Here is a 54,555-nt window from a genome sequence, read left to right on the forward strand (position 1 = left end):
CATAAACTAACATACATAGGATAATAAAGGCAGTCAATTAGATTGACATAGTTATTAAAATGTTTTAAAAAGTAATTTATGCTAGAAGCAATATAATTTCTTTAAAAAGGCATTAAAATAACTTATAGTGATGAATATTTAAAAAAAATTTTATTAGTGAAACACCACGAGGTACAGTTGTAGACTTACAAATATCTGTGCTTGGGTTTCAGTTATACAATGATCAAGTGCTCATCCCTCCACCAGTGCCCGTTCTCCACTCCCACCAATCCCAGTATTCCTCCCACCCCCCAATCCCCCATCCCACCCTGCCTCTGTGGTAGGGCATTCCCTTTTGTTCTCTCTCTCCTTTTGGGTGCTGTGGTTTGCAAAAGAGACATTGAGTGGCAATCTTGTTCAGACTATAGTCTACTCTCATCACGCATCTCCCAACCTGGGAGGATCCTCCCAACACCCTTTATTTGGTGCTCCCTTCTCTATCTGAGCTGCCATTTCCCCTAGCATGTGCAGCTGGCCTCCGAGCCATGGAGTGAAACTCCTGGTAATTATCTCGGCTATTCTTGGGTGTTAGTCTTCTATTTTGTTTCTTTATGTTCCCCAGATGAATGCAATCTTTCTATATCTATCCCTTTCTTTCTGACCCATTTCTCTTAGCATCATACTTTCCATGTAGTACCACTTGTATATAAATTCATGACTTCATCTTTTCTAACAGCTACATAGTACTCCATTGTGTAGATGTACCAAAGTTTCTTTAACCAGCCATCTGTTCTTGTGCACTCATGATTTTTCCAGATTCTGGCTATTGTAAACAGTGCTGCAATGAACAAACAAGTGCAGATGTCACTTCAACTATACTTTTTTTGCCTCTTTGGGATATATTCACAGGAATGGTATTGCTTGGTCAAATGGGAGCTCAATTTCTAGTTTTTTGAGAATTGTCCATACTGTTTTCCAAAAGGGCTGAACCATTCAGCATTCCTACCAGTAGTGAAGGAGGGTCCCTTTCTTGCCACATCTACGCCAACACTGGTTGCTTTTGTTCTTTTGGATGTGGGTCAGTCTCTGTGGTGTGAGATGATATCTCATTGTTGTTTTGATCTGCATCTCCCTGATGATTAATGATGTAGAGCATTTTCTCATGTGCCTTTTTGCCTTTTGGATTCCTTCTTTGAGAAAATTTCTGTTCATTTCGTCGCCTCATTTTTTGATGGGGTTGGATGTTGTTTTCTTCTTGTTGGAGTTCAACCAGTACTTTGTATATCCTTGAAATTAACCCTTTACCAGATGTGTAGTTGGCGAATATCCTTTCCCATTCTGTAGACTGTCTCTGTATTTTGGTCACTGTTTCTTTTGAGGTGCAGAAGCTTCTTAGTTTAAGATAGTCCCATTTGTCTATTGCTTGGCCAGTGGTGTGACATCTTTGAAAATACTGTTTGCTTCAATGTCATGGAGGGTTTTGCCAACTTTGTCTTCAATGTACCTTATGGATTCCGGTCTGATGTTGAGGTCTTTAATCCATTTTGATCTTACTTTTGTACATGGTGTTAGGCAGAGATCTGAGCCCATTTTTTTGCATGTAGCTGTCTAGTTTTGCCAGCACAATTTGTTAAAGAGGCTTTTCTTGCTCCATTTCACATTTCTTGCTCCCTTATTAAAGATTAAATGATCATATGTTTGGGGGGAGATGTCAGTATATTCAACGCTGTTCCATTGGTCTGCAGCTCTTCCTTTGTTCCATGCTGTTTTAATTATTACTGCTTTGTAGTAGAGTTTGAAGTTAAGGAGGTTGATTCCTCCCATTTTCTTTTTCCCAAGAATTGCTTTAGCTATTCGTGGGGACTTATTGTTCCATACGAATTTCAGGAGTATGTGCTCCATTTCTTTGAAGAATGTTAGTGATGAATATTTTTAATAGAAAAATTTGTAGTTTTCTGGACAAGAGTGATAGCACAGCAGGGAGGGCATTTGCCTTGCACGCAGCTGACCTGGGTTTGATTCCTGGCATACCATATGGTTCTCCAAGCATCACAAAAAGTGATTACTGAGCACAGAGCCAGGAATAACCCCGAGCATTGCTGGGTGTGACCTCAAAACTAAAAAAAAAGACAAAATCAAAACCTCACCTTGTAGTTTAATATGAATATGTCTCTGTTTTTTTAAGTGGTAAAGCTAGAGGTAATATTACTGTCGTAGCACTGTAGCACTGTCCTCCCATAACATTAAAAATATTGGTCTGAATTTAGTATTGAAAAAATTGCTAACTTTCAGTTACAGGTCACTGAAAATAAGGTTGTCATTTTCCCCCTTCCCATAAAATTCACAAATTCTCTGAATTCTAGCCATAAATTCTTCACGAATCTGTGAGTCCAGATAAAGCAATTCTTTTTATTATTTTTTCCTTTGTTTTCTGAGATATTCCCAGGAGTCACTCTTGGAGGGCTCTGGTGACCATATGGGGGGCTAGGGATCAAACCTGGGTCAGCCGCGTGCAAGGCAAACACCCACTGTACTATTGCTCTGGCCCAGTAAAATTATTTTTAAGTTCAGTTTAACACACACACATTCTTCACATCATAGACAGAAACTTAAGTGTAAAACCCAACATTCCTGTGCTGGTAACATGGCTCTGGGAGTCGAAGCATGTCCCTAACCGTGAGCTGAGTCCTGGTCACTCCCTACATGCCATTTCCCGCCCCCCTCCCGCCCCCAAATAAATAAAATTAAAGTTCCTATTGACTCTTTAGAATCCATCTATTAACCTAGAGCAGTTGTAAACCAAACCTGAATTCGACTTAAAATGTGAGTAATGAAACGTGTATTTATTATTATTTGGGGGACCTTCTAAGCAGTGCTCAGGATATCACTGTTGATTCTCAGTCAACTTAGCTGGTTACTCAATCAAGGGCCTAAGGATGTCGTGCATTACAGACACTGTAGTGCCAGGGGTACCTGGGTTATACTGGAAATTCTGGAGCCCTCTAGGACCACATTCTGGGGCCTCCAGGGCTGATTTAGCTTTGCTGGGACCATGTGCTGATGGAAATGAAACCAGTCAGGTGCATGCCTCGTATGTATTCTCATGACTGGGCTATCTCCTACCCAGTGAAAACTTTGAAAATAAATACTGTTGTTTGGTTTGGAAGTCACATTCAGTGATACTCAGGGTTTACTCTTGGCTCTGTGCTCAGGTATTAAGCCTGGCAGAGTTTGGGGAACCCTATGTTAGCTATGTGCAAGTCAAGTGCCTTATCCACTGTACATTTTTCTGTCTCCTTGGCTGTTTTTATTGTTTTATTGTTTTGTTTTGTTTTGTTTTGTTTTGGGGCCACACCCAGCAATGGTTTACTGCTATTTCTGTGCTTAGAGCACCATATGGGGTGTCAGAGATCCAACCCCGGTTAGCTGCATGAACGCAAGTGTACTACCTGCTGTACTATCACTCTGGCCCCATTTGTTAAGGATGACGTAATTATTTGTCATGTAAAGGTCCAGATCACATAGTTAATAATTAGATAAAAATAATTGGAGGAGGAGGTGAAGGAATAGTATAGCAGATAAAGTGTTTGTTGACCTAGGTTTGATCCCTGGCAACTCATATGGCCCCCACCAGGCACCACCAGGAATGATCCCTAAGCACAGAGCCAGGAGTAAGTCCTAAGCATTGCCAGATATGGACCAAAAACAAAAACAAAAGAATTGGTGCATTAATTGTCAAACATTAAAATAATTCTTTCAAAATGCTTGAAAATGGGTTGGCCTTATATATGTATACATGTTGACATCATTTAACAATTTTTATTTCTTTAAAAAAGAAAAATATTGAATTTATTTATTCACAAAGATAAACTCTGAGATCTCAGGATATTTATAATCAAATAGTGTTTCCAAAGTCATCAAGTCCATCACCAGCATTATTTAGTTTATATCCTCATGATAGATTGTAGTCAGTGATTGAAGAGTAAGAAAAGAATGGCAGGAGACCATGATACAAAAAAAGATTTATTAAGCCATCAAATTACAAAATAACATCAGGTGACTTTAAAAAACAGAAGGTAAAAATTTACAGTGACAGATTGTCTTGGACTTATCATTTAGTTATATCTAGGGCACATTATTAGTTCACTTCATCTACTGTCCCTCAAGAGCTACAAAGTTAAAGAAAGTACAAAAATCAAACATTGTTCTGTAGTTCAGTAAGGATATATGGTCCACTTATTTCTAATGATTGCAGCAGATAAAATGAAGCCGAGGAGTTGTTTTGTTTTTCGTGACTTGCTACAAATGAAGAGATCTTCTAGATTTCCGGGTAAGACGGATAGCTAGCAATCCCACAATGATTTCCACTATTTCTTGCCATTCGAATATATCCTCGGTCACCAAAGTTGAGGCCCCAGCTTTAGAAAAAGAAATAACACACACACACAAAATTATTACAATCAAATCTTATAATCATTTTTTTCTTTGGATCACTTTTCTCCTAAATGGATTACCTATGAAACAACATACAATAAAATTAGAACCAAAAATTACAAAAATTTCCCCAGGCCTTTTAGATAGTTTTCAAAGACTAGGTTAGGAGACTTTAGTGCCACATTGATGAATAGAGGTAATTTAATACAAGGTCTAATCATCAATCTGTTAACCTTCTTGACCTGGAGGCCCACATCTTTTTTCTTTTCGAATTGAGGTGGTATCAGAGTACACAATAGTATCGAAGTCATTGATTTGGAGTGGAAGTACTGCTACTTAGTCCCTCCACCAGTGAGCTAAGGCTCGGCTGCCACTATACCACAGACCCTTTTCCTTCCTCAGTTCCCCCATTCTATTTTGTTGTTGTGTGTTTGGTTTTTGGGTCTCACCTGGCAGTACTCAGGCTTATTCCTGGCCCTGTGCTCAGGTGGTCATATGGGTACATATGTGGTGCCAGGGATAGAACCAGGTCAACACCCTCCCCACGAAACTATCATTTCAGCAGGCCTCTCTTCTATTGACTGTGACTCAGGGCTTTCTTCATTCTAAACCCTCTCTGTTTCTTTATACCACATGAGTGAGATAGAGCCTCATCTATTTTGAACAATTTGTCTTAGTTCACCAGATAGTGCTTAAAGGTGTCCTGTTGTTTTCTTAATTTTTTGAGTGTGTCTGTGTTGAAGATTCTAAAGTAAGTCCATTTAATTTTATGTGTCTAAGGTTTTAAGGTAAACCCCTTTAACTTCAACCCCAGGCTAAAATTATCCTATGTGCAGGACAATGGGACCTCCACAACTCATTAATCTGTGTTTTATATTTAATTTCTCCCTTTCTTTTTTTTTCTAAAAAACAACAAAACAAAACAAATTCACCTCAAGACATTATAATAAAAATGGCAAAAATCTAATACAGTGAAAGAATTCTTAAAACAGCAAGAGACAGTCCAGAAAGATAGTACAGAGATTACAGAGATTAAGGTGCTTGCTTTGCATGTGGCTAACCCCAGTTCAATGTCCAATACCACATATAATCCCCTGAGTACTGCAAGGAGTGATCCCTGAGCACAGATCCAGTAATGAGATGTGAGCACTTCTGGGTGGGACCCCAGAACCTAACCCCCAAGAAAATAAAGTGGCAAGAAAAAAGGAAAAAATTCATATATAAGGAACGCCATAAGAATTTCAGCAGATTTCTCAGAAACCGAATGGGTCAGAAAGGAACGGGAATGATACATTCCAAGTATTTGATGGCAAAGAGCCCCAACCAAGAGTATTCTACACAACTAGATTATCCTAGAGATTCGAAGAAGTGTTATGAACTTAAAAAGCTTCAAATAAAAATGACAAAGGAATTGATCTTCACTAAACCAGTCCTACACAAAATACTAAAAATGCAAATGGGAAAAAACCCTTGTTTGCCTTTGGAAGCCAAATATTGAAAAATTTTAGAATCCCAGGAGTGCAGCCACTTTTGTGGCCATTTGATATCTCATACTATTTATGACAAGCAATACAAAATAAATTGTTTATCATCTGTCTAAGGTGGTAGGAAGATTCAAAGTAGAGCTGGTGAGAAGGTGCAATGGTGGTGGGATTGGTGTTGAAATATTAAATGTAAATTATTGTGAACAACTTTATGAAAATAAAATTTAAAAATTTAAGAAACAGAGACACACAAATGAATCTCGGACCCGAGCAACTTGCAGCAGAGATGGCCCGGGACTTTGTAATAGGCCTTCTCCGCTGGGCTGTTCTAGATGGGGGCAGGTGTTGTCCTTCCGTGTGCCTCTAGGTGCCCCAACGGCTGTCATTTTCTAGAAGCCAGCAAGAAGCTTCAGGTACGAGTCACAGTGATGGCAAATCCCAAGTCTTGTGGGACAGGGGAGGAGTGGGTCCTCCTCCCCCACTCCCCTGCCCTGATGGGACGCAGAGATGACACCACATCCACCCACTGTCTACTTAAGCTCCCACACAGCCACCATCCAGAGACACACAAACGAATCTCGGACCACAGCAACTTCCTACAGTGATTTCTTCAGAACCTAAGTATTAAAATAGCACAGCGGGTAGGGCGTTTGCCTTGTATGCAACCAACCCAGGTTTGATTCCTCTATCCCTCTCAGAGAGCCTAGCAAGCTACCGAGAGTATCCTGCCTACATGGCGGAGCCTGGTAAGCTCCCCGTGACCTATCCAATATGCCAAAAACAGTAACAGTAAGTCTCAAAGTGGAGATGTTACTGGTGCCCACTCGAGCAAATTGATGAACAACGGGAGGACAGTGCTACAGTGCTAGAATTCCTAGAGCACACAGCCGCATGGGGAAAGAAAACTGCCTCAAAACTAAAAAGATACTAAATGGGAGAAAATAAGTACATCCAACAAGAGGTCGTAATATCTAAAATACTTAACAGACTCATAAACTCAAGGAGGAAAAAAGTAATTCCATGAAAAAATGTGCAGAAGAGATGAACAAACATTTTTTTTGCAAAAACATACAATCAACAGGCCCATTAAAAAAATGCTTATCATCTGGTACAGGAATTAAGACACTTGCCTGGCATGTGACTAACACTGCTTTGATCTGTGGCACTGCATATGATCCCCTGAGCATTGCAGGAATGACTGATCCCTGAGTATAGAGCCAGGAATAAGCCCTGAGTACCACTGAGTATGCCCCCAAACAAACAAAAAATGCTCATCATTGCTTAAATTCAAGGAAATGCAAATTAAAATTAAATAAGATGATCTTACACCTGTGAAAATGATTTATTTAAAAAACAAACAAGGGCCCGGAGGGATAGTATAGTGGGTAGAGCATTTGCCTTGCACAGGCCGATTTGGGTTCAATTCCTGGTATCCCAGTTGGTCCCCTGAGCACCACCAGGAGTAATTCCTGAGTGCAGAGCCAGGAGTAACCCCTGAGCATCGCTAGGTGAGACCCAAAAAGCAAACAAATCAAAACAAAACAAAACAAAGAGCCAGGAAAGGTGTGAAGAAAATGGAACCCTCATATGTTTCTTTTTTAATTTTTTGTTTTTGATTTTTGGGACTACTGGTGGTACTCAGGGCTTACTTCTGACTCTGCTCAGAGATTACTCCTAGTAGTTCTCAGGAGATCATAGGGGATGACAAGGATCGAAGCAGGGTTGGCTGTGTGCAACCAATTGTTGCTGTCACTTCACTGTACTGTACTGTCACTTCAGCCCCTCATACACGATTGACAGTACAGTACAGTGAAGTGACAGCAACAGCATGGTAGCTTCTCAAATAGAAAAACCTCACTGCATCATTTATACCAAAATGAAATTTTGATACTATTATAAAGATGACATGAAATGTAAGACTTTCAAATAATGAACTTTCTTCTTTCTTTCTTTCTTTCTTTCTTTCTTTCTTTCTTTCTTTCTTTCTTTCAGTGTGTGTAGGGGCACACCTAGTGGTGCTCAAACTTACTCCTTGCTCTAGGCTCAGAGATTTATCCTGGTGGTGCTTGGGGGACCATATGGATGCCATATGGGATGCCAGGGATCAACCCCATGTAGACTGAGTGCAAAGCAAACACCCTCCCTGCTGTATTATTGATCCAGCCCCCTTTACCGCAATTATTCCTGTGACCTCTGTGACAACATTGTCCTGATTCACTTTGCTATGTCAGCTAAAGCCTTATTTCTTTAATTTTTTTTCTACCTTAATTTTCTCTATCAAATCTCATCTATTCCATAAGTTTCATCTATTGCTATTATGTGGATGAAAATTAGTTCACAATTTCTAAAAATAGCCTTTCTGCTAAATCACCTCTCTGTTAAGTAACCGCTCTGCTAACTAACCTGTTAAACTACTGACTTCCACATCCAACTTCCAATTTGACAACTGCTTGAAAAACCCGAATCTCACGGGGTATGATGCCACCAACAGGTCAACCTGTACCTGCGGGGAGAGTGCATCAGCAGCCTGATGGTGCCTTCAGGCTTCCTGACACCCCAAAATTGCCACTGTGTCTTTGGCCAGACCCCACAACTTGGGACCAAGTTTACCAAGAAATTTAACGGCCATGCCCACAAACCACCTCTGACTCAGCGATACAAGCCCCTATACTGGCCTTATTTCAGAGACCCCTAGATAAATCTCGAAAGAGACTAAAAGCCACAGTTAATCTCAGACCCGTGCATGGCTGAACAGACTGGGGTAAATCAGAGGGGGGCAGGTTGGCCTGTGCCTGCCCAAGCAGAGCCCCCAGCAGCCGCTTGCTTTCACAATCCAAAAATGCTGCCAGACCCCTGACCTGACTCTACCGTCTCAGGACAGACCTCATCAGGATATAATCTGCTAAAAATTTGGATTTGTGACTAAAATCTCCAAGCTTTCACGGAGTTGGGGTAGGCTACCTCCCCCCACTTCCCAATACATATGGTAGCACTGGCAGTAACCCCACGAACCAACTCCAGTGTCACCCTGTAATTCTATTACTGGCCTTGCTTCAGAAGCCCATAAATAATCTCGAAAGAGATCAAAAGTCAGAGATACAGCAGTGAGTACCAGAATACACCACAGAACTGGAGATCCCTCCAGGTCTCATACCGAGCCAATTTCACTGGGTCACCTCAGATGGAGTAGGTGCACTCTCCAGATGGAATCCTGGAGACCAAGAGCTTCCACAAGCAAGGCCCAGGTATGCAGGTTCCAGACTAAATCTCCAGGCTGCATAGTGGCAGAGGCGCCAGACTGTCCCTCCCTGGCTCCACACCCGCTGGTCAGCCTGGCTATCACCCCCACAATATGCCTCCAAGCGCTATTTTAGCGCACCATCAGCCCTGGTGAGAGATGCCCGGTTGAATCCCAAAATAGATTAGTGCCCCACAGAAATGTCTCTGGAACCCAACCATTTACAATCTAGGATTCCAGAAGCGTGCAGCCGTGGGACCCATGATATTCAAAATGAGTAATGGACAATAAATGATCTAGCATCTGCCCTTGGCAGGCAGGCTTGAGTGGTGACAGGAAAATTCGAGAAAACATAATGCCCAAAAGCAGAGAGAGAGTATTGGGGAAATTGCCTGCCATGGAGGCAGGGTGAGGACTGGGATGGTGGTGGTGGTGGGGAATACTGGGGACACTGGTGGTGGAATGTGTGCACTGGTGGAGGGAGGGGTGTTCAATCATTGTACAGCTGAATTTCGAACATGAAAGTTTTGTAACTGTATCTCACGGTGATTCAATAAAAAAAAAGTAATATGGAGTTCATGGCCAATTCAATCAGCTTAATCAGTGGCTGAATAAATAGCAGTACTCCTACATTTAAAAAAAAGGAAAAAGAAAAAAGAAAAATCCTAATCCTATCCCCAACCTACCCGACTACATCCCAACTTTTCTCCATCATTCTCTCTTGCTCCTCCCCTCTCTTCCCTTCCCTCCCTCTCTCTTTCTCTCTTCCTCATATGCTCACTCTCTCCTCAGCAACTCTTACATCATATTTCCTTTCTTTCCAGCTCTACTTCTATCACATTCCTGAAAAGAATTTTAAAATAAATTCAAGGGGGGGTGGTATTATTTCCTTTTTGGATAACAACATCACAATCATCAGATTATCTTTATAACCTTTCCTCTTCAATCCACAGAGCATGTCAACTTGGCCTTTGGGTCATAATACTTTTTAAAAATATTTTTTTCCATTTTTTTTGTTTCTGTTTTTTTTTTTGGGTCACACCTAGCAGTGCTCCATGTATACTCCTGGCTCTGGGGCTACTCCTGGCATCTCTGTCCTATTCTTAATGGTCTTGCTCTGAATTTAGTTCCATTCTCAACTCCCCCATGAAAGTATCCTCTTAAAATTTAGATCATGTAGGGGCTGGAGAGCTAGTAAATGGAAGAGCATTTGCTTTCCACGTTCCCGAGTTCTAGAGTAGGACCCATCACTGTCACTGCCTTCCCGTTGTTCATCAATTTGCTCGAGTGGGCCCAGTAACGTCTCCATTGTGACAACTGTTACTGTGTTTGGCATATCGAATATGCCACGGGTGGCTTGCCAGGCTTTGCCATGCAGGCAAGATACTCTTGGTAGCTTGCCGGGCTCTCCGAGAGGGGCGGAGGAATTGAACTCGGGTTGACCATGTTGGCTGCTTGCAAGGCAAACACCCTACCCGCTGTGCTATCGCTCCACCCCAGAGTCGGACTCATAAGATATTGAATTCCTCAAACATTCTAACATACATATGTGAGAATATAACCAGGTAATTCAGTCTGAAGAGCAGGAAAGAAAGCAAAGTGAGAGCCAGAGATTTGAAAATTTCAATTTAGGAGTTATAGTAACAATGAAATCATGATGCCAGAACAAAATGTAGGATAAGAAGAGTAAATTAGGGGCAGGGGAGTAGGTAAGACAGCTGAGGGGTCAGAGGTCTTGAATGATCAGGCCCCAAGTTCGATCCCTGGCACCCACATGGGCCCTAGAGGCACCCGGGTATTGCCCATAATATCCATCACTGGGTCCTACCACTGAACTGTCAGGTCTAGTTGGTAGAATAGCACCTGAAGTGACCCTTGGACCTCCTAAACATGCTTACAGAACTCCCCAGCCGCCCCTGCAAAAAATGGAGAGTAATAAGGGCTGGAGTGATATAGCAGAGAGGGTGCTTGCCTGTACACAGCTGACTGGTTTGATCCCTGACACACCCACCTGGTCCCCCAAGCCCTGCCAGGAGTGATCCCTCAGTGAGCAGAGAGTCAGGAATAAGCTCTGAGCACCATCAGGTCAGGCTCAAAAGCAAACAAAAACACAAAAAGATGAAGAATAACAGATAGAGGCGGGAGTCCTGAAGGAAAAATCACAACATATAGAAATAAGAGGTGCCGAGAAGGAATTAGCAGTGTAGTGCTCTGCAGATAAATCATGAAAAGTAAGTGCTGAAGGCAGATGGGAAGTAACAAAACGGGGCACTGGGTAATTTGGAATAATCCTTCTGAGAGTATATCAATGCTTATCATCGTCAAGTTCATCGTCATCATCGCAAGGAAGTATTTGCTTCGAATTCTTTAAATCTTAATCAAATGTACAGTAAAGGATAAAAATATTACCTGTTTTTTACAAGCCAGTAATCTTTCCCATTCAGGTTGCCGTAGCCGACCACAAGTACAGCATGATTCACTTTCCCGGTGCAGGACCTGTCATAGTAGACACCTGCAAGCCAGCACAGGGCAGAGAAAAGCAGTGAATGGCACGGGGTCATGAAGGAGTTGGAAATGTCGTTACTTTGATCAGACTGTTTATTAGACTGTACTGCAGATTAAAATGGTTGCATCTTCCAGCCTCATATATGAAGTATTCAAGGCTCATAGATTTGCGAGAAGTGTTATCTTTGTCCTTTCTTGCCATATTTGGCATTGAACCCTAGTTTTCTGACAAATCTTTGACAAACCATTGTCTTTTTCTTTTTGACTTATAGAGTGCCAGTTACTGTATTTCTTTGATATATTCATTCCTCAATTGTTTGCTATTGCATTTTCATCCTTTACTAAATTAAATAATCATTAAGGTGAGAATTAAAAGAATATGATGAGGCTGGAGCAGTAGTCCAGTGAGTAGGGCAATTGTTTCTCTGAATTTGTTTCCTCGGCACCCCAAAGGGTCCCCTGAGCCCCGACCAGGAATGATTCCTGGGCACCCCTGGGTGTGGCCCATAAAACAAAAATGAAAGAAAGAAAAAAAAGTAAAGAAAAATACATCAGATGCTGGAGAGATAATACAGGGGTTGGGCACTTGCCTGAGTGCCACTGGATATAGTCCCAGCCCCCTGCCCCCTGCCCCAAAAGACAAGAGCCTTCCACTGTGTTTAACACAATGTTTGGCCTTCAGTGATGCCCTTCCGTGCCCTGTCAGACTCTTGAGACAGTGGCTTCTGGGCGAGGTACACAGGATGGGATGAGAGCCAAACAGCATTTTCTAATCCCAGCGGACTACTTTTAGACCTCAGGCAAATAACTCTTTTAAGATTTTGCTTTTTTAACTTGCAAAGTAGGTCGACTGTGAGGATTACAGCAGATAGTGGACAGGAAGAATTCATTATAGGAACTGGCATTAACGTTAGTAAGCTTTGACAACTATTGTTGATGAATTGAGGTGTGTTCAATAGTTGATTGAAAAAAAAAAAAGGAGAATTCTGTTGGATTTAAACTCCACATGGGAAGGGTGATAGCCTTTGTAACAGAGTCAGGGGGCAGACAGCACGGGGACCTTCTCTGGGCATTACCGCTTTTGTAGAGGAAGAAGGAAGGGTGCCTCGCATCGATGGCAACAGACACAGGCCCTTTGTAGGCCACTGCTTCCTTCAGGATGTCCTCCCTGCCAAAGGGAAGCTCAACATATTTTGAACACGTGGCAGCTCGATTTTTTGAGTCATACTTGCACTTTCCATCCTGTTAAAAAATTATATATATATAAATACATATATACGCAGACATATATATTAGATAAAATTATATTTCCACTTCCTTTATAAATCCTTTACAAGTCTGGCAAACTCCCCGTGGCGTCCCCAATATGCCAAATACCAGTAACAATGATGGGTCTCATTCTCCTAAAGAGCCTTGAATATGGCACTTTCTTAAAAATCTCAGGGCTAGGATGAAGGAGACGTTACTGGGGCCTGCTCGAGGCAATCGACGAATAACAGGATGGTCGTGATTCGTGATTATAAATCATAGACTACTCCAAGATTTCAAATGTGTTTCCTTTCCTTATTTGGCCTTTTCAAAGGTCTAAAGTTCCTCCTTCCTTTTTTTGGTGTTTTTTATTTATTTATTTTTTCTTTTGAGTCACACCCAGTGTTGTTCAAGGGTTACTCCTGGCTCTGCATCAGGAATTATTCCTGGCAGTGCTTGTTTTCCCTCCTTTTAAAGAAACAAGAAAGCAAACATCCAAACACTCCAAGTTCTATGTTTCAGCAATGACAGAGAAAATATAAAACTAGCTTACTTCCTTAGGTTGTGAACATCTTCATATCTGCCATAGTTGCAGTGATGATGGTTCTTAGAACAGGAGGTGGAGTGTAGGGGGATGTGACAGAAAGACTGTGATTCCAGTCTGGATCTCGAAAACTCTTTTTGTTGATAGAATGCTTGTTAAATGATCTGTGGTCAGATGATTTATAAAGGCAATGTAATATGGAAGCCCATGTATTTTTTTTTTTTTTTTGCTTTTTGGGTCACACCCAGCGATGCTCAGGGGTTATTCCTGGCTCTGCACTCAGGAATTACTCCTGGAGGTGCTTGGGGGATCATATGGGATGCCGGGGATTGAACCCAGGTCGTCCGCGTGCAAGGCAAATGCCCTACCCGCTGTGCTATCACTCCGGCCCCCGAAGCCCACGTATTTTAAGTGGAAAGGGGAAGTAACGAATTTATACAAATTTGTTGTATATGCAACTATGTTTTATAATCTGCTTAATAGAAAAAAGAACTTAAAAGAAATAAACCCAAACAATAATGATAATATTAGGAGGTTTTTGAGTGACAATATCATTCCTAAATCTTCTGCAAAATGAATATATTATTTGTATCTTTTTTTTTTCCTTTTTGGGTTTTGGACTATACCCAGTGATGCTCAGGATTTACTCCTGACTCTGATCTCAGGGATCATTCTTGACAGTGCTCAGGAGATACGTGGTGACAGAGATTGAACTTAGGTGGGCCGCATGCAAGGCAAATGCCCTACCTGTGTACTACAGTTCTGGTCTCTGTTTATATCTTTAAAGAAAATATGTAGGGCTCTTTCAAGGAGTAAGAGGTCATGATCTAGCCTTTTGTAGTAAAATAATGATGTGTTTGATGAGCTTAGAATAAGATTGAGAATCTTATAGGACTAAAGGACTAAAGTTTATTTATTTATTTATTTGCTTTTTTGGGTCACACCTGGCGATGCACAGGGATTACTCCTGGCTCTGCACTCAGAAATCACCCCTGGCAGTGCTCAGGGGACCATATGGGATGCTGGGAATCGAACCTGGGTCGGCTGCGTGCAAGGCAAACGCCCTACCCACTGTGCTATTGCTCCAGCCCTAAAGGACTAAAGTTTAAATTAAATCTTAATAAATAAATAAAACTCAAGGACTAAATTTGAAAAAGGCAGACTGGGGCTGGAGAGATAGCACAGCGGGTAGGGCGTTTGCCTTGAACGCAGCCGACCGGGGTTCGATTCCCAGCATCCCATATGGTCCCCTGAGCACTGCCAGGGGTAATTCCTGAGTGCATGAGCCAGGAATAACCCCTGTGCATCACCGGGTGTGACTCAAAAAGAAAAAAAAAAAAGAAAAAGGCAGACTGAAAAATTTTAAGGAAAATTTGCTGGAAAATCCTTTTGTGGGTGGGGGAGGTGGGCTATACCCAGCTGTGCTCAGAGGTTGCTCCTGGTTCTGTGGTTCTGTGCTCAGTATCACTCTTGACAGTGCTGGAGATCCAATCCAATCCAATTGGGCAATCCAGTCCAACCCAATTACATCCAGTGCTTGCAAAGCAAGTACCTTAACCCCCAAACTGTCTCTCCAGTTTCCCCTAAAGTAATGAAAATTTTACATTAAGATTTTTATTACTTTCACTTTGTTTTAGGGGACACACCCAGTTGTTCTTCAAGCTTATTCCTGGTTCTGTGCTCAGACACCCTCCTGGCAGGGTTTGAGGGAACCATCCATATACCATAATAATGACTGAACATGGGTTGGCCACATGCAAGTTAAGTCATGTACTATCTCCAGATCACCGAAATGTACTTTTTTTTTTCTTTTTGGGTCACAGCCGGCGATACACAGGGGTTACTCCTGGCTCTGCACTCAGGAATTACTCGTGGCGGTGCTCAGGGGACCATATGGGATGTTGGGAATTGAACCTGGGCCGACCACGTGCAAGGCAAATGCTCTACCTGCTGTGCTATTGCTCCAGCCCCCAAAATATACTTTTAAGCATAAATTCTCCTTGCTTGTTTAAAATTATTGTGCTACTAATAAATGAAGAAGGCTCATACATATGAAAGAAAACTCTAAGAATTTAAGAATTCCTAGCAGGGCTCTCTCGTACACTCAGTCTTGCTGCTCAAGCAGTTGACTTGGTGTTGAGTTACGTGTAGTAGGTCAAGGGGAAGCACAAGTTCATGGGTAGCAGAAAGAGAGAGAGAGAGAGAGAGAGAGAGAGAGAGAGAGAGAGAGAGAGAGAGAAAGAAAGAAAGAAAGATAGAAAGAAAGAAAGAAAGAAAGAAAGAAAGACATGATTGCATGTGACCCACCATGGCCTTGTAAGGGTAGGATGTCTCAGAGTCAATGCCGTTGTTGTCGATGATGTACTGGAAGGCCTGGGTCATGAAGCCACCGTTGCAGCCTCTATTGTCGTACTTTGCCTTGCTGGAGCAGTCCACCAGGTTCTGTGCACTGAGCGACACCAGCACCCCAGTTTTCAGCTTCAGCTGTGCCTCCAGAGCCCCGACAGCGCTGAATGCCCAGCATGCACCACACGAGCCCTGCAGCAGACACACAGTCACAAAGTCACGAACAGCGGCTCCCAACAGGCCCGCCTGGCACTCAGTTCCGAGAAGCACTGTCCCCACTGTCTTTGGGCAATAGGAGGGAAGGTTAACTATCTGGGGGTTCTCTGGGCCAGGCCCAACACTGAGAGAGATTCGCAAACAGCTACATTCAGGTCACATGTGCCACTTCAGATGTATGGAGAAGGGCAGACACGGTCCAGAGGGTAAGGCTCTAGATGCAGTTGTAGCCCGGACACTGGTTCGAAGCCCGTGTTAGCATATGGATCCCTGGCATTGCTATATGTGGCCCTAGAGCACCTACAGCCATGGTTCTCCAAAACATAAATAAATACATAAAATGTATTAAAAAGTGTTACTGACCAAACATGGTTGCCACTCAATGCCTCTCTTGCAAAACACAGTGTTGGGTAACATTGCTTTGTCCTTCTACAAGGAGCTTAGGTTAATCTGGTTACACCCATCACAGTGCTCCTGAAGCACTTCCACTTCCATTGTGTTTATCTGTAAACAGTCTTCCCTATGTTCTCCTTCCCACCCAGTTAATCAGCTTTCCCCTTAATCAGACTTTGTTAATTTGTAAGGTCAGTTTCCCAGAAATCTATGATTTTATATGTATGAGTGAAATATTGCCTTTCTCCTCTCCTTATGCCTTATGAATAGTTTACCTTAAAGTAATATCCTTTTTGTATAGATACAGGAAGACCGTTAACATTATGCTTTGTAACTTAGGATTTGATTGGCCTTGAATATTATTCACTCCCGGGCATCTGCTTTCTCGACTTAAGCCTCAGTTGCCCTTAGTTCCTAACACCCCAAAAGCAGGGTCCCGACGAGGGACTGAATGGACCCAGGGCAAGCAGTGAGCTACCCTGGCAGCGAAATGGGCCAGGCCAAAGTGCCACGATTCTTAACTATAAGTTAAGAGTTTGATCATAGACAAATGCTGTCATGATCCAAAGGTAACGACAAGACTAGGATCCTGCTAGGGGTGGGAAAGACTATCTGGCCTGAGCACCATAGTCTGAGATCGAGATGGCCCTAGGAGAGCAATTCTATGAGTTTAAGATATTTCTTACTGTATCCATACAAAATGATTTATATTATATTCTTATATGCTTGTCGGACAAGGAGAGGAGAGACACACCCTTGGGATTCCGCTCTGGGTGGGTCCGTCCTCTAGGAAGGATCTGTCCTAGGAGCTGTTCTTCCCTGAGGCTAAGATTTCTACCCCTATTGATTTCTACCCCTATTGATTGTGACCACACCTATGTGTAATTGTTTCCCCAATTCCTCATGGAGAGAGGATTTAACTAGACTGTAGGAGTGGGCTGGATGTTCAGAGAGGATCAGAAGGAAGAGGAGGATGAAGGGGGATGGAGAAGGAGAATGAAGTAGCATGGAGAGACAGAGAGAGACGGGAGCAGAGACAGATGAAGAGAGAATCAGAATAAACTACGACTAATACCTACCAGCCTGGTCCTCGTTCCTTCCTCCACCTGACCATCACCATCGACCTCTCCGGGGTGGGAGAAGGGTGAGACTATCGAACGCGGGCGGCGGGAGAGATAGAGCTACCGCCGCTGTGAGTGCCGCGTGCCCCCTTTGTGTGAGTTTACACACACAGGATCCAAAAGAAGAGAGAGAGAGAGAACAAGGGGGAATGCCCTGCCACAGAGGCAGGGTGGGACGGGGGGATGGGGGGTGGGGGGGGATGCTGGGACCCGTGGTGGTGGAGGATGGGCACTGGTGGAGGGATGGGTACTTGATCATTGTATAACTGAAACCCAAGCACAAAAATTTGTAATTCTATAACTGTACCTCATGGTGTTTCACTAATAAAAAATCTTTTTAAAAAAAGTGTTACTGGAAGGTGAGAGATGGTACACTGGATAGGGCACTTGCCTTGCACATGGTGTACTGGATCCACCATGTGATTCAATTCCTGACATCCTATATGGTCCCTTGAGCCCCTCCAGGAGTGATCCATGAGCATAGAACTAGCAGCAAGTCCTGAGCACTGCCAGGTGTGGCCAAAAAAACAAACAAAAGAAATTTTACTGGAATCAGAGAGAGTACAGGGATTTAAGGCACTAGCCCTGCTCTGAGCCAACTCCGGTTTGATCCCTGGCACTACATGTGGTTTTCTGAGCACCACCAGGTGTGGTCCCTCAGCATAGAGCTGGGAGTAAGCCGTGACTATTGCTGGGTGTGGCCATGAAAGCAAAAGAAAAGGACAAAAAAAGAGAAGAAGGGAAGAGAAAAGGAAAAAATAGATACAGGACTTAAGGAACACAAACCAAATCCCAACTGTCTTCACCAACTTCACCTATATTGAATGGAAAGAGATGCTTACAAGAAATTGATTTTGAGGCTGCTGGGATGGTTTCCTTGATCTACCCTTCCTACTGCCAGATAGCGCCCCAAAAATAAGGTTAGTAATTAAAAAAAAAACTTAGCTTCAGAAACTTTTGAACAAAAGATATTTTACAAAGAAGTTGAGAGAATAAAACCACAAAGCTGATTTAGTTTTAAAAAGATATAAAAATAAAAAAAGGGTGGCAAGAGACCAGAGAGCTAGTACAGTGGGTAGGGCATTTGCCTTGCATGTGGCCAACCCAGGTTCAATCCTCGGCATCTCATTTGGTCTCTCCAGTACTGTCAGGAGTAATTCCTGAGTGCCGAGCCAGGAATAACCCCTGAGCATCGCTGGGAGTGACCCAAAAAGGAAAAAAAAATGGAAAGGGTTCAAGGTCCCATTATAATCGTGTGTGTGTGTGTATGTGTGTGTGTGTGTGTGTGTGGTATCCCCATTTCCACACCCTCCACATCCCTCCTTGCTCAAAGGAAACACATTGAATTTGTTTTTGGTTAAAGCAAAACCACATTAAACTGTTTGCAGAGAGAATGGATCTCATTCGTTTATTAATAATTAACTTATAAGGATGTCATTTATTTGATCTTCCCAGCTCTGATAAGAAACCCAAAACTTGTTGACAGGAAAATATTTAGATTGGAAAGAGTATGAGTTTAATAACATCAATAATTTCTTCATTTTTCCATTCTTCACTGAGCACAGGTTGGACGGCTGCTCTGAACATTGATTCTCTTTTCTGCTCTTGATCTAGACACAGGCTATACTTAGTTATCTCTAATTTAGGAAGGGGGGGGTGTCTTCCCATATTTTTCTACAAATAAGCTAACGGCATTAAAAAAAGAAAACTGTCACTGTCACTGTCCTCCCGTTGTTCATCGATTTGCTCAAGCAGGCCCAGTAACATTGTGAGATTTGTTACTGTGTTTGGCATCTCGAATACGTCACAGGTAGCTTGCCAGGCTCTGCCGTGCGGGCGAGATACTCTTGGTAGCTTGCCGGGCTCTCTGAGAGGAGCAGAGGAATCGAACTCCGGTCCGCCGTGTTGGCCGTGTGCAAGGCAAACGCCCTACTATAAAGCCCACGTTTCTTAATCCTAACAACATAAGCCTGTCCAATGAATTAACCTGACTAATAGCAAATAAGTCACTCTCTACTCTAGTTCTTTCTTTCTTTCCCTGAAGAGTGGAGTGAATGAGATGGGGGAATGTTCCTGGCTGTGTTTCCCCCTCCACCCCTACTACACTGTGTCACACACAGTTGGCTGGGCGAAGGACCCAGCTAGCACTGATTTTAGATTACAGGGCCTGAAAGGCCTGAGTGATAGTACAGTAAGTAGGGTGCTTGATTTGCACAGGCCAACCCGGGCTTGATCCCTGGCACCCCATGTGATCCCCCGAACCACACCAGGAGTGATTCCTAAGTGCAGAGCCAGGAGTAAATCCTGAGCACCGCCAAATGTGGCCCAAATACCTAAATAAATATATATATTTTAAATTACAGACCTGGGAGCTGGAGAGATAGTACAGCGGGTAGGGTGTTTGCCTTGCACACGGCCAACCCGGGTTCGATCCCTGGCATCCCATATGGTCCCCCAAGCACCATCAGGAGTAGTTCTTGAGTGCAGAGCCAGGAACAACCCCTGAGCATCGCTAGGTGTGACCCAAACACCAATAAAAAAATAAATAAAATTACAGACCAGTTCTCCTAGTGCATAACTCTTGTGTGATCTGTCTCTAACCATTGGTTAACAGGTGCTTTGAGCAATACAGATATAGTATATAACACGTGGTCCTTGGTCTCAAGGAACTTACAATTTAGTTGGGGAGACAAGAATCACACATACAATTAGAAAGTAAGAGACCGTAAACTCTGTAGCTTGGCTTTTCCCGGGGTGGAGAGGCCCGGGGTGCTAAGACTTACCTGGTATTTCACTTCAGTCACACAACCCTTTTCTCTCCAGTCCACGTACTCAGGCGGTTCCTGATTAGAGACTGACTTGTAAGTCACATTGCTCTGCCACTGGCTGGGAACTCTCAAGGACCCCATCAAGGACATCACTTCTTCACTGGTCTACGAGGCAAACGCAGATTTCTTTTGTTAGTATCCCGTTTTCAATGTCCTAATCATAGTCACTGTGAATATATTAAGCAGAGAAGTTGGTGGTATTTGTGATCAACACAAGGGGTGTTAGCTAACTATTAGAGAATTATCTGGGTGTCCTTAGCCTCATATCTTGTACTGGCATTCCAGTTAGACACTCTTACTGAGAAGGAAATGAAGGGCCAGAGAGATAGTACAGTGGGTAGTGCATTCGCCTCCCACGCAACCAACCCGGGTTCAATCCCCAGTACCCCACACGGTCCCCTGAGCCCCACCAGTATTGGTCCCTGAGCAGAGAACCAAGATTAAGCCCTTAGTACCACTGGGTGTGGCCCACATCCCCCCAAAAAAGGGGGTTATAAAGAAATTACAAAAATGGTATAACCTAGGTATTATAAGGAAACATATTTGGTTTAGAGCAATGCAGAATTTTATAAAGGACTATCTAAGAAGTGAGATTTTTTTTGTGTGAGAAAGAATTATAGAGTAGGGACTGGAGCAATAGCACAGCGGGTAGGGCGTTTGCCTTGCACACAGCCGACCCGGGTTCAATTCCCAGCACTCCATATGGTCCCCTGAGCACTGCCAGGGGTAATTCCTGAGTGCAGAGCCAGGAGTAACTCCTGTGCATCGCTAGGTATGACCCAAAAAAAAAAAAAAAGAATTACAAAGTAATTTAAGTAGGAATTTAATTTGTGGTGTCTTAGGGTGTTCCACGATTCTTAATTTTAGCACAGTGGTTCAGTGGAGCTTGAGAGTTAAGCATTCAATGGGTTGCAGCACATGCTTTGCATAAGGGGAACCCAGGTTGGTTCCCAACACCACATGTCATCCCCTCCACTCCACTCCTGTTTCGGCCCCAGAAAAGATCCCGAAACACTGAGCTAGGAGTGGCCCCTAAGTGTGTGGGTTATAGGTGTGACCCAAAAACAAATAGAGAGAGAGAGAGAGAGAGAGAGAGAGAGAGAGAGAGAGAGAGAGAGAGATATGAAGGAAGAGGAGAGAAAATCAAAGGAAATTTCTTTATTAAAAAAAAATAAATTTGGGGGCTGGAAAGGGGTAGGGCATTTGCCTTGCATGCGACTGACCTGGGTTCGATTCCCAGCATCCCATATGGTCCCCTGAGCACCGCCAGGAGTAATTCCTGAGTGCATGAGTCACACCCTGTGCATCTCTGGGTGTGACCCGAAAAGAAAAAAAAAAGAAATTTCTTTATGATACTAATAATCCTCTTTCCTCTATTAAGATAGCAGGGAGACCATAATTAAACTGTCACTTTAAACTTCCAGAAATATGACAACTTACTCCCAAAATGTTGTGAGCAGGCACTTAGCATTGTCAAAAATTAGTTTTTGACTCATTTAACTAAGAGCAGTCAAAAAAAAAAAAAGCTTTAGTAGTCTTTTTTTTTTTTTTTTTGCCTTTTGGGTCACACCCGGCGATGCTCAGGGGTTACTCCTGGCTCATGCACTCAGGAATTGCTCCTGGAGGTGCTCAGGGGACCATATGGGGTGCTGGGAATCGAACCTGTGTTGGCCATGTTGGCTGCGTGCAAGGCAAACGCTCTACCCGCTGTGCTATTGCTCCGGCCCAGTAGTCTGGTTTCGAAATATTATCTGAGAAGGAATTTGTGAAGGAAAGCATCAGAGCAGGATTCATCAGGAATCTGTCCCAAGTCTTATCTCCAATGATGACGTTTGCTACTGTCCGTCCACAGACAGTGTTCCTGCGTTACTGTTTGTCTTCAGATTCTCTGGGGAGGCAGCAGTCCTCCACCCTGAGAGGAAGGAGGGGCTCATGGCTGACGTACCATATCTGCCAGGTGGTTCATGGCCAGGTCGTGGGAATGCAAGCCCAGTGAATGCTCCAGATTGTGAAGCGTCACATATTTCAGATTTTTTTCCCAGATGAGACGCCGCACTTCTTCCTCATTCTGTTTAGAAAAAAAACAGAGAAAAGAGAGAACATCATTCTGTTGACAAGTAAGTGTTAAAAAATTAAAAATAGACATCACGATATATTTCACTAAATGTGGGTCTACGAGCACGTAAATTAGCGAAATACTCTGATAAAATCGCATTACTGCTCTTAATTACTTTGATGGTGATTTTTTTTTCTTTCTGGATCACACCTGGCATTGCACAGGGGTTACTCCTGACTACACTCAGAAATTACTCCTGGCAGTGCTCAGGGGACCATATGAGATGCTGGGAATCGAACCGGGGTCAGCCACGTGCAATGCAAACACCTTACCCGCTGTGCTATTGCTCCAGCCCCTTTATGGTACTTTACGAACTACATAGTGATTAATATGTTAGCATTCATTAATGTTAAGGTAAAGGCCCTCCCGTTGATCGTCGATTTGCTCGAGCGGGCCCAGTAACGTCTCCGTTGGAGACTTTGTTGTTACTGTGTCTGGCATATCGAATACTCTCGGTAGCTTGCCGGGCTCTCCGAGAGGGTCATTAATGTTAATAGTCTTTTAGAAACTGCCATTTGAAAGTGATAAATTCATCTTTTTTCTTTTTCTTTTCACCTACTCTTTATAAAACCTTTTAAAGTGTCTTTGTTTTGTTTTTATTTTGTTTAGTCATCAAGACATTACAAAGTTAATCATGATTGAGTTTCAGGCATACAATGTTTCTTCTTTTTTTGCTTTTTGGGTCATACCTGGCTCTATGCACAGGGGTTACTCCTGACTCATGCATTCAAGAATTACTCCTGGCGGTGCTCAGGGGACCATATGGGATGCTGGGAATCAAACTCGGGTTGGCCGCATGCAAGGCAAATGCCCTACCCGCTGTCCTATTGCTCCAGCCCCTGGCATACAATGTTTCAACATGGATCCCTTCACCAGTCAGTGTCCACTTCCCTCATCCAGTACCCCCACCCCCATTTGCTTCCCACCCACCAGGCTGCTTCTATATATGTTTTATATCTATCTATCTATCTATCTATATTACATATATATGGGCTGGAGTGATAGCACAGTGGTAGGGCATTTGCCTTGCATGCAGCCAGCCCTGCAGAGCCAGGTTCGATTCCTCCGCCCCTCTTGAAGAGCCCGGCAAGCTACCAAGAGTATCTCACCCGCACGGCAAAGCCTGGCAAGCTACCCATGCCAAATTCAATATGTCAAACACAGTAACAACAAGTCTCACAATGGAGACGTTACTGGGTCCGCTCGAGCAAAATCGAACAACAGGAGGACAGTGATAGTGAGATATATATATATATATATATATATATATATATATATATATATATAAAGGTTTGACACTGTGGTTTACAACACTGCTGCTGACAGGGTTTCATAGACAACGCTTTCCACCTTCCAGCCCGATTCCCAGGCAGTGGTTGAATGCTTCCCTCCACCACAGACATACCTGGTTCCTGTCTTACCCCCCAGCCCCTCAAGTGGCCTGATTCCTAGTGAAGACCAGTTCTCATTTCCTTTGTTTCCATTGTCTTTGGAGATTTGTTATCCATTATGTTTCTTTATATCCTGCTTAGGAGTAAGATCATTCTGTGTCTGGTTCTCTCTGAAAATGTTTTAATTCCTCACTCCTGACGCCGTGTAATCCCATCAACGACCAAGACTCAGAGACTATAAAACCCAGCTCCCAGAAGACATCTTATTATCTCATTCCTACTTTGGACAACCTGGCAGGCTGAATGTAACCTGCCCACATGGCAGAGTCTGGCAAACTCCCCGTGGCGTACCCAATATGCCAAATACCAGTAACAATGATGGGTCTCATTCTCCTAACCCTGAAAGAGCCTTGAATATGGCACTTTTTTAAATCTCAGGGATAGGATGAAGGAGACGTTACTGGGGCCTGCTCGAGGCAATCGACGAACAACAGGATGGTCGTGATTGTGATTGTGAGTGACTCCTGAAAAACAGCTGAGCTGGGTCTAAATCTCTGGCTAATTTTCTTCAGTTATTTCAGGCTCTTCTCGCTTGGGCACGACTGTTGACAGAAAGGCTGTCCAATAATTGTAGCTCTGTTCTTAGCTTTGGTGACTTGGGATTTTCTCTTTCTTTGATGCTTTGTAGCTTACACATACCTGTCTCCTCTGTTTTCTGATTTTTTTTTTTTTTGGTTTTGTTTTATGGGAGCCACACTGGTATTTCTCAGGAGCTGTTCTCAGCTTTGTGCCCTAGGACTGTTCTGGGTGAGACTTGGGGGACCCAGTGGTGCCAGGGGCTGAATCCAGGCCTCCTGCCTGCGGTGTGGGCTGCAGTCTCTTGGGAAACCCACCTCCCCAGAGCTCTTGGCTGCTTCTTATTGGAGGGCTCCTTTGCTTGGACAATTCAGGACTGTTTTTCATATCTGGAAAATCCTCGACTTTATTTTTCATGTCTGGGAAATTCTCAGCATTTCAACTTTATTTTTTCTACCACGGAACAATAGAACAGCGTTTGCCTTGCACAAAGCTGACCCGGGTTCGATTCCTTCGTCCTCTCGGAGAGCCCAGCAAGCTACCGAGGGTATCCCGCCCGCACAGCAGAGCCTGGCAAGCTCCCTGTGTCGTATTTGATATGCCAAAAACAGTAACAACAAGTCTCATAATGAAGACGTTACTGGTGCCCGCTCAAGAGAATCGATGAACAATGGGAGGACAGTGCTCCAGTGCTGTGGTCCTCACTAAGTTCTCTTCTTTAGAACCTCCACCTCCCATCAGTTGTATTTTGGATTTTTACAACCCTTTTCATTTTTTTATAACCTGCATTTTCTTTTTTTTTCCTTTTAGATTAGTACTGAATAATACTTAATCGGCCACACTCTTTCTTGTTTTTTTTTTGGGGGGGGGCACAGTGCTGGGGATCAAACCCAGGGCCTCACGCATGAAAAGCATGAGCTTTTCCAAGGAGCCGCATTGTCTATGGAGTCACATTTAAAAAGTGACATTTTATTGTATTTATTTTGTGGTGTTGGGGATCAAACCCAGGGCTTTACACATGAAGCAAATGACATCTACAGCTAAATGACATCCCCAAAACCCTAAGATTCCATTTTAAATGTGAGTCTGAATGAAGTCACTGCTAGTGTCCAGTATTCATCCAAGAAAAGAGGCTCTACAACTGATGATTAGCAACGGGGAGCATTTTTTCATGTGCCCTTTGGCTATTTGTATTTCTTTTTTGGGGAAGCTTCTGTTCATTTCTTCTCCCCATTTTTTGATGGGCTTGGAGTTTTTTTTCTTGTACACTTCTAATAGTGTCTTGTATATCCTGGACATTAACCCCTTATCAAATGGGTAGTGGGTAAATATTCTTCCCCATTCCATGGGCTCTCTCTGTATTTTGGTCACTGTTTCTTTTGAGGTGCGGAAGCTTCTTAATGTAGTCCCATTTGTTTATGGTTGTTTCCACGTCAGAAGTGTTTCATCCTTATAGATGCTTTTAGCGTCAATGTTATGGAGGGTTCTGGCTACATTTTCCCCCATGTATCTTATAGATTCAGGTCTAATATTGAGGTCTTTAATCTACTTTTCTCTGACTTTTGTGCCTGGCGTTAGACAGAGGTCAGAGTTCATTTTTTTTTTTTTTTTTTTGCAGATAGCTGTCCAGTTTTCCCAGCACCACTTGTTGAAGAGGATTCCCTTGTTCCGCTTCACATGAGTTTCTTTATTCCCGTGTAACCTCAGGCTTCCATCCGTCCATGGCTTTCTCTCTGTCATCCATCTGTGAGACCCCACCTAGCCGGGGACTATTTTTGTCTTCTTTGCCACGTGCCCCTTTAAACCTGGGATCTGGTACACTTATTCCAGCACATACATTCATCAACCCACCAGGGTTCCTGGGCACTGAACCCACTGTTCCTGTATCACTGGGACCAGACTCCAGCTTTGCATGTGGGAGGCCTGGGTTTGATCCTTGGCACTGCACAGTCCCCTGCTCCCCACTCCTGGACCCCTGGAAGTGATGCTCGAGCACATTGCTGGAAGGAGCCTCTCAGCACCACCAGGTGGATCCCCAAACAAAACAAAACAAAACACAGAGAAAATCCCAAACACCCAATGGCAGTTGTGGAAATGCAAGTCTCTGAGCTTCCCTCTGCTCCTGTAAAAGCGAGGTTCTGCACTTCCCTGAGCATGCTGTTGCTAACAGCCTATTTCACAATACATCCTATTTTGATTTAGAGGTTTGGTTCTTTTAAAAAGGCAAGTATTCCATCTGTGTGGACCCTGGTGTGAATCAAGCAGACTCCATCTTATCTGACTACTGAAAGAGGAAGCTTCAGTTTTCCCTTGCCAGTGAGAGAGGAAGCCAGTTTCCTCTTGCCAGATGTCCCATCTCTCCCCCACCAACCTGACACACATCTCATTCTTAAGGCCCTGCCTCAGCCTTCTTGGAGTTTCCCAGGATCATAAAACGCTGCCCTGTGGCCTCAGCTTACAGGAAACTAAGATAAGGGGCAATGACGCCCCGGGAGACTTGGGCCTTCGAGACCTCCCTGTGATTTTCCTGCAATTTTGTAAACACTTGCCAACTGGTAAGAAATGTGGAGCCTTTAGAAGACCCCACACAAAACTCCCTTTTAACCTAGTCTTTCACTAAGTTCCTCTCCACATGGGGGGTTCCTTTTCCTTTCTCTTTGACTTTTCTCTTTGACTTTTCAATCAACTTTTCTACTTTCCATCTCCGAGTCTGAATATTTTTATTTTCTCAGCATTTTCAAGAATGAATGGGAACCATGGACAACAGAGACCCGCCATCAATGCTCCAGCACGCGTGCAGCACTGCCAAGCTAGGAGGCCCCTGACTCAGCAACCAGCAGCTAAGGGAGAAACCGACTTTCGGCTGATTCCACAACAGACCCACAAGGCAGAAGGTTTCTTCTGAAGACTCATTACCAGCACAAACATTTTAAACAAGTGATCAGTAGTCAGAACCCTTGCCTGCTGGACACTTGAAAAATCCCATCATGACCTTGGTGGAACAAGCCTTAGACTGAGCCCCCAGACGTGGGCCATGGCCTCGCTCTTGAGTTAATGTTTCTCTCTGCTGGTGCTGTGGGCACTACCCAGCTTAGTTCAGCACTTGACTATGGTTCCCATCAGTGCCAGGTTAGAATCTGCACTCAGCCCAGAGCATACAAACTTTATTATAAAAATTATATAATATTTTGCAATCGTGTTTGGTTTATAGTCTACTTTCAGCATGCTTCTCCCACCCTGGGAGGATTCTCCCAACACCCTTTATTTGGTGCTCTCTTCTCTATCTGAGCTGCCTTTTCCCCTAGCATGTGTGGCTGGCCTCCAAGTCATGGAGAAAAATTCCTGGTACTAATCTCAGCCACTCCTGTGTGTTAGTCTCCCATTTTGTTGCTTTATGTTCCCCAGATGAATGCAATCTTTCTATGTCTATCCCGCTCTTTCTGACTCGTTTCACTTAACATGATACTTTCCATGTTGTACCACTTGTATGTAAATTTCATGACTTCCTCTTTTCTAACAGCTACATAGTTCTCCATTGTGTAAATGTACCAAAGTTTCTTTAACCAATCATCTGTTCTCGGGCACTCAGGTTTTTTCCAGATTCTGGCTATTGTAAAGAGTGCACAAAAATTTGTAAGTCTATAACTGTACCTCATGGTGTTTCACTAATAAATAAATAAAATAAATTTAAAAAAAAGAAATACAAATGGTCAAAAGGCAAAAAAAATTATATAATACTTTGCTTGTTAGGATGTATTCTATTTCTTAATTGGCACTTTTCATAGTCACACTGAATTGAAAGTTTGAGGCTGACAGAAGTTATCCTGCCTCTTGGAATAGATTCTAGGCAGAACAATATCCTGAGTAATTTACCTGCATATTTGGCTTTTTCCTTTTTCTTTTCATGTGTTGCCTATAAACTGGGCACATTCATCAAATTATTATTTTTTATCAATTTCTTTTTTTAAAATTTTTATTAGTGATACATCATGAGGTACAGTTGCAGACTTACAAATTTTTGTGCTTGGGTTTCAATTGTACAATGATCGATAGGGACCACACCAGCAGGGAAGGGAGCTGGGCCTCTTCACAAGAGCTAGGCCAGGCTCTGGTTGGCAGTGTGAGGGCCGGTGGTACTGGGAGTCTCTCAGAGCAATCCTGGTGGTTCTCGGAGGCGGGGGCTGAGGCGTCAGGAGGCACTAAATCAGGGCCTTCCACGTTCCAGGCATGTGCTCTATCCCTTGGGCAATCTCTCTGCTCCCTAAATTCTTGTAATCATAACTGTATTTTTCGTTTCCAAGATCTCTAAATGAATTTTAAACATGTTTTGCGATTTTCTACTAGGTTCATGTGGATTTAATTCCACTATAGATAGCTTTATTTATTTATATTTTTGGTTTTGGGCCACACTCAGAGGTACTCAGGGCTTACTCCTGGCTCTGCATTCAGGTTCACTCCTGGTGGGACTCAGGAGACCACATGGGGTGCCAGGCACTGGACCCAGAATGCCAAGTATGCCTGCAGGTAAGGCAAATGCCCTACTCACTGTTCTATTGTTCTGACCCCCAGACATCTGTATTTTTAAGTATTTTAGTTCTAGTTTTTTGTTTTTATTTTTTAATTGAGATTCTACCGTTTCTGATACTATTAATGACTGTTTCTCATGCACATAATCCAGCCCCACCCCACCGCGGGGGTGCCCAAACCCATCCCCACTCGCTCTATCCCCCATCTCAGTTCTGTGGTTCAGTTATCTCACTGTGTTGCAGATGGATGGCATCAAGAAGTTGTGGTATGCAGACACCGTGGAATATTATGCAGCTCTAAGAAGGAATAAAATCATGCAGTTTACAGCCATGTGGATGGGACTAGAGGTTATCATACTGCGTGAAGTCGAGTAGGCCGAGACCTCCAAGCCTACTCGGATTGGAGTCGAGCATCTTCCACCCAGATCCTCCAAATTCCAGTAGGCGGGGGTCACACCCACCACCTGGCCCCCTGGCGCCGTGTAATCCCATCAGCGGCCAAGACTCAGAGACTATAACATCCAGATTCCGGAACCGTGCGGCCGCATTTGCGGCCGCGCAACATCTTATCAGAACTTTTTTTTATGACATCTTATTGTCTCATTCCTACTTTGGACAAACTTGCAGGCTATCGAATGTAGCCTGCCCACAGGGCAGAGTCTGGCAAACTCCCCGTGGCGTCCCCAATATGCCAAATACCAGTAACAATGATGGGTCTCGTTCTCCTAAAGAGCCTTGAATATAATCTCAGGGCTAAGATGAAAGAGACGTTACTGGGGCCTGCTCGAGGCAATCGACGAATAACAGGATGATGAAATGAAATGAAATGAAATGAAATGAAATGAAATGAAGTCAGTCAGGAGGAGAGGGACAGACACAGGGTGATCACTCTCACATGTGGAACTGAAAGATACACAGCGTGATTCTATTTTTTCATTTTTTTTCAGAGTGAGCTCAGCGTGGTGGTCGATTCTGAGTGCCCTATAGGAGCTTTTGTTTACAGAGAATAAAACACACATCAAGTACAAGCCTAGAATCACTGACCCACACCCTGGGGCCAGAGTTTCCCAGAGGCTGCAGCCCAACCATTAGTTCTCAGCTGTAGTTTTCAGCCTTGCTTCATTGAATGGGAGAATCTTCCCCCAGAATCTGATTCTGTATAGTAAAAGTCTAGATCTAGTCCCTTTCCTTCGAATACTTTACTGTTATCCCAACAATGGGTATGTACAGAGATATTTCCAATTCAGAAGAGAAGAAAATAGAGTAAAAGAAAAGAGATTGGGTCACAGGGGGTGGCTGGACACACAGTTCAGTGAACAGAGTGCTTGCATCCATCTGGTTGACACAGGTTAGACCCCCGGCACCCCATGCGGTCCCCTAAGCACTCCCAGGAGTGAACTCTGAGCACAGGGCCAGGAATAAGTCCTGAGCACTACTGAATGTACCCCCAAAACAAAGCAAAACAAAAAAAAAGCAAAAGAAATCTAACAAAGTATAGGAAAGGAAGGGAAAAGCCATGAACCTCAAGATAAATAATAAAGGTCGTCGATTTGCTCGAGCGGGCCCAGTAATGTCTCCATTGGAGACTTTGTTGTTACTGTGTCTGGCATATCGAATACTCTCGGTAGCTTGCCGGGCTCTCCGAGAGGGGCGGAGGAATCGAACTTGGGTCGGCCATGTTGGCCGCTTCTAAGGCGAACGCCCTACCCACTGTGCTATCGCTCCAGCCCAAATAATAAAGGTAGAAAAAAATAAAAGTTGGGGCTGGAGTGACAGTACAGCAGGTGAGGGTTTGCCTTGCATGTGGCAAACCCGGTTCAATCCCCAACACCAAATATGGTCCCCTGAGTCCCACCAGGAGTGACCCCTGAGTGCAGAGCCAGGAGTAAGCCCTGACCATAGCCAGAGGTAATCCACCCCCACTCCACACACACACACATACACACACACACACACACACGCAACAGCCATAAAAGAAAATTAAGAGAAGTCCTCTTTATTCCCTCCCGTGAACAGGTGATGCTCATTTTACAGCCTTGCTAGCCCACCTTGGTGTCAAGTGGCTCTCAAGGGGGACAGAGCGAGGGTGGAATCCATCCCCACTAAGAAAACAACTTGGGGCTGTCCTACTAAAGCATCAAGAACCTTGACTTCCAATAGATTTGAATGGCCACTTTTTTCCCTAATGGCACTACTGTAACTTTCTAGTTTTATAGCGAGTATAAGCATCTAAGTCCCTTTTGTTTTTCATAGACTTCTCCAAACAAAAGCATTAGATAAATTCTGCAGATTCAATTGAAAGATTTTCTTGCAATTCAACTGGTGAGTAAATCCACTGAATAGTAAGTAATATAAACTCCTGATATAGGATTAACCAAAACATATAAATATTCTTAGACTTTCCAAATGTTTTTAGAATGCCCACATTATTATTTGCATAAGGCTGAACATTTAATTTTATATAAAAATGCTCCAGGGCTGGAGCAATAACATAGCGGGTGTGTAGGGTGTTTGCCTTGCGTGCATCCGACCTGGGTTCGATTCCTCCACCCCTCTTGGAGAGCCCAGAAAGCTACTGAGAGTATCTCACCTGCAAGGCAAAGCCTGGCAACCTACCCGTGACGTATTCAATATGCCAAACACAGTAATAACAAGTCTCACAATTTGTTGTGAGACGTTACTGGTGCCCGCTCTAGCAAACTGATGAATAATGGGAGGACAGTGCTACAGTGCTATAAAAAAATGCTCCCCGTGAAGTTTTAATATACTAAACAGGTACTTATGCCCCTTATAGTCACATTTTAAGCTAACTTCCTATTAAAAATGAGATCTCTTTAATGAACGTAGTATAAATAAGGATAAATAAGACTTGTTTACAAATTCAGAAAGGACATCCAGTTGCAGAACTAAGGTATGTGGAACAGTAGGATAATAGTCTTAAATTCACTCACTACTTATGCTTTGAAATAAAAACAAAAGTACAAACTGGGAAATGAAAGTCAAGAACTGACATCTGTAGGAGGACAGGAAGGAACCGGGACACTGTAGATGGAAATGGATTCTTGTGGGGGGCTTGATATGGGAACAACTGCGTGCCTAAAACCCAACTAATAAGAACTTTGGAAATCACAGTGCATTCATAAAAATGTTTAAAAGAAAAAATAAACAGCATCTGGGGCATAGTGCTGTCTGCAGGTCAATCTGCAGGGCGAGTGCATCAGCAGCCCGATGGTGCCTTCAGACTTCCTGACATCCCAAAATTGCCACTCTGCCTTTGACCGGACCCCAACAATTTGGGGCCAGTTTTACCAAGAAATTAAATGACCAAAAGTTAGGTATGTGGGTAGCCACGCCCACAAACCACCACTGGCTCAGCCATACAAGCCCCCATTTCGGCCTTATTTCAGAGACCCATAGATAATCTTGAAGGAGATCAAAAGCTGAAGTTAATCTCGGACCCATGCATGGCTGAACAGACAGGGATAAATCAGAGGGGGGCCACCCAAGCAGAGCCCCTGACAGCTGCTTGCTCCTACAACCCAAAATCACCACCAGACCCCCAGCCCGACTCCACCATCTCAGGATGGATCTCACCAAGATTTAATCCTCTGAAAATTTTGGTATGCAGGTTTTGTGACTGAAATCTCCAGGCTTTCTCGGGGTCGGGATGGGCTACCTTCCCCCACCTCCCTGTACTTCTGGAAGGCTTAGAAGTCACATCCACACCCCAAAGCAGCCACCCAACTGAAAAGCTACTCCAGCCTTACCATCCTGATAAAAATACCAAATGCCCTGAACAAACACCATGACCTCCTAGCCTGTATTGCAAACCATAATACATGAAAAGAAAAGAAGAGAGAGAGCATGAAGGAAAGTGCCTCCCAGAGAGGGAGGCTGGGGCGGTGGTGGTAGTGGTGGGGTGGTGGTAAGGAAACAAGGGTCTTTGGTGGTGGGAAATGGGTGAAGGGATGGGTGCTGGGTCATTGCATTACTGAAACCCAATTATGAAGAGCTTTGTAATTGTCTATCTCACGGATATTCCATTAAAAATATTTTTTAAAAAGTAATGTGGAGTTCATGCTCCATTCAGTCAGCTTAATCAATGCTTGGAAAAATAGCAGGACTTCTACATTAATAAAAGAATAAATAAATAAACAAGATCTGTAGTGTTTCTACCAAGGAATGAAGTTAGTGCCCTTTTGTTCCTCAAATATGTTATCATTTTCTTTTCTTCTTTTATTTTTCCTCTTTTCATTTTTTTTCAGCAAATGGTTTTATTTAGGTGTGTGTGTGAGAGAGAGAAAAGAAGAAGACGAAGAAGAAGAAGAAGAAGAAGAAGAAGAAGAAGAAGAAGAAGAAGAAGAAGAAGATGATGATGATGAAGAAGAATGATGATGAAGAATAAGTAGAAGAAAAAGATGATGAAGAAGATGATGATGAAGAAGAAGATGATGATGATGAAGAAGATGATGATGAAGAAGGAGGAGGAGGAGGAGGAAGAAGAAAAAGAAGAAGAAGAAGAAGAAGAAGAAGAAGAAGAAGAAGAAGAAGAAGAAGAAGAAGGAAGAGGAGGAGGAGGAGGACGACGAAGAGGAGGAGGAGGAGGAGAAGGAGGAGGACGAAGAGGGAAGAAAAAGGAGAAGGAAAAGGAAGGAGGAGGAGGAGGAAGGGAAGAAGGAGGAGGGCTTGAGTTCAGAGGCCAACCAAGGTTCAATCCCATATGGTCCCCTGAATGCAGAGCCAGGAATAAGCCCTGAAGACCAGTGGGTGTGACCCCTCCAAAAAGAGGGGAGGGAGAGGGGGGCGGTGGGGAAAGCTGGGAAACAGTGCACAGCTTGGGTCTGGGGACAGCACGACAGGTGCCAATCCAGGTTCCATTTCCAGCATCACCTGGTCTCTGCACTGCGTAGCCTGAGCCATGTGGCATTATCTGGCCCTTGCATTGTCCGTGCACCCCAACTGGCCAAAACCCAACAGGGCCTCTCCTGAGCTCTGGGAGGAGGCCCTCTGCCCCGAGTGAGTGCCAAGGATTTGTTGATAACCCTGTTGTGAAAAGACCATTTTGAAGAAGAGGAAACAGACGGCATTGGGGGCAAAGCCGGCCGACTGCCTGGCGTCCACCACGTACCTCTCCTCTGTACTGTTTGCCATAGGTTTTCTTCCAAAGAGCCCAGTGGGTGTCCAGCGTGCTGTCCCTGTGCAGGTGCGCCGTGGCCGAGGCACACAGCAGGAAGGCCCAGGCCAGCCAGCTCATCCTGAAAAGGTCAAGCGAGAAGGTCATTATCTGAATATATTGTGAGTTTATTTTTCCAACAGATGCCATTGGGCTACACTGGCATGCGACAGGGACGAATGGAGACGTTACTGGCGCCCGCTCGAGCAAATCGACGACTAAAGGGAAGTTAAGTGATTAAGTGATTATTTTTCCAAAAGAAAAAATCGCAGCGCCGGGGCCTTAGATGGTGCAGAGGGCTGGACTGTCCATGGTTTACACGTGTGGGAGCCTGGCTCCATCCCTGCTACCAAGCACCTGCACTCATTGTGCTGGGAGCAGCCTCGGTGCTCCGCGGGCAGTGCTCCGAAAGCAAGGAGAACAAACAAAAAGGAGCAAAGTCTGTCAAAGAGACAGAATGTTACTCACCGGTATTCTATAGGAATCCCCCAGGACTAATTGCAGATCTATTTCTGCAGCTCCACAAAACTCAGTAGCACTTTGAAAAGTGATTTGCAGAAATCTCCTGATTTTAACAGAACCAGATTTCTTTCCAAGGCATGGGGAGGATATCTAGGAGGGAAAGAAGGAATAGCCCGAAAGGATTTCAAGGGGAAATCTCCGTTCTTCCCGTGCCTTCTTGGAAAACCATCCTTAGAAAACAGTGGTGGGCTGGAGGAGACTCAGGGCCGAGCCTCTCCCATGGACTGGCAGTTCTACCCTGGCAACTCCGCTGTTTGAGGGTCCTGAACCAAAGCAGATAAAGTTGGTGATGTCAGACAGGCCAGCACCAAGGATGAAGAAGTTCTGGGCATTGAGACAACAGAACTGCACAACAAAGGGATCCCGGGGATGAATAAACCAAAATTAATTAATAAAAATTAAAAAAAAAAGAAAGACAAACTTTTGTTTGTTTTGTTTTGGCGGGGAGGGGTGTCATACTCAGCAATGGTCAGGGGTGACTCCTGGCTCTGCACTCAGGAACTACTCCTGACGGTGCATGCAAAACGAACACCCTCCCCACTGGACTATGGCTAAAGCTCCCGAGACAAACCTTTGAAAAACCAGTTTATCTTCCGAATTACAGAATTTTTATTTACTTGACAGATCTCAGGAGCCGTTCCTGGCTCTGCAGTGATTGGAGGATCCCATGTAGTGCTAAGGATCAAACTAAGATCAAACTAAGGTCAGCAGCGTGTAAGGCAAATCCTGAACCCCTGTTCTATCTCTCAACTCCTGAGTCACAAAATTCTTAACTGGTTTGTTTAAGTGCAACTGTGAGAGGGAGTCAAAAGACGATTTGGGCATTGCCTTCACTTCTTAAGTATTCGATATGCCAGACACAGTAACAACAAAGTCTCCAATGGAGACGTTACTGGGCCCGCTCGAGCAAATCGACGATCAACGGGAGGGCCTTTACCTTTACCTTTGTTATTTTTTTAATTGAATCACCATGAGAGACACAGTTTTTCACGATTGGGTTTCAGCCATGCAGTGTTCCAACACCCATCCCTTTACCAGTGGACATTTCTCCCTGCCAATGTTGCCATCACTTTTTAAAAAATTTTCCTAGCAGTGTCCTAAGAGATAGTATAGCAGGTAAGGAGGTTGCCTTACACACTGCTGATCAAGGTTTAATCCTCAGCACCATATATGGTCACTGGAGCCCTGCCAGGAGTTATCGCTGAGCACAGAGCCAGGAGTAAGCCTTGAGCACTGCTGGGTGTGGCCCAAAAATCTCTATATATTTATTTTATATTTATATTTTTATTATTTTTATCTATATTTATATTTATATTTATACCGGGCTGGAGAGATAGCACAGTGGGTAGGGCGTCTGCCTTGCATGCAGCCAAATTGGCCAACCCGAGTTCGATTCCTCCGCCCCTCTCGGAGAGCCCGGCAAGCTACCGAGAGTATTCGATATGCCAGACACAGTAACAACAAAGTCTCCAATGGAGACGTTACTGGGCCCGCTCGAGCAAATCGACGATCAACGGGAGGGCCTTTATTATTATTTTATTATTTATTTTATATTTTGCTTTTGGGTTACACCTGGTGATGCTCAGGGGTTACTCCTGACTCTGCACTCAGGAATCACTCCTTGCCGTGCTAGGGGGACCATATGGGATGCTGGGGATTGAACATGGGTTGGCCGTGTGCAAGGCAAATACCCTACCCACTGTATTATTGCTCCGGCCTACATATATATATATATATATATATATATATATATATATATATATATGCTCGAGCGGGCCCAGTAACGTCTCCATTGGAGACTTTGTTGTTACTGTGTCTGGCATATCGAATACTCTCGGTAGCTTGCCGGGCTCTCCAAATATGTGTATATATATATATATATTTCAACAGAGGTTATTACCTACTCTTGAAAACTCTACTTCTATATTTAGCGAAAGAGGGACTCGAGCAGAAATTCACTATCTCCTTCAAATTGAATTCTACTTTTGTTGCCTTATTACTCAAAACAGCTGGAACTTCAACCAAATCAATCCTTAAATTATATTTCCCAAAAGTTGTCTTAGCCTCAGGCTTAAATATAGACACTTTTCAACTTTTAAAAAAATATATTTTTAGTTAAAAAAAATGAAACAAAGGAAGCAATAAGATTTTTTTGTTTACTTCCTGGTAGCAAAGATTTACTGCAGCCTAGCAACTGGACTGAGCTGGTTAAGTGCAGAAGCCCAGAGTTTAAAGGCCTTAGGGGAAAGCGAACCAGTACTTACGTGCCAGAACCAGCAGGTGCCCGGTGGAGAGTCCTTGAAGGTGGTCTCTCAAAGTCCCAAGGCAGCAAAGAGACCTTAGTCAAACTGGCTTTAAAAGAAATTAGAACTTGTCACATGAGGTATTCGTAATGAGGAAGTGGACTTTCATTTCAGTTTCATTTAAGATCATCCGCAAGCTCCACCCAGCGCCCTGGGGCCTGGAGGCAAAGGGAGAAGCCTCAGCCTTAGCGTGTGCGAGTGTGCGTGCCCGTGGGTGCGTGTGTGTCTCTGTGTGTGGGTCTTTTCCTTTTTTAAAAGTAAGAACAACGAGTTTCAAATTTACTGATAGTTGAGTTTTAGACATATAATATTTCATCACCAAGCTCACCACCAATGTCAACTTCCCTCCACCAGTGTGCCCACACCCCATCCCCGCTCCCCCGCACCCCACACATACACTTTGACAGGCGTGTTACAGAGTCTGGTGCTTGCAGCTTAAATCTCATTTTCAGTGTTGCTGAGTCTGTGCCTTGTGTATATAGTGCTATCACTCTCACCTCACCAGTGTGACCAAAGTCCCCACCCCTGTTCCCCCGTTACTTCCCTTTTTCATCTTCTTCCTTCCCTCCTAGATTTCTTTACTTCTCTGTCCTTCTCCTTCCTGGGGTCAAAGTGACGTGGATGGGACCCACGGGTGTCTCGTGTGAAGCAGGGACGAAAAAGACGGTCCCTTTCTCCCAGTCTGCCTCTGCCACTCAGGACCCAGGGTTATGGGTTCTTGTCTTGCCTCGCAGAAAAGAATTTCCGGAGTAGACAAGCAGTGAAGTTGAGTAAAACAGATTTTATTTGGAGGTTCTGGAGAAGAGGAGGAAGAGAAAGTGGGGGATAGTGGAGAGTAACGTGCTCAAAAGAGAACCTACCTGGGCTCCTCCACGGGTGGAGAGAGCCCCTACACACGGCCCAGCATTAGGCTTGAAAGCATGAAACTCACATCTCAAGAGAGGAGATGCAGGCAACACATGTGCTCAGGCACCACCTGTGCCAGGCCACGTGGGCACAAGCAGCACATGGGCTCAGGCAGCATATGCGTGCCCTTCCTTTGTTCAAGGTGGCCTTTATAGGGATTTTTTTTAACACGTCCCCACATGAGGCTTCTAACTAGGTATAAGTTCTTTATTGCTAAGGGGGTTGCCAAGTGGGGTAGGGTTGGGAGTGGTGATGGTCCTTTCCTGGCCTTTGAAATTCCTTTCCTGGCCTTTTTTTTTCTGCTGGAGCTCCTCTGAGTATAATGCTGGCACCAGGTGAGGGTCTTATCAGGCCTCACAGATCAGATCACAGATCATCCTGTTATTCGTCGATTGCCTCGAGCAGACCCCAGTAACGTCTCCTTCATCCTAGCCCTGAGATTATATTCAAGGCTTTTTAGGAGAATGAGACCCATCATTGTTACTGGTATTTGGCATATTTGGTACGCCACGGGGAGTTTGCCAGACTCTGCCATGTGGGCAGGCTACATTCGGTAGCCTGCCAGTTTGTCCAAAGTAGAAATGAGATAATAAGATGTCATAATAAGATGTCGCACGGCCACAAATGCGGACACGCGGTTCTGGGAGCTGGTTTTTATAGTCTCAGAGTCTTGGCCGCTGATGGGATTACACGGCGCCAGGGAGCCAGGTGGTGGGTGTGACCCCCGCCTACTGGAATTTGGAGAATCTGGGTGGAGGATGCTCGACTCCAATCCGAGTAGGCTTGGAGATCTCGGCCCCGAGTAGGCTTGGAGATCTCGGCCCCGGAACCCATGTGGCTTTGTCCCTCTGCCGGTACCTTCATGTGTGCGGAGAGTGGTCTCAGCATGGTGGTGGCTGGTCCTGGAGGTCTTCGGCTGCCGGGGCCCTGGCCAGGGCGGGGAGGAAAGCTCAACCCGCTCCCCTCCAAGGGGCCCCAGTTTCTGTTTTTTCCTCTTTTCTGCTGAGGGTCTTATCAGGCTTTTGCAACTTCAGAGCCATTACTTGCCAGGAAATTTTCTGCCATTGCCTTGGGAAGGGGCCTTCCCGAGCTGCCTGCCTACCTATATCATATTCCTCCCTAGAGATTTTACCACCTTAACTTTTGAAGGGGAAAACGGTCGATGGTCCATCTTCTGGAGCTACTTCATGCTGACGAAGGGGTGCTTACCCTGCCTGCACAAGGGGTGAAATCTCATGCTACCTTAGTTTTTTTAATGGGCCCCAGGCAATGAATTGGTTGGGTTACTGAAGTTATCTGAAAGAAAAGATCGCATCACTTGGACTGAGGAATATCACCTTGAAATTATTAGACCCTAGAGGAGTAGAAGGTCCTTTCTGACCCAGTAAGGACAGAGTGGTTTGAAAATATAAGAGTTAAAGCAACAGAAACCAAAGCAACATAATGCCATACTCATTTCTATCATAAAAAAAATGGAAAGGACTAACTCCACCCACAAGTTTGGTTGATAGAAAATTACTTTCTGTGTCCAGATTTTTCTAACGGACATAAGAACACCAAGCCACCTCTCTGGCTTTCTCAATACAGACTAGAAGAGCTTCTGTCCATCCACGGAAGGTACCAATAAGAACCATTATACCTTGAACATTTGAACATTTGATCATTTGCATGAAGTCAAGGTGCCAATCTTCCCGTGGAGGGGTTCCTTGATGCTGAACGGGCAGTTTTAGGAGAGGAGGCCCAAGATTTCCACTAGGTTTATTAATAGCACAGAAAGCACAGTTCTGAGTTACTTCTCTCTCATCTCTCTCACTGTCCTGTTCAGTCCCTTCCCATGGAAGATGGATTTCACAACTGTTATTAAAGCATCTCTTCCCATGTGAGAAGCTTCATGTAACCCTTCAGCCATCAGTTTCCTTTTTGAAAACCATGTTTCAATGTCTACTGTTCCTCTTCTCCAGTGTTTTGTGGCTTAGAGGAAATATTCTCTGGATGGGGTATTAATCCCATGATGGAACAAGAATTAAGAACTGTTAAAAATCTTTGTTCTCTCCAAATGACTATGTGTCCATAGAATGAAGAATGAATACTTAGAACCAGTTTAGATGTCCTCTTAGAAGTCCCTTGGCGTATTAGTAGGTTCAAGATTAAGTCTGTCTTTTTGCTGACATTCTCCTTGGTAAGCCCCTGGCTTCAGCTATCCTGGTCAGACTAGTGACAGCATGTACAACATTAAATTCCTTTATAGACTACGGTGCTCACCTCCAGTCAGTAAACCAAGTTTTATCTGAATTACCCAAGGTGGATACCTTTAAAATCAAGCCCATTAGAATACAGTTTTTCAGTCACCTCTGTAGAATTAGAATCTGATCCTTACAAAAAGCAAGTTACAGAAACATGGTTTTCTCTCTACCTTCATTTTCAATTTGCCAAATGGCTTAACAAACCTGACTTGTTCTTTTGCATAAACACAGCAAGATTAGAAATCTCTCCATTTTGGCTAAAGACAGGAGACACACCAAAGACACACCAATAGTGGCATTATTTTTTTTTAATCTCAAAGTCGGAGTTATCCAAACCTGGCCATAAGGGGATGGGTGGTGGGAGGGATACTGGGACCAGTGGTGGTGGTGGAGGATGGGCACTGGTGGAGGGATGGGTACTCGATCATTGTATAACTGAAACCCAAGCACAAAAATTTGTAAGTCTACAACTGTACCACATGGTGTTTCACTAATAAAAAAAAAAAAAAGATGTGAAGATCAAGTCCCCCGATGAACTGGATGGCCTCAAGCCTTCAGGATGAAATGGATGTGGCCTCAAGCCTCTTACCTTCCGTAGGTGTCCTGGAAGAAAGGAGTCTATCCCATCCCTTCTTCAGGGCTGGGAGAGATCCTGTTTTCTAGGTTTTTTCTTGATGCTGAGAGGAGGGCCCAGGCTGAGTCAGTCATTGCAGATTCCCAGATTCCTCATTTTCCATAGCAGTGATGATTTCTAGTATTTCCTTGAGCCGGCCTGCCTCTAGATTCATCCCCCTGAGGTTTGTAGGGTACTTGAAACCTGTTCTAGTAACTTATTGGCAAGATCTATGGAAAAGATATTGGAAAAGTACCTGTTAAAAGTACTTAAATACAAAGATATTTAAAAGTACAAAGATATTTATAATATCTTTTAAATACAAAGATATTTAAAAGTACAGGTTAAACACCTGCTCCTGTCATTTAGACCAATCCCTTGACTGTTTCCCTGGAAGAGGGGTTTGGGGTCCCATTAGCTGGTTTAGGAAAATATCTGTATTCGGGGTAGACCCTATCACAGAGAGGAAAGAATTTTATCTGGATTTATGCAAACCAAGATAGTGCCATGAAGCAGCAAAAACATACTGAAGGTACAAAGAAGAGAAAAGCAGGGGCTGGAGAGATAGCACAGTGGGTAGGGCATTTGTTTTGCATGCGGCTGTTTGCTGTGAGTCCTAGTCAAAGAAGCTAAGATCTGTAGGGATAAAGCATACAGTTTAACGTTGTGTTTAATTCTTTCAATCCCATGTTGAAAACCTTGACTTCCCATTATCTAAAAGCACTATATCAGGAGTTCAGCATATAGTTTAGTATATTTAATTCATTTAATCCCATGTTGAAAAACCTTGATTTCCTGCAACTTTTTGAAGAATTCAATTACCTAAGAGCACTGTTACTAGGAGTCCGGATAATCCATCCAATATCTTGTCCATAGATCTTGCCAATAAGGTACTAGAACAATTCTGCAGATGTAATTTAAAGAGTTTCTTATAAGGGATAGACATAGAAAGATTGCATTCATCTGGGGAACATAAAGTAACAAAATAGGAGACTAACACCCAAGAATGGCCGAGATTCACGGTCCTCCCGTTGTTCATCGATTTGCTCGAGTGGGCCCAGTAACGTCTCCATCATGAGACTTGTTGTTACTGTGTTTGGCATATCAAGTACGTCACAGGTAGCTTGCCAGGCTCTGCCGCGTGGGCGAGATACTCTCGGTAGCTTGCCGGGCTCTCTGAGAGGGGTGGAGGAATTGAACTCGGGTCGGACATGTTGGCTGCGTGCAAGGCAAACGCCCTACCGCTGTGCTATCGCTTCAGCCCAGATTAGTACCAGGAATTTTACTCCATAGCTTGGAGGCCAACCACACGTGCTAGGGGGAAAGGGAGCTCAGACAGAGAAGGGAACACCAAATAAAGGTGTTGGGAGGATCCTCCCAGGATGGGAGAAGCATGCTGAAAGTAGACTATAGACCAAACATGACTGTCACCCATTGCCTCTTTTGCAAACTACAACACCCAATAAGAGAGAACAAAAGGGAATGCCCTGCCACAGAGGCAAGGTGGGGTGGGGAGGATGGGGGGTGGGAGGGATACTGGGATCCGTGGTGGTGGGAAATGGGCACTGGTGGAGGGATGGGCATTTGATCATTGTATAATTGAAACCCAAGCACAAAAATTTGTAAGTCTACGACTATACCTCATATGTCTCACTAAAAAAAAAGTGTTACAATTGAAATGTAAAGAGAACCATCAAAACATATCACTAAAGAATGAATAAAATGTAGCATTTTTGATATAAAAAATAGAGTTTCTAATAACAATGCAGTTTGATCCGTTCCTTTCCTTAAAACGCAACCTCAAACTTAGACACATTCCTTTATATTCATTCTGTCCTGTAGCTTTTCTTCAACCAATTTCAAAATCAACTTTAACAGAATTTCCTTCCTTTTTCCACTGATGAGATCTTTATCTATTATCCTTCTGACTTAAGACATACATGTAGCCTCCTATAGTTACATCCCACAAATTTATTTTACTTTTTTTATTTATAAATTTATTTGGGGTGGAGCGACAGCACAGCGAGTAGGGCATTTGCCTTGCATGCAGTCAACCCAGCTGATATGGGTTCAATTCCTCCGCCCCTCTCAGACAGCCCGGCAAGCTACCAAGAGTATCTCACTCGCACGACAAAGTCTGGCAAGTTACCCGTGATGTATTCAATATGCCAAACACAGTAACAAGAAGTCTCACAATGGAGACGTTACTGGGCCCGCTCGAGCAAATCGATGAACAACGGGAAGACAGTGCTACAGTGCTATAAACTTATTTATTGAATCACCATAAGGGCATTTGCAAAGCTTCCGGGTTTAAGTGTTGATCATACAATGATGAAACTCCTGTTCCTTCACCAGTGCCCATTTTCCACCACCAAAACCCCCAGCATACCCCCTATCCCACACCCTCTCCCTACCTGTGGGGCAGATGATTTCCACTTTACTCTCACTCTACTTTGATTACATGATTATATTACGACACCATTATTATTTGGGATTTTATCCCAACACTCAGATCTGCCGAAAAGGAAACTGTAGACAATTTTTTTTTGCTGATTATGAATAACATATGATGTCGTGTGGCCGCAGTAGTGGCCACGCGATTTTGTAATTCTGAAATTTTAACAATTAAATCTGTAGGGATTTCTGCCCAAACTTGCTGGGTTCTGAGATTTGTTCCTGAGTCTCTAGGATCATGGCCCTTAAGCAGCTTGATCAGGAGCCAGAGAGGCTGTTTGTGGGCGGCAACCTGGGGTCTTGTTGGGGCGGGGAGGAAAGGGCCAACTCCACCCCCATCCTGTGAGGCCCCTAGTGTCTTGTCACTGCGGGCCCAAAGCTAACTGTCCAATGGCCTCTGGAGGATGGCGTCTACTGAGCCGCCACAGGGAACAGGTCAAGGCACGTAACCTATTCCCACCTGGGGTGGCCCAGCACCAGTAACCTACTTCAGGGACCAGACGCATTTCTGCCAAAAGTCCTTCATGCCCTATCGAGGTCATGAGTTACCCCCCACGAACAGCTCTCCGGCATGGCCATAACACCAGACACACAGAAACCAATCTCGTAATTATCTGGCTCTTTGCAGAAATACAAAATCATTATATGATTCTCATAACCAGCTACAGAAAACAAAATATTTCACAATGCCTTTTCAGCAATTCTGATTGTTGTGGGGGAAATTCTAAACAATAATGGTGCATCTTTTGTCGAAATAATGAAAGTAATCAATGTAGAGAAGAGTTAAGTGGAAATCATCTGCCTCACAGGCATTGGGAGGGGTGGGAGGGGGGTATACTGGGGTTCTTGGTGGTGAAAAATGAGTACTGGTGAAGGAAAAGGTGTTTGATCATTGTATGACCGGGACTTAAACCTGAAAGCTTAGTAACTTTTCCCACAGTGATTCAATAAATAATATAAAAAAATTAAATTAAAAAAATTAAGGTGGAGTTCATTCATGCCCAATTCAATCAGCTAATCAGTGGCTGAATAAATAGCAGTACACCTACAAAAAATGTGTTGTTAAAAAATGTGTCAAGAAAGTGCTTTTGTTGATATAAGTCGGCAAAATAAACTATGACAGAGTTTATAGGTGGTCAGATGGTGATGCTACCATTTTTTGGTCAAGGCTGGTTCTGAGGCAAGGAGTTAGTATTTTCTTTTTTTTTTTTTTATAAATCCTTTATTAAATTTATATTGTAATGAATTATTATATTCACGGTTTTTTTTTCCTTTTTGGGTCACTCCTGGCGATGCTTAGAGTATTCCTGACTCTGTGCTCAGGAATCACTCCTGGTGGTGCTCGGAGGACCATATGGGATGCTGGGAATCGAACCTGGGTCGGCCGCGTGTGAGGCAAACACCCTCCCCTCTGTGCTATCGCTCCAGCCCCATGGAGTTAGTATTTTCTTACATGACATGGGGATAGGCTGACTTAGTGATGCACTTCCTTGTTCCTGACATTAAACAGTTAATCACAGGATCTTGCAATTTCCTGCCTCCTGTGCTTTGATAATTCCATTTCTTTTGCTTCCTGCAAAAAGATCTGACAGCAAAATGGTCTGGTAATGCAAACCGCCATTCACTGGCCACCTTTCCCTATGCTTTAGTTCATACTCAGACCAGGTGATGTTACAAAGGTCAACGAGATGCTCCTTATTAAAACTATCTAGTTGGAAGCTCTTCCAGTGTTCTAATAAGCAACCCAAAGGAGAATCTTTGGGTATCAATGTAGAATTCCCCATATTTCCTGAGTGCCAGCAATAAATAACCTATGAAAAAGGATGATTCCTTGGCAAAACTTTAATCCAGGTCTATCACCTGGGCCTTTCCCAAGGGGACTTGAACCCTTTGTATTTTGGTCTTTCATTTTGCCTCTCTCAAGGGGACTCTAACCCCTCATATATGGGCCTGTAATCAGAGGCTCATTGGATTTGGACCGCCTCCATCAATGGCCTCTGCTTGCACTCCAGGTGTCCCTAAACCATCTCCACCAATGTCCTCTGCAGGTGTACCTGGGCGGGCCTGGTGTCGGGCAGACCCACAGCTGTGTGCCTGAGCCAAACCTAGTGCTGTGACCTTAAAAAACTCTGCTCCTTGGAAAAAGTTCTGCCTTTCTTAGCAGGCTACATCTTCTCTTGCCGGTCTGACTTGCTGCCTCTTTTCCTGGATTCTTGATTTTGCCACCCCCACTTTTTTAAATTTCTGCCTTAAATTGCCCAGTGCTAAACCTGCTGGCTGCCTTCATTAGCATTTCAACTGACCTCTAGCTGGGCCTCTAGTTGACTGAAACTGAGTGGGGAAAGGGTTTCTGCCTGGGTCTTGATCTTCTGCCTTAGTTTCCCAGCATGTTCTCACTAGTGGGTTTTCCTCCCGTTCCTCCCAGAGTGAAGGTGACATGAGACAAAGAAGGGGTGCCTCTTTGCAGAGACCATTCAGGTGCTTGCCTGGCTGGTGGAAGACTTAGCGATACTGGTTCAGCATTGTGACTTGTGACTGACATCTATACCAGTGCCACCCTTGATTGTACGTCCTCCAGGGAATCGCAGGCAGCCCACTCGAGTTCTGTGACTTTAGAGGGACTTTAAGAGTGCCAGGTCGTGGAGCCACAAAATCACGCCCAATAGGAGGACCTATCAGGGTGCTCATGCAAGCACACATTCACACAGAGGTTATCACATTCCTCCCTCATCCCCCCTAGAGATTTTAAGGGAGCATACCTCCACAGCAGATTTTCCACAGGTTACCTCCTTCCTCGTGGGTTTCTTCACTGCAATATCTCTTTGTGGTCACCAAACTGATGTCAGTGAGCCCCATTGGTGACTTACGTAAAGCGGGAAGGAGAAAGATGGTCACCATTCTCCCCATTCGCCTCTGTCACCTGGGACCCAGGGTTACTGGGTTCTTGTCTCGCCTCACAGAAAAGAATTTCAGGAGTACATGAGCAGTGAAGTAAAACAGATTTTATTTGGAGGTTTTGAAGGGAAGAAGGAAGAGAAACGTGGGAGAGAATGGAGAGTATCATGCTCAATAGAGAACCCAGGCTTCTCCAAGGGCAGAGAGAGCCCCTACACACACCTCAGCATTAAGGCATGAAAGCATGAAAGTGATGCAGGCAGGAAGGCAGATGGGTAAGGCCCCCTTCCCAGGCCATGGCAGTAAATTTCCTCGGAAGTAACAGCTCTGAAGTTGCAAAGACCAACCTTACAGAAAACAGGAACTAAGGCCTGATGAGACCCTCATCTGGCTCCAACAACAAACCCTGAGGAGATTGCATCCCTCTCCATGAAGGAAATTCCTTGTATACCCTCAGACCTCTCCCTTAATCTGATTAACTTTAGTGCTTCAGTCCAGAGAAGACTTCAGAACATTCCAGACCAAGACATCCCAAGAAGATACTCTATAAAAACCACCTTGAACATAGGAGGGGCACGCATGTGTTGCCTGAGCCCATGTGTTGCTTGAGCCAATGTGGCCGAGCACATGTGGTGCCTGAGTACACGTGTCCTCTCTTGAGACGTATACTTTCATGCTTTCATGTCTAACGCTGGGGTGTGTGTTGGGGCTCTCTCTGCCCTTGGAGAAGCCTGGATTTTCTCTAGCACATTACTTTCCACTTTCTACCACTTTCTCTTCCTCCTTCCCTTCAAAAAACCTCCAAATAAAATCTGTTTCACTTCACTGCTTGTCTACACCTGAAATTCTCTTCTGTGAGGCGAGACAAGAACCCAGTAACCCTGGGTTCCAGGTGCCAGAGGCGGATTGGGAGAAAGCGACTGTCTTTCTCCTTTCCAATCCACATGAACCACCCATGGGGCCCACTGACATCAAAAGTACACATCTTAAGAGAGGAGATGTGGGCGACACATGTGCCCGGCCATGCGGGCACAAGTAGCACAGGGGCTCTGGCAGCATATGTGTGCCCTTCCTTTGTTCAAAGTGGCCTTTCTAGAAGGTTTCTCCAACCTGGGGCTTCTACCTAGGCAAAACCCATTGTTAAGGAGGTTGCCTAGGGGTTAGCGTTGAGAGTGGTGATGGTCTTCTTCGAAATTCCTTTCCTGGCCTTTTGTTCCTGCTGGAGTTTCTTTCTGACAGGGGTCCAGCCTTCTCTGGATCTGTTGCAGGAGCCAGATGAGGGTCTTATCAGACCTTTTTTTGCAGTTTTCTGTAAGGTTGACCTTGGAAACTTCAGGGGTATTACTTCCCAGGAAAATTACTGCCATTGCCTTGGGAGGGGGCCTTCCTATCTGCCTTCCTGCCTACATCAGAGGGTGACCTAGGCTTCCTCACTTTACTGTATTACATTTCCTTACCCAGTTATTCTATATACCTGTGTGTGTGTTTTAGATTTTATTTTAGTCACCATGATTTACAATACTGTCAATGGTAAGGTGACAACATTACAACACCACACCCTCCACCAAAGGGCCTTACCCCTCCATCATTTTGAAGTGGTGGGTTCCCATGAGTGGCTTCTGTAAGGTAGAGAGGAGAGAGACGTTCATTTGCTTTCTCCCAGTCTGTCTCTGCCACCCCAGGACTGGTTGGGAAGCCTAGGACTGATTAGGTCTGTGACGAGCCCCTGTGAGGCATGGGCCAGATCAGATGACTGTCGAGTTACACCTGATGTCCACTTGGTCTAGATAAGGGAGCTGATCCTCACCCGATTTCTCGGGGAGCCACATACTCGGATTGGAATGAGGATTTGCTTTTTGCAGGACAGGAAAGGAAAGGAAGTCCTAGGCCTTGCCCAGATTTTAGGGTTCTTGTCTGGCCTCAAAGAAAAGAATTTCAGGAGTAGATGAACGATCATGATCACGACCATCCTGTTGTTTGTCGATTGCCTCGAGCAGGCCCCAGTAACGTCTCCTTCATCCTAGCCCTGAGATTATATTCAAGGCTCTTTAGGAGAATGAGACCCATCATTGTTACTGGTATTTGGCATATTGGTTATGCCACGGGGAGTTTGCCAGACTTTGCCGTGTGGGCAGGTTACATTCAGTAGCCTGCCAGTTTGTTCAAAGTAGGAATGAGATAATAAGATGTCATGCGGCCGCAAATGCGGCTGCACGCTTCCAGGAGCTGGGTTTTAGAGTCTCTGGGTCTTGGCCATTGATGGGATTACACGGAGCTGGGGGACAGTTGGTGGGTGTGACCCCCGCCTACTGGAATATGGAGGATCTGGGTGGAGGATGCTCAGCCCCAATCCGTGCATGCTTGGAGATCTCAGCCCCGGGACCCGCATGCCTTTGTTCCTCTGCCAGTACCTTCATGCCTGTGGAGAGTGATCTCAGCACTGTCTCAGTAGATGAACAGTGAAGTGAAAATATTTAATTTAGGAGGCTTTTAGGAAGGGGAAGGAGGCAGAGAAAGAGAGAGAGAAACACGCTCAAGAGAGAACGTGGATTTCTCCAAACATGGAGAGAGACCCTACACACACCCCAGCATTAGACAGGAAAGCATGAAAGTACACATCCTAAGAGGGGAGATACGGGTGCCACAGGTGCTCAGCCACCTGGGCACAAGCACACATGGGCTCTGGCTGCATATGCACGTGCTTCCTTTGTTCAAGGTGATTTCTATAGGGTTTTCCCATCCATCCCCAGGTGGGGCTTTCCAGCTAGGTAAGAGTCTGGCGCTAGGCCGGTTGCCAGGGTTTGGGTTGGGAGTGGTTGATGGTCTTTGAAATTCCTTTCCTGGCCTTTTATTTCTCCTGGAGCTTCTCTCGGAGGGTAATCTAGCCTTCTCAGGGTCTGTTACTGGTGCCAGGAAGGTCGTATCAGGCCTAGGCCCTAATTCTTGCAGTTTCAGGGATATTGGATTTATTCTCAGAAATTCCATTGCCATGAGCCCTCTCCTGTCTATCTGCCTGCCTTAATTCCTCCCTGCACACACACACACACACACACACACACACACACACACACCCCTGCATGCCTCACCATGGTTGTATAGATTAGTTCACAGATTCTATTGCTTTGTGCCATTTGCTATCTCCTTACTATGCTTCCTTGTATCTCATAGATGAGAAAGATCATTCTGTATCTGTTCATCTTCTTCTGGTTGACGCCACTCAGTATGATACATTCCATGCTACTAACTTTTGATAAACACATATGAAAAATATCTTCTCTCCAGCTATCACTTGTCTCTTAACCTGATTTAGAGTGCCTTTTTCTGCATGAAAATTTTTTTTATGCAGGAATACTGCTATTTATTCAGCCACTGATTAGCTGATTGAACTGTGCATGAACTCCACCTTACTTTTTAAAAATTTTTTATAATTTTATTTATTGGATCACCATGAGAGCAGTTACAAAGCTTTCGGGTCTAAGTCTTGGTCATACAATGAAATACCTGTACCTTCACCAGTGCCCATTCTCCACCCCCAACAACTCCAGTATACCCCCATCCCAAACCCTCCCCCTAACTGTGGGGCAGATGATTTCCACATCATTAAACTTGGTTAGAGAATGTTCTAGATTATAAGTTTTGCTTTGCCAAGTTAGAAGTCAGAACTGCCTCCAAGTTCCCATCACCCCCCAGGATAGAAACGTGAGGCGTCCTTCGCTGGTGAGTCACACTGTGTAAGACATCATTCGGGGTATGTGAGGGGTCAGGTCCATGCAGCCTTTACATTTTTGTGTTTGTTGTTTTGGGGACACACCTGGCAGTGTTCGGGACTTAACTCCTGGCTCTGAGCTCAGTGATCGCTCCTGGTGGGTTTCCATATGGGGTGCTATACGGGGTGCCGGGGTTGAACCCAGGTCAATGGTGTGCAAAGCCCACACCTCCCTACTTTATATTTCTCCAGCATCACGGTCCATCCCTTTGGATGAAATTAGGAGGAGAGATGCTCCCAGTGTCATCTCCTCCATTCCCTGTTCCCATGGTAAGTGGGTTACTATTTATATCAAATATTGTGTTTTCTCTGTAGCATCATCAATTGTACAGCTGTGTGGCTTGGATAATGCTCTTGGTTACGTAAGCTCCAAGGTGGCCTGACTTTCTGGCCTTTGCAGAGATGCTGTGAGTTTCCTACACACCTTTGAGGTAAATGGCAGTAATCTCTTAATAGCATCAGTAGGAGTTTGGAGAAACAAGGGCTGGGTCTTTGAGGGTAGATTGGAAAGGTGCTTCCCCAAGATAGCAAACACAAGAAACTTAGGAAAAAACTACAGTGGGGCTCTGACTTCAGGTAAGCTTCCTCTCTGATGCTAAACCTGATTGTTTGCTTTTAGACTTGGCGCCTTTGTCTAGATATATACAGTTCAAATTTCTTAATGAAAGAAAAAAGTGTATTTGGGGCCAGAGCAATTGTACAGTGGCTAGGGTGTTTGCCTTGCATATGGCTGACCTGGGTTCGACATTCCCCAGTACCCCATATGATCCCCTGAGCACTGTCAGGAGTGACTTCTGAGTGCAAAACTAGGAGTAAGCCCTGAGCACCACCAGGTGTCACCCAAATCCCCCATACCCCAAAAAGGGAGGGGAAGTGTATTAAATCCCTTTCAACAAAATAAGAAAGGCAGACACCTGTTTTTAGAAAGGTTTATTTTTTTCTTGCCATAGTTCCTCTGGCTGACATGGTTGATAAAGCTATACTTAGTACAATGTATGAATATGGTAACTGGACAAAAGTTATGGGACACAGCTTGGATGTAACTGTATGAAATTATTTCTTTTTTTTAATGTAGGAGTATTGCTATTTATTCAGCCATTGATTAGGCTGATTGAATTGGGCATGTACTGCACTTTTTTTTCCCTTTTTATAAATTTATTTATTGAATCACCATGAGAGCAGTTACAAAGCTTTCAGGTTTAAGTCTCAGTCATACAATGATGAAACACCTGTCCCTTCACCAGTGCCCATTTTCCACCACCAAAAACCCCAGTGTACCCCCCATCCCACACCCTCTCCCTACCTGTGGGGCAGATGATTTCCACATTACTCTCTCTCTACTTTGATTACATTCAATATTTCGACACCAGACCCACCATTATTATTTGGGATTTTACCCCAACACTCAGAAAAGGCAACCGTAGGCAACTTGTTTCCTGTTGCTGGTTATGAATAACATGATATCATGCAGCCGCAGTAGTGGCCACAGGATTTTGGAATTTTGAAATTTTAACAATTAAATCTAGAGGAAATTCTGCTAAAACCTGCTGGGTTCTGAGATTTGTTCCTGAGTCTCTGGGACATGGCCGTTAAGCAGCTTGATCAGGAGCCAGAAGGCCATTCGTGGGTGGCGACTCGGGGTCTCATTGGGGCAGGGAGGAAAGGACCGGTTCTACCCCCATCCTGTGAGGCCCCTAGTGTCTTGTCACTGCGGGCCCAAACCTGACTGTCCAGTGGACTCTGGAGGATGGCGGCCACCAAGTTGCCAAGAGGGAGCAGGTGGAGGGACAGCACCCTTTTCCCCCTGGGGTGGCCCGGCACTGGTAACCTACTGTGGAGACTGGACACATTTCTGCCAAAAGTCGCTGGGTTCTGACATTTGTTTCTGAGTCTCTTGGATCATGGCCGTGAAGCAGTTTGATCAGGAACCAGAGAGGCCTTGCCTTCAATTATATAGCTGAACTGGAGGTGGTTCATGGGTGTGTCTCCCACATACCTAACTTTTGGCCGTTTACTTTCTTGGTAAACTTGGCTTCAAGTTTTTGGGGTCTAGCCAAAGGCACAGCAGCAATTTTGGGGTATCTGGAAGTCTGAAGGTGCCATCAGGCTGCTTATGCATTTGCCTCACAGGTACAGATTGACCTGCTGGTGGCACCATACTCTCTGAAATTATTTCTTAACTATCTCAGATAATCCCCTGCAAATGGGAAGAAACTTTAGGTTTTCCCATGTTGTCCAGTGGTTTTCTAAGCTGTGCTGAGTGCAGCAATTGGTCACTTGTTTTCCCAGGTCATTTTTAAATATATACAAACTCCAGGACTACCCTAAAATGAAGCTGAACTGGCCCTCGAGTGAGACAGACCTCAGAACCGTCACAGGAACTGTATTTACTTCACTTGGATTTATTATGACCTTGGGTTGGTATATAGATTTTTAGAAGAAACCAAAGTTTTACTGGTGGAAGGCAGAGATTACAAATAAATTCCTGTTTGGAAATGACATAGTCCTCATCATTGGGTCTCCTATTCTTGTCATATCAGGAGCAGATTTTGTGCTCGGTTCTGCCACCTTTTGGTTAGAAAACCTGGAGCAAGAAAACCGACCTGCCTGAAGTGGACTTTCCCTAAGGCTCCAGAAATACAGACTTAATGGCCTCTAAATGGTGCAAGGCATCACCCCACATGCAGTACTATTACTTCCCCACAAGGGGTAGGGTCTGCTAGTTCCAAATCATTATTCCTTTGTTCTCTTTGTAGACCAAGATTCGCAAACAATAATCAACATCGAGACAGACAGCTATAACAAATGGAGTAGAGATTGAAATACTAACACTCCTGGCACTCATTGATCAACATTCCATTTGGCGTGTTTCGGTTTTGTTTTGCTGTGGAATTGAGACAGCTTCAATTATTACTGCTTGGACAGAATGCAGGTGCTCTCTCAGAGAAAACAACATCCTTTGAAGCTTTGTATTACTGATGATATCTTAGCATTGTTCTTGCTGCTAGCAAGGAGGGTGGGTGGTGCTGATTTTAGGCAGTCTCAGGAGGGGGTGAGGACTTGTAGCACCCATGCATTAAGCCATCTTCTTTCCCAAATATTTCGGTACCCTGTTGCCTGTATATCACAAAAGGTAAAGGGAATCCATAGAATGAAAGGATTTTAGCATAACTGAAGTTGCGATAAAAGTTTCTTAAAATTGTGGGAAAAAAAATCAAATTCACTGGGGCAGGGAGACAAGATTGTGATTAGGTGTATCTCTTACCCAGCCTGCACCTGGCCTGGGTTCCATTCCCAGTACCACGTCATCCTCCAGGTGCCACAGGATGCAGCCCGGAGGCTCACGCACTGCCCCCGTGTGCTCAGCTCAGGGGTGGAGCACTGGTCTTGCTCACCTGCATGCCAGGCTCGCTAAGAATTGCTGGTGGGCATGACTGAGATTCCCCCCAGACGGGGTTAATCATAGTTTGGATTCATGAATCTTCGAGTCACCAGAAGGATTTATAACTGATACACTAACAGCAATAAGATCAATTATTTTTTAAGACAATTAAGGAGAGAAAAAGAAAGCAGAACAGGAACAAACAGACATGAGACAAAGATATGCTTCCAAATGACCCCCAGGGCCAAGGGAAAATCACAATGGCAATTTGCAAGTATTTGGAGCAGAACAGCAGTGAAAACTGGATGTGTGAAAATCTGTGGGCTTCAGCTATCACAGTAGTTAGGAGGAAGTCGATGGCCTGTATGTGCATATATTAGGAGAGGTTGAATGTCTGTGTCTAAGAGGGATGACAGAGGACACGTTTGTAACTTCTCTTGGACTAAATGACAACGGCTGAATTGCTCTGGCATATCCCTTTTTAGAAAGCATGAGAGCTACCAATAAATCCTGTGTGGTACCTTTCAGATTCCCCTGGGGATTCCTGAGTGTTCTTACTACATCCATGCAAAAGTAGAGGGTGGTGGCAGGTGCTGAGCAGAACTTGGTTTGTGAGCATATTCAGAAATTTGAAACGTCAGGACTGGAGACAGAGTGGAGGCGGCTGGTCGCCTTGTGTGTGGTGACCCAAACAATTCCTAGCGCTGCATGGTCCCCCCAGCACCAAAGGGAGTGATCCCTGAGCCAGGGGTAGGTCCCCTCAAATAAATAAATAAATAAATAAATAAATAAATTGAACTACGTGAGGTAATGGATATGGTCATTAACTTCTGTCATTAAGGTAGGTGGAGGTAATAAAAGCAACATGTATATCAAAACAACACGTGCTACAAGTTTGTATGTGATTTTTGCCAATTATACTCCAGTAAAGTTGGAAAAGCACAATGAAAAAAACAGATTGATTTGGGAAAGGAAAAAAATAAAATCCATTTCCAGTCAAATCAACCATTTTTCTATGAACGGTAAGGTGGGATGTATTTTATTTTTTAACTTTTCACCCCTAAAATTTTTCTTCCACAAAGTAGGAAGTACACAGGAAAACAATGTAGAAAATGTCAAGACAAAGACCTCCACGAACAGTCAGCCGCTTCTGGGCCAGGCCTGTGTGGGCAGAAGCCCTTGCATGCTTATCTTGTCGCTTCACCCTGACAGCACATGTGAACTGAGGGAGCAGGGAGCACCTCTGGCAGGGGTGAGGAAGCCGGGATCGTGGTGAGCTTATCTATGAGCGAGCAGCAAACTGGAACTCGAAGCTCACACTGATTTCGATCTTCCTTGTGGTCCGATACACAT

At 44.2% G+C, this 54,555-nt stretch overlaps 1 protein-coding gene across 2 annotated transcripts; it reads right to left on the bottom strand.

The window, feature by feature from the left end:
- Window positions 1-3,984: 3,984 nt before the first annotated feature.
- CTSS (cathepsin S) lies at window positions 3,985-37,041 on the bottom strand. Of its 2 annotated transcripts, none has more exons than XM_056110855.1 (8): window positions 36,905-37,041; window positions 34,074-34,200; window positions 22,282-22,404; window positions 20,292-20,441; window positions 15,740-15,970; window positions 12,717-12,882; window positions 11,545-11,647; window positions 3,985-4,397 (listed from the first exon to the last, which is right to left on the bottom strand). In XM_056110855.1, exons 2-8 carry the CDS (start codon window positions 34,197-34,199, stop codon window positions 4,298-4,300), a joined length of 999 nt encoding a protein of 332 aa, XP_055966830.1. In that variant the 5' UTR covers window position 34,200; window positions 36,905-37,041; the 3' UTR covers window positions 3,985-4,297. The 2 variants fall into 2 exon arrangements, with proteins under 2 accessions (XP_055966830.1, XP_055966775.1); XM_056110800.1 differs by lacking the exon at window positions 36,905-37,041 and adding an exon at window positions 34,587-34,639.
- Between the last annotated feature and the right edge of the window lie 17,514 nt (window positions 37,042-54,555).

The sequence above is a fragment of the Sorex fumeus genome, unplaced genomic scaffold (genome assembly GCF_029834395.1).
Source record: "Sorex fumeus unplaced genomic scaffold, SorFum_2.1 ptg000001l, whole genome shotgun sequence".
Lineage (NCBI taxonomy): Eukaryota > Metazoa > Chordata > Mammalia > Eulipotyphla > Soricidae > Sorex > Sorex fumeus.

Excerpts from the sequence above, each read along its gene's own strand:
- CTSS (XM_056110855.1), bottom strand. The coding sequence starts at position 34,199 with ATGAGCTGGCTGGCCTGGGCCTTCCTGCTGTGTGCCTCGGCCACGGCG. Across the intron at positions 11,648-12,716 it reads CTTCTTCCTCTACAAAAGCG|GTGTCTACTATGACAGGTCC; the intron begins GTAATGCCCAGA and ends GCTGGCTTGCAG. Across the intron at positions 4,398-11,544 it reads TACTGGCTTGTAAAAAACAG|CTGGGGCCTCAACTTTGGTG; the intron begins GTAATATTTTTA and ends CTTTTTCTAAAG.